This window comes from Nesoenas mayeri (assembly GCF_963082525.1).
Source record: "Nesoenas mayeri genome assembly, contig: SCAFFOLD_35, whole genome shotgun sequence".
Lineage (NCBI taxonomy): Eukaryota > Metazoa > Chordata > Aves > Columbiformes > Columbidae > Nesoenas > Nesoenas mayeri.
Genome location: NW_027659961.1, coordinates 653,004 through 710,849, shown reverse-complemented (window position 1 = coordinate 710,849; position 57,846 = coordinate 653,004). Strand labels below are relative to the sequence as shown.

General features: G+C 50.6%; 3 protein-coding genes and 1 pseudogene across 4 annotated transcripts; 2 read left to right on the top strand and 2 right to left on the bottom strand.

Moving 5' to 3' along the window:
- Window positions 1-10,189: 10,189 nt before the first annotated feature.
- Window positions 10,190-11,277, bottom strand: LOC308052586 (olfactory receptor 14J1-like; the record flags this gene model as incomplete). Its single annotated transcript, XM_080364651.1, has 1 exon — window positions 10,190-11,277. One exon carries the CDS (start codon window positions 11,275-11,277, stop codon window positions 10,387-10,389), a length of 891 nt encoding a protein of 296 aa, XP_080220777.1. The 3' UTR covers window positions 10,190-10,386.
- Window positions 11,278-22,574: 11,297 nt separating this feature from the next.
- Window positions 22,575-23,506, top strand: LOC308052561 (olfactory receptor 14J1-like; annotated as a pseudogene). Its single transcript has one exon. The product of its transcript is annotated as an olfactory receptor 14J1-like (transcript).
- Window positions 23,507-32,918: 9,412 nt separating this feature from the next.
- LOC308052560 (olfactory receptor 14A16-like) lies at window positions 32,919-40,602 on the bottom strand (the record flags this gene model as incomplete). Its single annotated transcript, XM_080364633.1, has 3 exons — window positions 32,919-33,053; window positions 34,575-35,318; window positions 40,519-40,602. The coding sequence occupies 3 exons, from the start codon at window positions 40,600-40,602 to the stop codon at window positions 32,919-32,921; spliced, it is 963 nt and encodes a 320-aa protein (XP_080220759.1).
- A 7,051-nt stretch (window positions 40,603-47,653) lies between these two features.
- LOC308052559 (olfactory receptor 14J1-like) lies at window positions 47,654-48,586 on the top strand (the record flags this gene model as incomplete). Its single annotated transcript, XM_080364632.1, has 1 exon — window positions 47,654-48,586. One exon carries the CDS (start codon window positions 47,654-47,656, stop codon window positions 48,584-48,586), a length of 933 nt encoding a protein of 310 aa, XP_080220758.1.
- Between the last annotated feature and the right edge of the window lie 9,260 nt (window positions 48,587-57,846).

Below are 57,846 nucleotides of genomic sequence, written 5' to 3'. Positions count from 1 at the left end.
CCCTCCCCCTTGGCACTAAGGTGGTTCCAGGGACCCAAGATACACCTGTAGGAGATGTTGGGTGGGGATATGTTGTCCTTCAGTGCTCCTCATGGTGCCTCCTGCTGGGCTTTGTGCCACTGGTCACAACCTTCTGAGCCTGGATGTTCAGCCAGTTCTCAGTGGTGCTGAGCAGGAACATGCCCACGAGCACATTGGGCTGCACTGGGGGGAGCGTGGCCACCCAGACAAGGGCAGTTATTGCCCATCGTGACTCAGCACTGGTGCGGTCACATCTGGAGCCGAGTGTCCCAGTGTGAGGTTCCCCATTCTGGAGGAACGGGAGGAGCTGTCGTGTGGCCAGAGAAAGTCTGGGTCACGTGTGGAGATGTTGAGAGACCCAAACTTCTTTAGCCTGGTGAAGTGGAGGCTGAGGAAACGTGCTGGTTTTGCTGAAATTGAGTTGATTTTCTTCATGCATTTTAAATCTCTCTCCTTCACAGCCAGTACAGTCTTTTGCTTACATTTTCTATGAGAATAATGAGGTAACGCTGTTCCTTCCCTGAGATAGAGTTCATTTTGTCTTTTAGCAGCTTTACAGTGTTTGCCATTTGCTATGAAAGGAATGTCAGAACTCACTGGTATCTTGGCTGTTGTCAGGGAAGCCAAGGACTTCTTTGGCCATTGTCGAGGGTTAAGATTGCGGGGTGACAATAAAACCCTAGCAGATATATTGTTAACCCCCTCTTCCCCCCACTTCTCCCCTTTTGTCCCTCCCTCTCCCCCCTTCCACTCGGGACAGGCGATCGGAAGAGAAAAAGAAGGACAGAGAGAAGAGAGTTGGAAAAAATTAAAGATGTTTTACTAATGCTACTAATAAGAATAGAGAAAATAATACAAAATATACAAAACCAATCTTGAAAGTCTCAGCAACTGCAGAGCCAGTACCCAAAGTCCTGGATTAGACTCCACAGTCAACCAGAGCTGGATTCAGTCTCTCACTAGGCCTCAGTTCGCAGGGACGACTAGCAAGGTCCTCTCCTAATGTTGGCCATAGGGAAAAGGGAAAAGAGAAGGACCGAGATCCTCATGATCTCCCATTTTATATGAAGTATTCACGTGAATGGAATGTTATACACAGTTGGTCAGTTGTTCCTCGTCGCCCCTCTCACGAGATGTCCGTCCATGCTTATCAATAAGTTTGCATTCCATTGCTAGGTTTTACCAAAACATGTGTCTGGTTCTCCAGGAAAATGCAGTTAATACGAAGGCTGTAGCTGACAGGCAAAATTCACTGAAAGAGAAACTTGTTTTTAACAAAACCAGAACAGCCATCCAGCTGCGGATGCAGATTGGCAGGAGGGGACACAGACAGGACGGCACCTGGACTGACATGCAGGCTGATCAATGACATATTCCCTATGATAAGCGCCATGCTCAGTCTAAAGCTGCAGCCAGCTTTTGGGCTTATTACATCCGTTACTTTGGGTTTTGCAGCTGGTTTGGTCAGTTCCTTTCAGAAGTTTCATTCTGTCAGGAGTTCGATGTCAGTTCGGCCTTTTGCCATTCTGCCATTTTGCCGTTGGCCTTTGGGCCTTTCTGCCTGTTGCCCTTTTGCTCTCTCTTGCTGGGATGGGCTGTTCAGGACCAAGGTGCTCCCTTCTGCAGGACTGGCTGCTCCGTGTGACTGGAGTTACATGAGGGATTGCACTGAGTATATTTTCTTAATTTAATTTATCCATTTCTATTTAATTTACTTTGACTGTTGTCAATAAAACCAAGGACTTCTCTGGAGTTCAGCTGCAGGTGCAAATTGGTAGGAGGGGCCACAGACAGAACAGCACGTTGATTGACATGCAGGTCAATCAACAAGCTATTCTCTGCCATTAGTGTCATGCTCGGTATAAAGCTGGAGGTGCCTTTTCCAGCCCATTAATTTCGGTTTTCCGACTACATTGCTTAGCTCTCTTTGGGAATTCCATTCTATTGGGAGTTCAGTGTTAGTTCAGTTTTACGATGTTTTGCGGTTTTTCAGACTTGTAGAACTAACTGGAGAGGTTTCAATGGGACACTTGCTGATGAAGGTTTCAAAGATCTAATGAAGGAGGTTTATTATTTCAAAGTTGTTTTCTGTCATTTTTCAGTGTGTAGAAGAAGTGACAGCAGCATTCTACACTGGACATTGATCCCGAGGGTCTCCTGAAGACATCTGGACAGGCAGGAGAACAGTCCCTTGAGGCAGGACACTGTATGGACAACCTGCCTCCTCACCCCCACCCCCAGTCTGCCGCTTCCCTCATTGGCCACCAGAGATTGCATCACTTTTCCTCCATCAGACTTCTCCACTGAGCTCTGCAGGAGATGCTGCAGCTCCTGTGCACCAGCTCCACCTGCTCTCCTGTGCAAACACTGCACAGTTCAATCAACAGCAAAACACTTTCCTCAGCTGTGTGTGTAAGTGGATCTGATGAGGTCCAGCATCCACAAGGGACACCCACACAAGAACTGCTTTAGACAGAGAGACAGGAGAGGATAGAAATAAACACAATGAACGTGTTGACTGCCATGTTAAGCAGAGCTCTGAAGAACAGGGCAAGTTTGTAACTCCCTGAAGCCCAAAGCAGAAACCAGACAGTTGAGAGGCCACTGAATGACCAAAGAGCAAGTGGAGGAGAAACCTGAGAGCACTGAGAAGGGCAAACGTCCAGACAGTGCTGGAAAGTTGTCCTTGGACAGGGACATTTAATCAGGAGAGGTGGGAACTCCTGAATGACGAGGGAGATGAAATCAGAGAGTGTTGGTAATAGAAGTAGAGGGGAAGACCAGTATTTCTTCTCCTACCTTTAGTACATCAGTCATCAGGTGTCTCACCATAAACAGCCAGTGCCATTTTAGGGGCCCAGTGTACCTGAGGTGCTGGCCTGGGATTGGCATCTATCACACAGGACCTGGGGAGACCAGAGCACCTTGCAGTGCAGGTGGAGCCTGGGCAGAGGTTCCCGGGACATCTACACTGGCACCAGGTGTTTGTGTCCCAGGAACTGAAGACATTTGTGCCCTGAATCCATTCCCCGTTCTGGAGAACTCTTTCCTTTCCAAAGAAAAGAGACTCTCCTGCAAAGACTTTAAAATAAATCAATTAAATAAATGAATAAGTAAGCACGTAAATAAATAAATAAGTATGTAAGTAAGTAAATAAGTAAATAAATAAATAAGTAAAGAAGTAAATAACTAAGTAAGAAAATAAGTAAATAAGTGAGAAAATAAATAAGTAAATAAGTAAATAAATAAGTAAATAACATAAAAAGGAAGAAAGGAAGAAAGGAAGAAAGGAAAGGAAGAAAAGAAAGGAAGAAAGGAAAGGAAGAAAGAAAGAAAGGAAGAAAGGAAGGAAGGAAAGAAGGAAGGAAGGAAGGAAGGAAGGAAGGAAGGAAGGAAGGAAGAAAAAGAAAGAAAGAAAGAAAGAAAGAGAAAAAGAAAGAAAGTTGACACCTTCCTTTACTTTGGATCTTTGTCTTCAGTTCTTCTTATTTTAACTTTCATTGACATCAACTGACATCTGATGGGCCTGCAGGCATGAAGCCAAGATCATGTTGTGTCTTGCACAGCGCCCCATGCCCTCTGAACCTGCCCTGCCCAGGACTCCTCACACGTTGCCCAGAGCGAGTCACACTGAGGTGTTGGCTGGTTCACTGGCTGAGATGTTGATTTAGATGGTCACCTACAGCACAGGTGGATCCTGCCCCATCATCGCCTGCTCTGCTCCAGTCTGAAACAGAGCCCAACATCACAATGGCATGATGAGAGAACTGAGGTTGAAGGGACCTCAGGAGTCTGCAGTCCAACCCGTCACCAACTGGGTCACACCAAGGTGTTCAAGCCTTGATTCAATCAGAGCTTTAGCAGGACTAGAGAAGTGATCATCCCTTTGTACTGGGCACTGGTGAGGCTGCACCTTGAATCCTGGGGTCAGTTTGAGGCCCCTCATGGCATTGAAGACATTGAGGTGCTGGAGAGAGTTCAGAGGAGAGTGACAAGGCTGGTGAAGGGTCTGGAGCACCAATCTTACGAGGAGCGGTTGAGGGAGCTGGGGCTGTTCAGGCTGGAGAACAGGAGGCTGAGGAGAGACTTTGTCGCTGTCTACAGCTGCCTGAAGGGAGGTTTTATCATGGAGGGTGTTGGTCTCTTCTCCCAAATAGCAAGCGGTAGGACAAGAGGAAATGGCCTCAAGTTGCACACTGGGACGTTTAGATTGGATATTAGGAAAAAATTCTTAAGGGAAAGGGTTTTGAAGCAATGGAGCAGACTGCGCAGTGAGGTTGTGGAGTCCCCATCACTGAAGGTGTTTAAAACACAGATAAGATGGGGCTCTTACGGACATGGTTTAGTGCCAGATTTAGGTTATGGTTGGACTCGATGATCTTAAGGGTCTCATCCAACCACAATTATTCTATGATTCTATGATACATCATTTTTTCTATTTTCTTTCTCAGAGGACCATGCAGCCTCCCTGAGAGCCAGGACTTTTCTGAGGTGTTGGAGAGATGTCTCACGGTCACACCAGCCAGTTCCACCAGCCCCTGTCTGTCCCTTCCCAGACCAAACCTTTTCTCCATATCCCAAACTTCCAGGTGAGTTTCTGAGACACAGCAAATGCTGTCCAGATCCTCTGTGCCCGTTCAGAGGGCCGCTTGCCAACATGTTGATGGGCTCTCTGTGCACCTCAAAGCTTTCTTGACCATTTTTCTCGATGTTCCACTTGTGCCCAACCTTTCTGGTCCTTGAACTGTACATGAGGGGATCGAGCAGCGATGCGGGGAAGGTGTAGAAAAAAGGCTTTGTCAAACTGTCTTGGGAGGGCTGTTCTGGGCATCCCACAGTCCAGGATGAGGGTGCTGGAGAAACCAGTGGCACAGGTGACGTGAGAGATTCAGGTGGAGAAGGCCTTGTGCCTGTCTACACTGGGGTAGAGCAGTGATGCATTCATGGGACACCCATATGAACAGGAAGGGGACAAATGGCTCTAAAATGCCTTCCAGCCAGTTCTTTACCCATCGCACATACACCATCCAGGCCACGAGCTGCAGCTTCTCCAGGAGATGCTGTGGGACACGGTGTCAAAGGCTTCACTGCAGTCTAAGGACACAACACCCACAGCCCGTGTGGCGCATTCACTCCCCACGACAGACTTTCCCTCATCTGCTCAGCGGTCACCTTGTCACAGAAGGAGATCAGGCTGGTCAAGCAGGACCTGCCTTCATCAAGCCATGCTGATTGGGCCCCATTGCTCGTCTGTGTGTGTGACCTCACAGTCCTTTCCCAGCCATGTTCCTGCTGTTGACCAATCCCCTGCAGAGGCAGAAGTGAGCTCACAGTGTCCTCCACAGCCATTGATTCCTACTGGACTATGAGTTCCTGAGACACAAGTGACTACACGACATTGTACCCACCATCACCCTCCTTGTGGTCCAGTGTGTGAGCAGATCAAACTGAGCTGCTTTCATCAAATTTATCCAATAAATTTCCTATCAAGGGTTTGAGTGGAGAGATGTTCTTCAGAGGAGCTGATGTATTTACTCTGGGACATTTTACATCTCTGCTTCTGCCTTTGTTTCTTATTCCTCTGTCTATTCTGACGTGAAAGAGCTCTCCAAGGGAAAGATTCATGGAATCCTACGATAGTGCAGGTTTGAAGAGACGCCCGAACACCATCTCTGTCCCACTGACCTTTATGGCACCCCAAGGAACAGCTGATGGCATCTGTGCTCCCTTGGGTTCATCTCACCACATGCACACACTGGACATGCACATGATGTGTATGTTTGCAACTCATCTTCACAATGAAAACATGGACTTTTGACCTAGTATTTCATAGAATGTCCTGAGTTGAAAGGACCCACAAGGATCATGCAGTCAAACTCCTGTCCCTGCACAGGTCACCTCACAGGTCACCCCTGTGTCTGAGGACGTTGTCCAGTCTCTTCTTGAACACTGTCAGGTTGGGGTCGTGACACCTCCCTGGGGAGCCTGTTCAGTGTCCAGCACCTCTAGGGGAAGAACCTTCTCCTCATGTCCAACCTGACCCTCCCCTTTCACACCCTTCTTCCATTCCCTTGGGGACTGTAATTGGTCGTCAGAGAGTAGAGATCAGTACCTTCCCTTCCTTCTCCCCTTGTGAGGAAGCTGTAGCCACCATGAAGTCTCCTTTGCGTCTTTTCTTCAGCTCCGATGCTCAGAAACCCCTTGGTTTGCTTTCTGAAGCAGAAAGGAGGAACCATGAGCTCCAGGGAACGGGAAGGGGGCTCCTGTCCCTCACACACAGCTCAGGGCTCTTCCTGGGACCGTGGGATGTGGGTGTGCAAGGCCCAGGGAAGGACAACACTGGGACAACAACTTCCAGCTTCCCCATGGGGCTGCAAGGAGGCAGCGAGGCCCTACTGCCATGAGGACAACATGTCTGCTCCTGGGCCTCAGTGGCAGAGACAACTGCCTTGGCCAAGGGGACACAGAACTGGGTTCTGTGGGTCCCTTCCAGCCTTACAGCGTCCTTTGCCATCTCCACCACAGACTGTTCCACACGGTACTACCCCTGCCCCTCTTTCCCTGCAGGCTGCAGACACCCATCTCGCTTCCCCACCTGCTCTCACCCCAGCATTTCTGCACCTTCACTGCTGTGTCTGCACCCTCATCAGCTGCTCTTTGGAACACAAACCATGGGCTGATCCAGCTCCCTCTGGGTCACCTCTTGCCCCACAGCACTGCCCTTCCAGTGACATTTCTTCCTCCTCATATCCATTCCTCACCTTCCAAGTAGACTTGTTTTGTCTTTCCTGCTTCTTCCCACTATCAAGAAAAGCTCGACCATCTCATAAACTGCCCTTCATGCAGGGAACCCAACCCGTTAGGCTTCTTGTGGTCTTTTACCTGACCAGAGAGAAGTCACCTCGCCATGATCTTCTAAATCCCATGAGTGCTGCTGGCCTTTCAGCTTCTCTGACAGACACGACCATGTCCCTGCCCATGTCCCGTCATGTTCTCAGGTGGGATGGACATGACAACCCGTCTCTTTTCCTGGGTAAGACCTGTGGGCCCTTGGGCAGAGGTTCTTTCCCAGCCATGTCCCTGCTGCTGGGCTGTCACCTCCAGACACAGAACTGACCTCGCTGTCCCTTCACAGCCACATGATTCCACCTGGATTATGAGTGTCTGAGACTCAGCTGACCTCATAATACCGAAACCATCCATTCCCCTCCCCATCGCCCAGGGCCTGACCAGATATTAGTATGCTTGTTGTATCAAATTAAATAAGTGTATTTCCCTCTAAATGTTTGAGTGGAGAAACTTTCTTTGCAGCAACTGTTGTTTTTATGTTGACATCATTTCTATCTCCTCTTCTGCCTCTTTTTTTTATTTTTTTTTTCTTTTCTGCAGATATTCTATATTTAAAAATGTGTCCAGGGGAAAGATTCATTGAATCATAGAGTCAGTCAGGTTTGAAGAGAGCCCTGATCATCTTCTTGCTTCACTCTCTTTGCCAAAGCAGGGTGACCAGCTGAGGTTCTTCAAGGTTCCACTCAGCTTTGCATCATCTGCATCGCAGCACAGAAGGGAGAATAAAGACCTTCAGCAGTTTTGGCCCAAATGCTGCTCACTGGGGGATGACACACTAACTGCACAGAGCACACTGCATCGCAGATGATATTTGGGATTGATGTTTCAGTGAACTTCCCACCAAGCATCCACTTCTTCAGCACAAACAGCATCAATCGGACTGTAAGGACACGACAAGAGACCATGTCCAAGGCCTGGCACAATTTCATACACACAACATGCCTGTCTTTCCCCCACCCATTTTGGTTCACAAGTCTCTTTCTTGTCCTTCAAGTGCCTGCAGATGGCTGCAGGAGGACTTGTCCCATTACCTTCCCAGGGACAGAGACAAGCTGAGCAGCCTGTGATTCCCCCATTCTCCTTCCTGGCTTTCTTGAAGATGGGTTTAACAGATGCCAGGACCTTCTCGATTGCACTGTCATTTTGAAAACACAATCCAGAATCACAGGGCAACTGAGGTGAATCTCACTGGGTCAGTGGGGTTTGTTCCCAGAGTCACACACACAAATGTCAGGGTTGTGCCAGGTGTCCATAACTGAGTTGGCTTTGTGGATTCTCATCTGAGGTGGAATCATAGAACCATAGAATACTCTGATTGGAAGAGAGCCTTGGGATCATTGAGTCCAACCACAGCCCAGCTCTCGCACTAAACCATGTCCCTGAGAACCTCGTATTAATGCCTTTAAGCCTCTCCAGGGGTAGTGACTCCCCCACTGCCCTGGGCAGCCTGTTCCAATGCCTGACAACCCTTTCCAGGAAATACTTTTTTCCTAATATTCAATCTAACCCTCCCCTGGTGCAAATAGCAGCCAATTCCTCTTGTCCTGCTACTTGGGAGAAGAAACCAAGACTCGCCATATTGCAACCTCCTTTCAGGCAGTTGTGGACAGTGAGAAGATCTCCCCTCAATCTCCTGTTCTCCAGGCTGAACAGCCCCAGCTCCCTCAAACGCTCCTCATCACACTTGTGCTCCGGACACTCAGCAGCTTTGTCGCCTCCTCTGCACTCTGTCTAGTATTTCAATGTTCTTCTTAGGGTGACGGACCCAAAACTGAACACAGGATTCAAGGTGCGGCCTCACCTGTGCTGAGTACAGCGGCACAATCACTCCTCTAGTCCTGCTGGCCACACTATTCCTGATACAAGCCAGGATGCTGTTGGTCTTTTTGGCCACCTGGGAACACGCTGGCTCCTCTTCAGCCACTGTCAATCAATACCCACAGATCCCTTTCCACCAGGCAGCTTTCCAGACATGCTTCCCTGAGCCTGTAGTGTTCATAGAGTTGTTGTGATCCAAGTGCAGGACCCAGAACTTGGCCTTGTTAAACCTCAGACAACTGGCCTCAGCCCAATGATCTAGCTGCTCCGGATCCCTAAGTATGGCCGTCCTCATGTCCCACGTCATGAGCAATGGCCATGGGGACCTCAGTTCAAGGCAGCACATCCTAGTGCTGTATTCAGGGTTTCATGGAACCTGCAGGAATAGCTGATGGGGTTTGTACTGAGTCAGGCTCATCTTATGAACATGATATGCATGCTCATATCTCATCCATACAGTGGAAACAATGGCTTCTGACTTACTCATTCAGTGTCCTTGTGTTGAGGGATGAACAACCTCTCTCAGCTGGGGTGAAGGGCCAGTGCTGGAAATGGTGGTTTTGAGGGGCTGGTCTGTGGTGACTGTGCTGGGCCAGTTTCCCCAGGTTGTCCCATGAACATGGGCACACAGCAGCCCCTGCTCTGCTGGTGCTTCAGGGCTCTCCCAGGAGGCCTGGCTGGGAGAGGACCCTGCTATGTGCCAGCCCTGCACACTCACACACTTCAGCCCTTCACTGGTATTTTCTTCTCTGGGGCATTTGCCAGTTCAGTCCTCCCACCCCCTCCTGAATTGTGCCACCCCCTGCCCTCTCCCCAGCCCAGCCCGGCAGAGCAGCCACACTGGACCTAGAACTGGTCCCACAGCAGTGGGGACCAGTGAGAATGAAGGACAGTGAGAATGTTCATCCAGCCGGCAAGCTGAGTGGGTCTCCAGCACAGGCAGCTTGCAGACCCAGGTCCAGCCTGGCTCCCCAGGACAGCATGAGACATTTGGCCTAGGGGATCCTCAGGAAGATCCTGTGGCCACAGTGCCAGGGCCACCTGCCCCAAGCTGCCACCTGCAGCAAAGGGTTTCTCTTTCCATGTCTTTCCTGCACACATACAGTGCCCCACTCTTCTCCTGGAACATGCCGTCTCTCCACAGAGCCCTTTCCCAAGAGACCTGAGCTATGCTGACCTGGCCAGCTGTTCCTGCCACCCTTCCCACTCTCCATACAGCTCCGAGCTGGCGGTGCTGCTCTGCAGAGCAAGTGGGCTGTGGTGCCCAGGGCCATGGGGTGAGTCCGCAGGCTCATGCTGGGCAGGGTGGGAGGAAGACCCAGCTCAGGGTGGCTCCTGCTCACTCCCCCTCAACACACAGACATGGCTCCAGCAGCCCCAGAGATCCCAGAGAGGATGCTGGACAAACAAGTCAGTGCGGGGTCCTTTATTTCACTTTATACACACAGAGGGTAGAGTTCCTTACTTAGAAAAAGACAATGGGTCACAGCAGACAGACATAGATATAAGATGAAAAATAATTTTGCTTGTGGGTAGCATTAATACATCAAAGAACACCTAAAACCAAAGAAAAGAAATAAAAAACGTACAGAACTCATGTTGAACTAGTAATGCGTTATATTACAAGTGACATGCAGAAGCAGGAGGTCACTTCATTACTGCTTTTGAAAAGTAAACAGTCATCACTTTCCTTATAGACTACTTGAGTTCCCTGTTCCTCATGCTGTAGATGAGGGGGTTCACTGCTGGAGGAACCACCGAATATAGAACAGACACCACCAGGTCCAGGGATGGAGAAGAGATGGAGGGGGGCTTCAAGTAGGTAAACATGCCAGTGCTCATGAACAGAGAGACCACGGCCAGGTGAGGGAGGCAGGTGGAAAAGGCTTTGTGCCGTCCCTGCTCAGAGGGGATCCTCAGCACGGACCTCAAGATCTGCACATAGGACACCACAATAAACACAAAACACCCAAATGCTACTAATATACAAACCACAAGAAGCCCAAGTTCCCTGAGGTAGGAGTGTGAGCAGGAGAGCTTGAGGATCTGGGGGATTTCACAGAAGAACTGGCCCAGGGCATTGCCCTTGCACAGGGGCAGTGAAAATGTATTGACCGTGTGCAGCAGAGAATTGAGAAACCCAGCGGCCCAGGCAGCTGCTGCCATGTGGACACAAGCTCTGCTGCCCAGGAGGGTCCCGTAGTGCAGGGGTTTGCAGATGGCAACGTAGCGGTCATAGGACATGATAGTGAGAAGGGAACACTCTGCACCAAGTAAGAAACAAAAAAAGAAGACCTGGGCAGCACATCCTGCATAGGAAATGACCCTGGAACCCCACAGAGAGTTGGTCATGGATTTGGGGACAGTGGTGGAGATGGAGCCCAGGTCGAGGAGGGCGAGGTTGAGCAGGAAGAAGTACATGGGGGTGTGCAGGTGCTGGTCCCAGGCTATGGTGGTGATGATGAGGCCGTTGCCCAGGAGGGCAGCCAGGTAGATGCCCAGGAAGAGCCAGAAGTGCAAGAGCTGCAGCTCCCGTGTGTCTGTGACCGGCAGGAGGAGGAACTGGGTGATGGAGCTGCTGTTGGACATTGGCTGCCTGTGGGCATGAGGACCTGTGCAAGGAGGAAAGGACAGTGACAAGTTAGGGGAGAGTTCTCTGAGCAAAATAAACAGGCTGTTTCTCATGGAAAACCCCCTCCCTGATGGAGGGATGTTTCTGCTCATTCTGTTTCTACCAACTGAAAAATAGAGTTCATCACAGTTTAAAATGGAGGTTGGGCATTTAGTTTCCAATGAACACAGCTCTGGGGCAAAACCCTTAAATTGGTATCAGAACAAAAACTGACCCATATCCCCACTCCAACCCCAGAGAGCAAGAGTACCAGGGACAGGTGGAGAAAGAGGGAAGGACACTGCAGTGCTACCAGAAGATAAAGCAAGGACAGAAAGGCAGGCGGGCATGCTGTGGAACCTTCTCCTGACCCGGCTGTGCTGCTGCCACTCACATAATGACACTGGAGAGCAAGTACTTTTAGCAATATTTTGTGTACCACGTTGCAGGAACCCTTCAGCTGGAGGTCCAGCTGCTGAGGTGGAGACTCGTGACCTGGAGCCCATGGCTTTGGGGCAGAGGGTCTGCTGGGGAAGAGAGGAGACCAGGGGTTGCACTGGGAAATGTGTCTGCACTGCAGGGGATGGAAGGGGGTCCTGAATTCCGTCCCCAGCATTTCAGGTCCATCTCCCTCTCCCTGCCCATGTCTGTGCTGCCTGCAGCTGTGTCTGTGTCCCTGGTCTGCTCCCTGTCAGTTTCACAGACCCCGTCCCACGCGCTGTGTGCTCAGCTCTGTCCTGCTCACACCTCCTGGCACTGCCCAGGGGCAGCTCTGTGTGTGCAGGGGCTAAGGAGCAGCTCAGACACATCCTAAAGAGAACTGGGGTCTTAGTGTATTCAAGAGAGAGAACTAAATTCCCATCTCCCACTGCACACCCAGCCAATCAAGAGTGGAAAACTGAAAGCACAGACTCATTCCCTGGCAGTTGTTCCTGTCTCAATGTCCTTGTTCAGAAGGAACCTCTGCCATGTCTGTGGGGGGATCTGGAGCTCTGAGCAGCCCTGACCCACACAGCCCCCTTCAACCCCACAAGCTCCCTGCCTGTCCTGCCAGGGGTCGCTCCTTCCCCCCACAGCTGCTGCCATGGGATCTCCCGGGCAGGCTGAGCGCTGACCCTGGCAGGCAGCAGAGTCCCTGCCCGGCACAGCTCTGGGGTGCAGGGACCCTGCTCTGCAGGACAGCCCTGGAAACCCCTGGGGGCTCACCCGGCTTCACAGCTGCTCAACATGGCCTGACAAGAGCCCCGTCCTTACAGATCCTACAAGCTGTGCCTGTGCCAGTTTCAGGATATGCCTCCAGGAGCTACAGCTGCACTGTCCTGCACCAGAGACTTACCATGGCAAGGGCTGCAAAGGTTTCTCCTCCAGTGTGCTCTCAGTCATCCTCCAGTCCTGACCACCTTTAATCTCTCTCTGCCTTGCTCGTCTGCTGAGATCCCCAGGCAGAGCCCTCAGTCCTGCTGCATGTGCAGAGGAGCTGCTCCCGGGCAGAGCTGTTTCTCTGCAGCGCTGCCGCTGCCATGAGCTCCATGTGTCCCAGGAGCCCACCCAGCTCAGCAGCACAGGAGCAGCACAAGGCGCTTTAATGACCCCTCTGGTGGGTTTGGTGCTGAGTCCATGAACTTCAGACCCTGGAGGAAGGTGATCAAACTTCTCAAGAAGTCAAATTTAGATTCTAACTCCAAAGTTTCTTATACTGTTAATGGGTCCCACTGAGGGAACCTACTGAGCAACAATATCCCTGTTCGGTTAGAGAAGAAAACTGGAGGTCAGGAAAAGCAAAGTAAAGGTGGCTGTGATGCTGAATATACTTGGTTGTGTTTCTTTAACCAAAAGCCAAGCCCTGACCCCCAGCCCTGGGAAGGCAGATCCTGTCTCTGCCACGTTGCCCAGGGCCCTTCCTGGGACAGTTTGATGTGGGGCTGTGCAAGGCCAAGGGCAGGACTATGGTCCCACCCCTCCCAGGTTCCTGGCTGGGGACAAGGAGGCCATGAGGCCCCTGTGCTGCAAGGACAAGGTGTCTCCTCACAGGCATCAGAGGTACAGACAACAGCCATAGCCAAGGGGAGAAGGAGCTCATGTCTGGTAGGGCTTTCAGCCTCTTTACATCCCGTCATCATCTCCACGACAGCCGGTCCTGTGCTGTGGCATCCCCTGCACCTCTGTCCCTGCAGGCTGCAGACATCCCCCCTGCTGCCCCACCTTGCTCTTGTCTGAGCATCTTCCTTCCTTTGCTGAGATCTCTCCATCCTCCCCAGCTGGTCCTTGAAGCACAAAGCCTTGGGCTGATGCAGACTCCCTCTGCTGACCTGCTCCACCACAGCACTGCCCTTCCATCACATTCCTTTCTGCTCATGGCCAGTCTGGACCTCCCCAGCTGCACTTTGGGCCATTATTTCTTTCTCATGCTCTTTCCCACTATGCAGAAAACCTCCACCACCTCTGAAACCGCCCTTCAAGCACTCTCAGGCTACTCCTGCACTGCTGCAGCCTCCCCAGCGCTGCTGGGCCAAAGCAGCCCAGGTCCCTCAGCACCCCACACCATGTGCACAAGGTGCTGAACTTGCCTTGGCACAGCCCTGCACTCTCCAGTTCCTCCCTGCTTCTCCAAACTGGGAAGCCGCACACTGGCACACACCCGTGTGTGTGGGTCACACCAGTGCTGAACCGAATGGGATGAGAACTGCAGGTGTCTGGGTCCCGACACTCCTCCTCATGCAGCCCCGTGTGCAGCTGCCTTGTTCATGGTGAGCGTGCACCACGGGCTGCTGTGGGGACCTTGTAGTGTCCAGGCCCTTCTCCTCAGGGTCACTGAGAACACATCATTTCATGTTGTCAAAATTCAGAGATTTCTGATGGGCGAACAACAGATATTCACAAGGTCTGGACTCTCCCTGGACTGAAGCTCCAATTTCTCAACTGTTATTTTTTGCACACAGGTGGTTTATCCTGATGAGAGTCTCTCTCTCCCAACATAACAACATGAAGCGTTACGGGACACTATAGATATCATCTCCTGGGGAAACAGTGGGGTCTTGGGTGTGTGATGCTCATAATGCCAGAGGTCTGGAGTCAAAGGGGTAGCTTCCCTTTAAGTGGGAGAGCAGCAGGAATGTGTGGAGCTCTGCCTGGGGACAGACAATGTCAGCTGAACGTTGAGGAGTCAGCATGAGAGGGCAGAACAACATGGGCAGTGTTGTGGTGACTGGACATCAGCTACAGACTCACTGGTTAGGAAGAGGAATGAGATGAGGCCTCCTTCAGACAAATGAAAGAAGCCTCACATTTCCAGGGCCGTGCCCTCATGGCAGACCTGAGATATCCCAATATCTGCAAGGAACCAGACATCCAGGAGGGTTTGGAGCTCATTGACAACATCTTCCTGACACGGGTGACTGAGGAGTCAGTGGGGTGAGGTGCCCTGTGGGACTTCACACTTACAAACCAGAAAGAGTTGGTCAGGATGGAACAGTCAGGGATGGGAAAGTGGAGCTGAGGCTGCTGGGAGATGAGAACAAGGCCAAGAGCAGGAATTCAGGAGAGCAGGATTTGGCCTGCAGAGGGACCTGCTTGGGTCCTGTGGGATATGACCTTGGTGTCTGCAGTGCTTTTCTCTCCCATCTCCTCCCTCCTCTCTCCCACCTGCTGTTGTGCAGCGTTTTTTACCCTTTCTCAAATACAATATCCCAGAGGTGCTGCTGGCATCACTGAGTGGCTCAGATTGGGCAAGGAGTGGGTCCATCTTGGAGCAGCTGAAATCGGCTCTGTCTGACATTGGTCAAACTCCTGTGGTGTTGTCAGAGAGGTGACAACTGTAGCACACCCACACTCACTCCCAGTTCCAAGACTTTGCCATATAAACCCAGTAGAGGGTGACAACATGTTGTGTGCTACAAATTACTTGATCATGGAGAAGAAATGGAAAAGATCTTCTGTACGTAACCTGAGGAAGTCACCAGTCAATGAGCAGGTTTCTATGGGGAACTGTAATTGCCCTGACATTCACTGGCCAGGAAAAGCTGCAGCTGCCAACAGTCCAAAGGATCTTGGGCCAACTGCTTAACATGTCTGCCTGATGGGCCAACACGGGTGATGTTCACCTGGATCTGGAACTGTGAAACAAGGAAACCCTGGTGAGGGATGTGAACATCAGTGTCCACCTTGGCTGTTGTGACCAGGACACAGTGGGGTCCCAGGTATCAGAGGGGAGGGAGGAAGGCCAGCAGCAGAGCACAGGCTGGTGGGATCCAGAGGAGAAGTCTTTGACATACTGGGGGATGGTGGGCAAAGTGGTGACATGGAAGTAGGTCTGAAGAGTGAAGGAGCTCAGGAAATCTGATCAGCCTTGCAGGATATCCTGCTCCTAGCACAAGAATGATCTCTCCAAGTACCCATGAACACAAGTATTTATCTTGTGAGGCTGCTCATCTGAACTGATGGAGCTCCAGGGCAAAAGGCAGCACAGAGGAGGTGGAAGCAGGGGAAGCTGCAAAGGAGGAATTTAGAAACCTTGTCCATGGATGTGGGGATGATGACAAAGCTGCCCTGGACTTGATACCTGCAGGGGAAGGGCAGCAAGATGAGCTGACAGAGCTTCACTTGCAGTAGAAGAATAGACAGGATGAACGTTGGCCTGCTGCTGAAATTCAGAAGAGTAGTATCAGATGGGACTGAGGTTGTTCATGGCTTCTTTGCCTCCATCTTCACCAGCAAGGTCTCCTGGGACTTGGTTCCTGAAGGCAGGAGTCTGAAGAACACCCAGCATTGGATGGGGCTCAAGTCACGGGTGACCTGAGCAAACTCAGACACCGTTATAGAACAGAAGATGGGTCCCTTTACCAGCTCCCTGAACACAAGTATCACTGTGCTGTGGCACCTGAGGTTGCCAGGAACACCCACCATTGGTCCAGAGGAGTGTGACTCCTCTTGAGCTGTCCTGGCCTGTCTCCTCACTCACATGGTGATGTAGGCACCCTCTTTTCTGACATATTCAGTCTTTCTCAGGAGATGCAACACATCAATATGAATTGGAGGCTGCTGATGCCACCTGTTCTGGAAAGGGAGGGAAGGGTGAGCAGGGAAGCAAATAGAAGAAATTTGGCTTTATTGCTATTTATTATGGAAATGTTCTCTGTTTGGCTGTTCCTGAAATCTCTCCAATCATCCACACCAGACTTGAAGCCTTTAGGAAAATGATGCACAGAGCCTTGGCATTTAAGAGCATTTTAGAAGTCAATGAGCCCTCTGCTGCCATGATCCTGAAATGCAGATACTGAAAGAACAAATCTCCAATGAAGTGAAAGGCAGAAGCAAACCCCAAGTTTCTGCCATGTGAGCTCTTGATGCTTGTTCATCACCAGAATGGCTGAGCCCTGACCCCTGGGACCTGGTAGATTTTTCTCAAATGTTTTTCAAGGCTTTTCCTGTGGTCAGCGTGAGTGCTTTGTGTTTTAGTTGTGAGTTTTATATCAAGTGATATTGCTTTAACTGCAAGTCTCTGGTTTTCTGTAGAGTTGGAAATGCCTGTGAGTTCCTCACAGCACATCCAGCTTCTTTCATTCTCCTGGCAAAGGTCACCAGTCACCACAATGTCCCAATCCCACACTTGCTCTAATCTTCTGTTTGGATCCACAACTATCACTGCAGGAGGTTCATGCATCCATCAGGCTCATGGATGATTCCTGAGGTACATCCAAGTGTGGGCAGTGTAAGAGAGGAGCAGAGCAGGGTCAGCTCATGGGCCATGACTGAGCACAGCCACCCCAGTAGCAGCCGTTCCCCATCTCCCAGGCACAGCCACACCCACAGCATGCAAATGGCACTGCCATACATGATTAGCCCAAGACAGGCCTTTCTTCCTTCCATATTCCCAGGAAAATCTTCCTCCTGTTCCTCCTGCACCTGCAGACATCAACTGCTTTCCATTGCTGGGCTCAGACACGGCTGGAAGGGTTCACTGAAGCCATCAGCCATCTCATTGCTTCTCCCTACATGCCCTGACCCTCTCCCACACCTACAATGGCCAATCACGACTGCTCAGGCCTCCTGCTCTTCAGAAGAGGCCTCGAGCTTCTTGGTTCTTCCTGGTGCTTATTATGAACTTCCTCGCTCTCTCCAGAGTTCATGGTGAGCTTTCTTGTTCATAACAGCCCCTTTATGACCATGTTTCACTAAATGGTTGTTGTTTTATGATCATTTGTGCAGAAAGGGCAGTCACAGGACAGCACCCAATATGTCAACACTGATGCCGAGTGAAATGCCGTAAAGCCCCGATGAGTTTCCCCTGTGTCTGTGTCTCTCCTGGAAGGAGTCTGTCCCGAGAAGGGGATCCAGCTCCTGCCACTCTCTGCAGAGGCACATGAGCAATGTCCATCACCTGGGGACACAAAGGGTGACGTTTGCCAGACCACCCGTCATCTGAACCACTTAGATGTGTGCTTGTGGATGGGTTAGGGAGCCTTATAGTGCAAATGCCTATTTAATTGTCATTGCCAGAGGGGCGACCACAGATGCAGTGTACTATTTTATAGATATTTAAATATAAGCATATAAAACTGACATTCCTAGACAAATTACACAAACACTTGAAGGACTTTTCATGCCTTTTAACATGATTATCGACAAAAGCCCCACCAGCTTTACATCTCAGGAAATGGGATCCAGAGTCCAAGGGCAGGATGGTTTGGGCTCTGTGCTGGGATCTGGAAACTGAAACGTGCTCCCATCTCCCAGCCCCCCGCCCTCCTCAGTGAGGGTGTGAGACTTTCTGCCAGCGAGGGCTGAACTCACAGCCATGACCAGTATCATATGTCCAACTGCAGCCAATGGTGTCCTGACAGCTCAGGATTGGAGCTTCCATTGCTGGAGGTGTTTAAAAGGCATGCAGATGTGGCGCTTTGGGACATGGTTTGGTGGAGTACTTGGGAGTGTTAGATTTACGGTTTGACTCCATGTTCTTAAGGGTCTTTTCCAGCCTAAATGATTCTATGATTGTATGATTTGGGTTGAAACCATTTCAATCCCATCACCTCCAGGTTCCCTCAGAGGCGGCTGTTGAGTGGCACAACTGTCCTGGCTTTCCAGGCAGGTTGGGCACTGGGTTGGTGTCTGCATTGGCAGTTTTCCCCTTCCTGGGGTAAAAGGCTGTTGAGGAGAGACAGTTGTAGAGATTTGGGTCACAGGGGTTTGCAGCAATCCTGTCAAACTCTGAGCAGGATGAGCTTTGGAGCCCAGGAAAAATGGAGATGCTCTGAAGGATGTTTGTGAACAGTGGTGGAGTCACTAGTAACAGTAACATGGAACTCCTCATTCTCACTGGTGCTGATGATGAACTAAACCTCTTTAATTTCATTCCTAACAGTCATTCTTGCTTTTCAAAACATCTACTACACCTCAGCAGTTGTGTCTTGAAAGAAGTTCTTAGAATAATGCTTTTTCTCTCACTTCTTTTTTGTTTTAATCATTTAAAGAGTACACCTCTTGGACAGAATTACCCCCAAATTGTGCTTCTTTCATTACTTTTCTAGCTTTTAATTATTTCTTATGTGGTGTGATGTGGAGGTTGCATAGGAGAACAGTTTCTTTTTGAGACAAAGAAGGCCAAGGAACAGATCCCAGGTCAGTGCAAAGGCCCAAAGGAAGCCAGAATCTTTATGTGTGTGCACTGACACACACTGTCACCTGCATTTCCAGTCTCTGCACTCCCAACCGTGCCGCAGAGTCTGGAGTTCTGAGCTCCCTCATCTGCCCTGTGTGACACGTGTAAAATGGAACTACCCCAGTCCAAAGGCTGGTTTTGATTCTCTTCACAGCCTGAAGCACCACATGGGTCAGGAGACAAGCCAGGATACCCAACCAGGACTCACATGCTCTGCACTTACAGTTCAGGTGTTCCCTGGCATCTCAGCAGACATGTCACGCTGATATCTGGGTGTAAGGAGCTGGTCAAGTGTCTCATCTCCATTTCTGCAATGGTGGCTTTGCTGCCTGGCCGTTGTGCAGACTCTGTACATGGATGCTGACACCTCTTGAACAGCCTGCTCTGAAAGGATTAACAAGGAGGGTTGTTCTTTCTGGAAGGGCATTAGGTCAGCAGAAAAGACCCTGGATTAGGGCAAATGAAAAGGGATGCAAAAGTTGCGGTCAGGACTGCTTAGGGGCACTTATAAAACAGCCCTGCACCTCATGTGAATTATTCCTGTGGTCAGAGAGAACCTGAGAGCTGTCCCTAATTTGAAAACATGAAGGGGAAGGAAGGACAGCATCATTCAGGCTCCAAGGAACCTCAGGAGCTGTCTTGACTAACCTTCTGCTCACAGCAGGGTCTGACCAGATTGCTCAGAGCTTTATCCAAACACATCTTGGTCACTTTCTGGGACAGAGTGGATGCGCACTCCTGGGAAACAGCTTCCAGTGCTGGACTGTCCTCAGGACTGGAAAGTTTCTCCCTTTCTACAGCACCTTTCCAAGCCCAACCATCCAGATTGTTTTTACCCATCTACTTGCACAATGACAGAGACCATAATATCCTACTTTGGATACAAGAATATTGTGGGAGATGATGCTGAATGCCTTGCTGACTTAAAGGTAACAGACAAACACTGCTCTGCCCACATCAACCCTGTCCTTTCCTCACAGAAAGCAAAGAGGATGGACAGGCACAACCTGCCCTGGGCAAACCCCGTCACCTTCTCTTCCTGACACCCAGAAATGGGGTCCCAGTGGACATGCTCTGGGGCACAGCCCTTAGTTCCCCTGCTCACCCATGGGCCATGTTGAAAATTGCACACACTGTGTGAGAGCTGCCAGTGGTCAGGGAGTCCCCCCAGTCTCCATGAGCTTTCCGAGATGGTGGAGAGTGGCCTCACTGTGACATGATCCTGCTGTCCCAGCTCCTGGGATGCTGCCCCTGCTGTCCCATAGACTGGAGAGGATTGTGTTAGTTCCAGTGACCCCTGACTTGATCCCCATCCACTGCTGTATGTTCTGCCTCCAGTCACAGAGGCCTAGGACATATGGCTGGTGAAGATGGAGGACAAGACGACACAGAGATTCTCATCCATTTTCCTTATTAAATTTATCAGTGGCCAGACAGGGTCTTTGTTTCCCCTTTAACTGTTCCTGCAGTAGTAACAGCTCATTATGGGGCCCTTGAATTGCCTTCCAGGTCTGGACTGAGTTCTGATCTGGACTGTTGCTGTGCTTGGAGGCTGCTGTCCTTGCAGACCACATGAACTCACTCCTGCCACCCTGCCTCGCAGTTCATCCCATCCGTGTCACAGCTCTGTCTGCAGCACTGACAGCTCCAGCTCCCCAGTCAGGTCCCTGGCTGAGGACATGGCCTCACATCTGAGCTGAGCCACCCCAGCTGTGGCACCAGCCCAGCTCTGACCTGCCACGAGAAACCTGGTACCAAGTGCCTAAGAGCCCATGTGTGCAAAGGCTTTGAATCAGAGCACAGACATAACATGGCCAAAGACTGATGAATGTCTCTCTAGACCTGGGAGTATAAAACCAGAATAAAATGCCTGAACTTATTCAACTGAAGATATTCCTCCCTCGGTTTGGAGTTACTAGATCCTTTGCTGTAATATTGCCGGTGTCCTGTCTAATGATGGGACAAGAAAAGTTGCTTCTCATACTAATTCATTGTTTAATACAAAGAACACAATGATGTGTCTCTTCAGAAGAGAGAGAATCAACATCAGTGATTACTTCAGGTTGTCTCAAAGGATGTGCCCCTGGAGCCCCAGGGACACCTGGAGCAGCCCAGAGGGGACAGAGAAAGGGACACCATGGGCTGCTCCTGTGCTGCTGAGCTGGGCTGGGCTCCTGGGACACAGGGAGCTCATGGCCCTGGCAGCACTGCAGAGAGACAGCTCTGCCCAGGAGCAGCTCCTCTACACACGCAGCAGGGCTGAGGACTCTGCCTGCAGCACCGAGGGCACAGGAGCCAGGCACAGAGAGGGAAGGGCTATGTAGGGGGTTGGCTGCTAAGGGCTCAATGAGAGACAAATCTTCACAGTTCTAACACGGTAAGTCTCTGGCTGTAGGACAATGCAGCTGCATTTTCTGGAGGGATCTAAAGATGATACATCCCACAATTTACAGGATCTGTCAGGGCTCTCTCACAGTATTTCTCATGTAGAGGACAAGAACATGGTCCAGATCAGCGCTTCCCTGCTTCAATTTCAGAGGGACAGGGCATGATGGCAGCTTCTGCTGAGGGTGACTGCAGTGGGAGCACCCAGGGGTGCCCAGGGCTGTCCTGCAGAGCAGGGTCCCTGCTCCCAGGGCTGTGCCGGGCAGGGACTCTGCCACCTGCCAGGGTCAGCGCTCAGCCTGCCCGGGAGATCCCATGGCAGCAGCTGTGGGTGGAAGGAGCGACCCCCGGCAAGGCAGGCAGGGAACTTGTGGGGCTGAAGGGGGCTGTGTGGGTCAGGGCTGAACTGCCCTGGACGTGTCTGAGCTGCTTCTGAGCCCCTGCACACACAGAGCTGCCCCTGGGCAGTACCAGGAGGTGTGAGCAGGACAGAGCTGAGCACACAACGCGTGGGACGGGGTCTGTGACACTGAGAGGGAGCAGACCAGGGACAGACACACAGCTGCAGGCAGCACAGACATGGGCAGGGAGAGTTAACTGCTACCAAAAATGCTGGGGAGGGGATTTAGGAACGTCTCTCAGATCCTTTCCAGTGCAGACACATTTCCCAGTGCAACCCCTGGTCTCCTCTCTTCCCCAGCAGACCCTCTGTCCCAAAGCCATGGGCTCCAGGTCACGAGTCTCCACCTCAGCAGCTGGACCTCCAGGTGAAGGGTTCCTGGAATGGTATACACTAATAAGGTGCTAAAAGTACTTGCTCTCTAGTGTCATTATGTGAGTGGCAGCAGCACAGCTGGGTAAGGAGAAGGTTCCACAGCATGCCTGTCTGCTTTTCTGTCATTGCTTTGTTTTATGGTAACACTGCAGTGTTCTTCCCTGTTTCTCCACCTGTCCCTGCTGCTCTTGCTTTCTGGTCTTGAGGTGCGAGTGTCGGTCACTTCTTGTTCTGATATCAACTCAAGAGGTCTTGCCCAAGAAGTGTGTTCATGGAAACCTGATTCCCAAACTGTATTTTAAGCTGTGATGAACAGTTTTTCTCACTTGGTAGAAAGAGAGAATGAGCTGAAACATCTCTCCATCAGGGAGGGGGTTTTCCATGAGAAACAGCCTGTTTCCCCTAACTTGTCACTGTTATTTCCTCCTTGCACAGGTCCTCATGCCCACAGGCAGCCAATGTCCAACAGCAGCTCCATCACTCAGTTCCTCCTCCTGCTGTTCACAGACACACGGGAGCTGCAGCTCTTGCACTTCTGGCTCTTCCTGGGCATCTACCCAGCTGCCCTCCTGGGCAACGGCCTCATCATCACCACCATAGCCTGGGACCAGCACCTCCACACCCCCATGTACTTCTTACTGCTCAACCTCGCCCTCCTTGACCTGGGCTCCATCTCTACCATTGTCCCCAAATCCATGGCCAACTCCCTCTGGGACACCAAGGTCATTTCCTATGCAGGTTGTGCCACACAACTCTTTCTGTTTGTCTTTTTAGCTTCAGCAGAGTTTTACCTTCTCACCATCATGTCGTACGACCGCTACGTTGCCATCTGCAAACCCCTGCACTACGGGACCCTCCTGGGCAGCAGAGCTTGTGTCCACATGGCAGCAGCTGCCTGGGCCACTGGGTTTCTCCATGCTCTGCTGCACACAGCCAATACATTTTCACTGCCCCTGTGCAAGGACAATGCCCTGGGCCAGTTCTTCTGTGAAATCCCCCACATCCTCAAGCTCTCCTGCTCACACTCCTACCTCAGGGAACTTGGGCTTCTCATGTTTAGTGCTTTTTTTTGGGGGGATGTTTTGTGTTCATTGTGGTGTCCTATGTGCAGATCTTGAGGGCCATGCTGAGGATCCCCTCTGAGCAGGGACAACACAAAGCCTTTTCCACCTGCCTCCCTCACCTGGTCGTGGTCTCCCTGTTCCTCAGCACTGCCATGTTTGCCTACATGAAACCCTCATCCATCTCCTCCACATCCCTGGATCTGATGGTGTCTGTTCTGTACTCCGTGGTTCCTCCAGCAGTGAACCCCCTCATCTACAGCATGAGGAACCAGGAGCTCAAGGATGCCCTGTGCAAACTCATATCCCTCTGTTTTCTGAAGCAATGAACTGGCCATCTTCTTCTATATAGGAGTTTTAATGTAGCTAATTACAAGTCCAGCCTGTCAACTGAATTTTCTGCTGTTGTTGCTTGTTTTTTTATTGTGATATTGTTGTAATCCCCTTTCATTGCTGGATTTTCTTCTATAATGTTGGTTGCTTAAATGAGCAGCAGTGCTCTCCTTGTCTCTAAACAGAGTAAAGGGCTCCTTAGTGACCTCTTTTTCACTATATCCTTCCTGCAAAGGCGTTTGGAGCTGCAGGGACAGTTCCTGTGTGTGGGTAGAGGGGAAAACAGCTCTGGCATGGCAGCCCTGCCAGGGAGCAGCAGCGCTTGTTCTTCCAGAGCTGTTCTGGTTCCACTCCACACTCTCCTTCTCATCCCTGGTGTTGGTGCAAGGCCTGAGTGCTCTGGCAGCTTGGTCACCGTTCTGCTGTGTGTCAGTGCTGTGGGCACAGGCAGGGACAAGCAATCGGCACTGCTGTGACAGAGCTGGCCTCAGTAAAATACTTGCACAAAGAAAAGTGATCTTCTATGGGCAGTGCATGATGGTTTATATCTTCTTGCAAAGTTTCTCTCAAGCTTATTCCTACAGAATTGTCCACAGATGAAACATCAGTGTGCAGCTGAACAGTGTGTATGTGCAGGGCTGGCACATAGCAGTGTCCTCTCACAGCCAGGCTCCTAATCAGAACCTGCAAAGGATACCGTCCTTGCAGCGCAGACACTCTGGAGCCTGCACAATTAGCTGAATCTTGTTTTAACATCTGTCTCAAGACGGTTACATAAAGTCCTTTAGCTGAGCTTTGCTCCTTTTACGCTCATTCTAATACTAAAACACACATCCCTAGGATGGGAGCCCCAGGCTCAGCCTGGGACCCTCTCTCAACAAGCATGTGTAGTGGTAAAATGATTATGTAACCAATATGCCAATGTGTGAACACTTGGCTTTTTTGGACTGCCGGGAGGGTCTGAATGTAGGGATAAAGTTTGTATATAATAGATGTTCCTTCTCTACCTGTTGTGCTGGTTTCATTCCAACATCCAGACTTGCACAACTCTGGAATAAACAAGATCTCATCTCTGGGTGTGGGATTGGCTTTGTGCTTCAGGTAGCGAATTTACCACGAGCAACCAGGAAGAAGGAAAACAATAAGAAACAAAAGAGGTAGGAGAGGACATAGAAAAGGTTTCAACATTTCACATTCCTGTCAAGAATGCTTCTCCTCTCGGATCTTTAGCAGGAAATAGATTTGCTCAGTTTGATAAAACAAGCATAGTTTTATCTAGTCAGGTCACAGCCCATAAGGAGGGGGATGGATGGGTGTGGGATCATGATGTCAGTTGAGTCTTAGAAACTCATAAAACAGTCAGAATCATGTGGCTGTGAAGGGATAGTGGGGTCAGTTCTGTGTCTGGAGGTGACAGCCCAGCAGCAGGGACATGGCTGGGAAAGAACCTCTGCCCAAGGGCCCACAGGTCTTACCCAGGAAGAGAGACGGGTTGTCATGTCCATCCCACCTGAGAACATGACGGGACATGGGCAGGGACATGGTTGTGTCTGTCAGAGAAGCTGAAAGGCCAGCAGCACTCATGTGATCTAGAAGATCATGGGGGGTGACTTCTCTCTGATCAGGTAAAAGACCACAAGAAGACTAACTGGTTTCTTTCCATGTTTGACGGGCCATTTCTGAGGTGGAAAATCTTTCTCAAGTAGTGGGAAAAAACAGGAGAGAAAAAAAAAAAAAAGCCACCAATTGCAGACCGGGAAGTGGAGACTGGATATGAGGAGGAAGAAATGTCACTGGAAGGGCAGTGCTGTGGTGCAAGAGGTGACCCAGAGGGAGCTGGATCAGCCCATGGTTTGTGTTCAAAGAGCAGCCAGTGAGGGTGCAGACACAGCAGTCAAAGTGCAGAAATGCTGGAATGAGAGCAGGTGGGAAGCGAGATGGGTGTCTGCAGCCTGCAGGGAAAGAGGGGCAGGGCCAGCACCGTGTGGAACAGCCTGTGGTGGAGATGGCAAAGGGCGCTGTAAGGCTGGAAGGGACCCACAGGACCCACGTCTGTGTCCCCTTGGCCATGGCAGTTGTCTCTGCCACTGAGGCTTAGGAGCAGACATGTTGTCCTCATGGCACTGGGGCCTCGCTGCCTCCTTGCAGCCCCATGGGGAAGCTGGAAGTTGTTGTCCCAGTGTTGTCCTTCCCTGGGCCTTGCACATCCACATCCCACAGTCCCAGGAAGAGCCCTGAGCCGTGTGTGAGGGACAGGATCCCCCTTCCCATTGCCTGGAACTCATGGCTTCTCCTTTTTGTTTCAGAAAGCAAACCAAGGGGTTTCTGTGCATCAGAGCTGAAGAAAAGACTCAAAGGAGACATCATGGGGGCTATAGCTTCCTCACAAGGGGAGAAGGAAGGGAAGTTATTGATGTCTTCTCTGTGGTGACTAATGACAGAAACCAAGGGAATGGAAGAAGGGTGTGCAAGGGGAGGTTCAGGTTGGACATGAGGAAAAGGTTCTTCCCCAGAGGTGCTGGACACTGAACAGGCTCCCCAGGGAGGTGTCACGGCCCCAACCTGACAGTGTTCAAGAAGAGACTGGACAATGTCCTCAGACACACGGGGTGACCTGTGGGGTGTCCTGTGCAGGGACAGGAGCTGGACTCCATGATCCTTTGGGTCCTTCCAACTCAGGACATTCTATGATTCTATGAAACACTAGGTCAAAAGTCCATGTTTCCATTGTGCAGATGAGTTGTAAACACACACATAATGTGCTTGTCCACTGTGTGCATGTGGTGAGACGAACCCAAGTGAGCACAAATGTCATCAGCTATTCCTTGGGTGCCATAAAGGTCAGTGGGACAGAGATGGTGTTCAGGGGTCTCTTTCAACCTGTGTTATTGCAGGATTCCACAAATCTTTTCCTTGGAGAGCTCTTACATGTCAGAATAGACAGAGGAATGAGAACAAAAGCAGAAGCAGAAGCAGAGATGTAAAATGTCCCAGAGCAAATACAGCAGCTCCTCTGAGGAACGTTTCTCCACTCAAACCCTTGATAGGAAATCTATCAGATACATTTGATGAGAGCAGCTCAGTTTGATCTGCTCACACACTGGACCACAAGGAGGGTGATGGTGGGTACGATTCCATGTGGTCACTTGTGTCTCAAGAACTCATAGTCCAGTAGGAGCCAATGGGTGTGGAGGTCACTGTGAGGTCACTTCTGCCTCTGCAGGGCATTGGCCAACAGCAGGAACACGGCTAGGAAAGGACTGTGAGGTCACACACACACGAGCAATGGGGCCCAATCAGCATGGCTTGATGAAAGGCAGGTCCTGCTTGACCAGCCTGATCTCCTTCTGTGACAAGGTGACCGCTGAGCAGATGAGGGAAAGTCTGTCGTGGGGAGTGAATGCGCCACACGGGCTGTGGGTGTTGTGTCCTTAGACTGCAGTGAAGCCTTTGACACCGTGTCCCACAGCATCTCCTGGAGAAGCTGCAGCTCGTGGCCTGGATGGTGTATGTGCGATGGGTAAAGAACTGGCTGGAAGGCATTTTAGAGCCATTTGTCCCCTTCCTGTTCACATGGGCATCCCATGAATACATCACTGCTCTACCCCAGTGTAGACAGGCACAAGGCCTTCTCCTCCTGGACCTCTCACCAATGCCACTGTTTTCTCCAGCACCCTCATCCTGGACTGTGGGATGCCCAGAACAGCCCTCCCAAGACAGTTTGACATAGTTTTTTTTCTACACCTTCTCCACATCCCTGCTCAATCCCCTCATGTACAGCTCAAGGACCGGAAAGGTTGAGTTCAAGGGGGACATAGAGAAAAGTGGGTAGGAAAGCTTTGAGGTGCACAGAGAGTCCATCACCATGTTGGCAAGCTGCTCTCTCTGAACAGGACCAGAGGACCTGGACAGCATTTGCTGTGTCCCAGAAACTCACCTGGAAGGTTGGGATATGGAGAAGAGGTTTGATCTGGGAAGGGACAGACAGGGGCTGGTGGAACTGGCTGATGTGACTGTGAGACGTCTCCCAAACACCTCAGAAAAGTCCTGGCTCTCAGGGAGGCTGCATGGTCCTCTGGGAAAGAAAATAGCAAAAATGACTTATCATGGAATCATAGAATAATTGTGGTTGGAAGAGACCCTTAAGATCATCGAGTCCAACCATAACCTAAATCTGGCACTAAACCATGTCCCATCTATCTGTGTTTTAAACACCTTCAGATATGGGCACTCTACAACCTCACTTCCTAATATCCAATCTAAACCTCCTCGTGTGCAACTTGAGGCCATTTCCTCTTGTCCTATCACTTGCTACTTGGGACAAGAGACCAACATCCTCCATGATAAAACCTCCTTTCAGGCAGCTGTAGAGAGTAATAAGGTCTCCCCTCAGCCTCCTGTTCTCAAGGCTGAACAGCCCCAGCTCCCTCAACGGCTCCTCGTGAGACTGTTGCTCCAGACCCTTCACCAGCCTTGTCACCCTCCTCTGAACTCTCTCCAGCACCTCAATGTCTTCCTTGCCATGAGGGGCCTCAAACTGACCCCAGGATTCAAGGTGCAGCCTCACCAGTGCCCAGTACAAAGGGATGATCACTTCTCTAGTCCTGCTAAAGCTCTGATTGAATCAAGGCTTGAACACCTTGGTGTGACCCAGTTGGTGACGGGTTGGACTGCAGACTCCTGAGGTCCCTTCAACCTCAATTCCCTCATGATCCCATTGTGATGTTGGGCTCTGTTTCAGACTGGAGCAGAGCAGGCGATGATGGGGAGGACCCACCTGTGCTGCAGATGACCATCTAAACCAACATCCCAGCCAGGGAACCAGCCAACACCTCAGTGTGACTCGCTCTGGGCAACGTGTGAGGAGTCCTGGGCAGGGCAGATTCAGAGGGCATGGGGCGCTGTGCAAGACACAACGTGATCTTGGCTTCATGCCTGCAGGCCCATCAGATGTCAGTTAATTTGAAGGAAAATTGAAATAAGAGGAACTGAAAACAAAGATCCAAAGCAGAGGAAGGTGTCAACATGCTTTTTTTTTATGCTTTTTTTTTTTGTTTCTTTGGTGTGGTGTCTTTTTTTTGAAAAGGAAAGAGTTTTCCAGAACTGGGATGGATTTAGGATACAAATGTCTTCAGCTCCAGGGACACAAACACCTGGTGCCACTGTAGATGCCCCAGGAACCCCTGCCCAGGCTCCACCTGCACTGCACGGTGCTCTGGTCTCCCCAGGTCCTGTGTGAGAGATGCCAATCGCAGGCCAGCACCTCAGGTACACTGGGCCCTAAAATGGCCCTGGCTGTTTATGATGAGACAGCTGATGACTGATGTACTAATGGTAGGAGAAGAAATATTGGTCTTCCCCTGTACTTCTGTTAACAACACTCTATGATTTCATCTCCCTCGTCATTCAGGAGTTCCCACCTCTCCTGATTAAATGTCCCTGTACAAGGACAACTTTTCAGCACTGTCTGGACGTCTGCCCTTCCCAGTGCTCTCAGGTTTCTCCTCCACTTGCTGTTTGGTCATTCAGTGGCCTCTCAACTGTCTGGTTTCTGCTTTGAGCTTCAGGGAGTTACAAACTTGCTCCATTCTTCAGAGCTCTAATTCACATGGCAGCCAACACGTTCATTGTGTTTATTTCTATCCTCTCCTGTCTCTCTGTCTAAAGCAGTTCTTGTGTGGGTGTCCCTTGTGGATGCTGGACCTCATCAGATCCACTTACACACACAGCTGAGGAAAGTGTTTTGCTGTTGATTGAAGTGTGCAGTGTTTGCACAGGAGAGCAGGTGGAGCTGGTGCACAGGAGCTGCAGCATCTCCTGCAGAGCTCAGTGGAGAAGTCTGATGGAGGAAAAGTGATGCAATCTCTGGTGGCCAATGATGGAACCGGCCGACTGGGGGTGGGGGTGAGGAGGCAGGTTGTCCATACAGTGTCCAGCCTCAGGGACTGTTCTCCTGCCTGTCCAGATGTCTTCAGGAGACCCTTGGGATCAATATCCAGTGTAGAATGCTGCTGTCACTTCTTCTATACACTGGAAAATGATAGAAAACAGCCTGGAAATAAAAAAATCCCTCCTTTATGAAATCTTCTTTGAAACCTTCATCAGCAAGTGTCCCATTGAAACCTCTCCAGTTAGTTCTACAAGTCTGGAAGATGTGAATGAAATTACAGAAAGAACCATTGCTCGTTAGGGCTTTCTGTGTTTTAATGAGCCCCATGGTGTATTTGGTGCTGAGTCCATGAACCTCAGATACCAAGCACAAACTGAAGAATCTGCTCAAGAAGTCTAAGTCAGAAGCAAACTCCAAAGTACCTTGAACCATTAATGGGCCCCACTGAGGGCTGTTACTGACAAAGCCTCCCAGGGACTCGTTAGAGCAGATAATTGGAGGCAGTGATTGCATCAGGCACAGGCAAAGTGCAGCAGCTCTGATGCTGAGAAAGCCCTTGGTTTTTCTGATGAAGGACAATGGCCGAGCCTTGAGCCCCTGCCCCTGGAAGGAAGATTCTGTCCCTCACATGTGGCTCAGGGCTCTTCCTGGGGCTGTGGGGAGTGCGATGCTCAGTGCAGGACAATGGTGTGACACTCCCTGGGGGTGCAAGGAGGCAATGGGTTGCCATGGCCATGACAACCATGTGTCTCCTCTTAGGCCTCGCTGGCAGGGACATCAGCCAGAGCCAAGAGAACAAACACCTTGGCTCTTGCAGGGACATCCAGCCTTGCCAGCGCCCTTGGCCATGTCCGCCATGGTCCATCCTGCACTGTCTCAGGCCTGTGGCTGTTTCCCCACAGGCTGCAGACACCCCATGCTCTTCCCCACCTTGTTCTCAGCACAGTGTGTCCCCACCTTTGCTGCTGTCTCTCCATCCTCACGAACTGTTCCTGGTTCCTTTCTCATGCTCTTTCTCAACAACAACAAAAAAATTAAAAATTTACACCATCTTGGAATGTGATTTTCAAGATTTCTGAAGCTACTACTGCCCTTTCTTGTCATGGTTTTACCACAGCCACCAACTAAATCCTTGATAGCTGCACACATCCTGCTCCCAGGCCCCAAATGGGATAAGGGAGAGAACAGAATGGGAAGGGAGAAACTTGTGGGTTTAGACAAAAAATTAATAAGACAATAAAAATAATACACTACTACTAATAATATACTTATACTAAGATATACATTAAGTAAAATATATGACACTCAGTGCAATCCCCCACAAAAGTCCCATTCTGCTGAACAGGCAGCCCAAAAGAAGAGAGCACCCTGGTCCTGATCAGCTGGTCCTGATCAGCTGGTCCTGATCCAGGCAAGCGAAAGTACAAGTGCAAAAGGCAGAGAGGCCCAAGAGCCCACTGAAAAACAGCAAAACAGCATAAAACTGAACTAACACTGAACTCCCAATAGAATGGAACTTCCCAACAGAGCTAACCAATGTATATGGAAATCAAAACTAACGGGCTGGAAAAGGCACCTCCAGCTATATACTGAGTATGACGCTAATGACAGAGAATAGCTCCTTGATTGATCTGGATGTCAACCAAGGTGCTGTTGTGTCTGTGCCCCTCTTAAAAATTTTTACCTGCAGCTGCACTCCAGAGAAGTCCTTGGTTTCACTGACAATAGTCCAGGTAAATTAAATAGAAATAGATAAATTAAATTAAGAAAATACACTCAGTGCAATCCCCCGTGTAACTCCACTCACACGGAGCAGCCAGTCCTGCAGAAGGGAGCACCTTGGGCCTGAACAGCCCATCCCAGCAAGAGAGAGCAAAAGGGCAACAGGCAGAAAGGCCCAAAGGCCAATGGCAAAATGGCAGAACGGCAAAAGGCCGAACTGGCATCGAACTCCTGACAGGATGAAACTTCTGAATGGAACTGACCAAACCAGCTGGAAAACCCAAAGTAACGGATGTAACAAGCCCAAAAGCCGGCTCCAGCTTTAGACTGAGCATGGCGCTAATCATAGGGAATATGTCATTGATCAGCCTGCATGTCAATCCAGGTGCTGTCCTGTCTGTGTCCCCTCCTGCCAATCTGCATCCGCAGCTGGATGGCCAAAGAAGTCCTTGGTTTCCCTGACAACAGCCAAGATACCAGTGAGTTCTGACATTCCCTTCATAGCAAATGGCAAACACTGTAAAGCTGCTAAAAGACGAAATGAACTCTATCCCAGGGAAGAAACAGCGTTATCTCATTATTCTCATAGTAAATCTAAACAAAAGACTGTACTGGCTGTGAAGGAGAGAGGTTCAAAAGGCATGAAGAAAATCAACTCAGTTTCAGCAAAACCAGCACGTTTCCTCAGGCTCCCCTTCACCAGGCTAAAGAAGTTTGGGTCTCTCAACATCTCCACACGTGACCCAGACTTTCTCTGGCCACACGACAGCTCCTCCCGTTCCTCCAGAATGGGGAACCTCACACTGGGACACACGGCTCCAGATGTGACCGCACCAGTGCTGAGTCACGATGGACAATAACTGCCCTTGTCTGGGTGGCCACGCTCCTCCCAGTGCAGCCCAATGTGCTCGTGGGCATGTTCCTGCTCAGCACCACTGAGAACTGGCTGAACATCCAGGCTCAGAGGGCTGTGACCAGTGGCACAAAGCCCAGCAGGAGGTACCATGAGGAGCACTGAAGGACACCATATCCCCACCCAACATCTCCTCCTACAGGTGTCTCTTGGGTCCCTGGAACCACCTCAGTGCCAAGGGGGAGAGCACTGCCTGTATGGGGTGGAGGAAATGGGGTCTGGAATGAGGGTCCAGGGGCAGTTTCTCCTGGTTGTTCATGCAGCAACCAGCTGGGCTGGATATTTGGAGAGAGGAACTCTTCCTAAGGGCCTCCAATGGGCATGGGGATGGTCTACAGTTTCGTGCATGCTGCCTTTTCTGGTGGAGATCACAGAGGCTGCCAGCCCTTTAGAGGACCCAGGACAGGCTTTGTCCTTCCTCTGGTCACAGCTGGACCCCAGTTCTCCAGCTTGGCCCCAGCTCAGGAGCCTTGTCCTGTGGTGACTTCTCGGGTAAGGTTGACAAGAGGGGTGCATGTTTGTCTTATGGATGTGTGATGAGCATCAGGACTGAAGTACCAGAGCATAAGGACCAGCATTTTTCTCTCTCTGGTGCTCCTGGCCCCATCCTGTGCTCCCCACAGGGTCCCAACCTGGCAGTGATGCTCTGCAGAGCAGGTTGGCTGCAGAACCATGGGGTGACTGCACACTGGTTGTGCTGCTCAGTGAGGGACACAGATGCAACTGGCTGGGCGGCACTGTCACTGAGCTCATTCCTGTGGGTCTAAAGCTCTGGAATGGGTCCAGAGCATTTCTTGGGACTCACTGAATTTTCCGCTCGTTTCAGTTCAGTAATCCCTTCCTTGTCCTTCAGGTTGCGGAAACTGGTGCAGGAAGACGCTGCCTATCCTCTTCCCAGGGACAGAGGTAGGCTGACCAGCCCTGAATTCTTCAAATCCTCCTTCAGGCCTTTCTTGAAGATGGGGTTGACATCTTCCTTTCCCAAGGACCTCAGAACTTCTTTGATTCTGTGGTCACTCTTGAAAGCACAATCCAGAATCACGGGCAAGGGTGATGTAGCAGACAGGAGCACTTGCAAGGAGCCGTCCCAGCAGCTGAGATGAATCTCACTGGGCCACTGGGGTTGTTCCTGGAGTCACACACAGAAATGCCAGGGTTCCATCAGAGCTGGCCTCGTGGACTCCTTATGCACCCAGGGATGTTCAGAGACAGAGTCTGTCCCTTTTACTCACAGAGAAGAGTAATACTGTACCTCTGGCCTCCTGTTGCTACCCCAAAGGTATGGGAGGCACCTCAGCCCCACATCATGGAGAATGGACACGGGGACCTCAGTTCAAGGAAAAAAATCCCAGTGGGTGGTTTCTCATGGGCTGTTACTCCCAATGTGAAGTGACCTCAAGACACTGTCTGTCCCGTAGGCCTTCATGGAAGTCCCAGGAGTAGCTGATGGCGTTTCTGCTCACTCAGGTTCATGCCATCTCACGCACATAATGTGCATGCTTGCATCTCATATGTACAACGCAAACATAGACTGCTGACCTGCTGATTCAGTGTCACTCCATGGAGGGAAGAAAAACCTCTGTGGGTGAGAGGCCAGTGCTGGAAATGGTGGTTGTGAGGGGCCAGTCCATGGTGATTGACCTGGGGCTCCTTCCATGCGGTGTGCAGTGCACAGGGGCAGAGCCCAGCCCCTGCTCTGCTGGTCCTGCAGGTTTCTGGCAGGATCCTGGCTGTGAGAGGACACTGCTGTGTGCCAGCCCTACACACACACACTGTTCAGCTGTACACTGGTGTTTAATCTGAGGGTTACTTTCTTGAAAATGTTATTGAGAAAAACTTTGTAAGAAGTTGAAGACTTGAACCTTCCAGCTTTGCCCATAGAAGATCACCTTTCTGTCTGGAAAGGCTGTTCTGAGGCCATCTCTGTCACAGCAGTGCCCATTGCCTGTCCCTGCCTGCACCCACAGCACTGACACACAGCAGGACAGTGACCAAGCTGCCAGAGCACTCAGGCCTTGCACCAACACCAGGGATGGGAAGGAGAGTGTGGAGTGGAACCAGAACAGCTCTGGAAGAACAAGCGCTGCTGCTCCCTGGCAGGGCTGCCAGGATGAACTCTCTTACCCTCCTCCCATGAACACGGGAACCATCCCTGAAGCTCTAAAAATGTGCTTGCAGGAAAGATATAGTGATAAACAAGTCACTAAAGAGCCTTTTATTTTGTTTAGAGACAAGGAGAGCACGGCTCCTCCTTTACACAGCCAACAGTTATAAAAGAAAAGCCAATAGTGAATTAGAAAGAGGTTGACAAGATTATCACAATAAGAAAACAACCAGCAACACCAGAAAATCCAGCTGACAGGCTCGGCTTGTAATTAGCTCCATTAAAACGCCTGTATAGACGAAGATGGCCAGTTTATTGCTTCAGAAACCAGAGGGATATGAGTTTGTACAGGGCATCCTTGAGCTCCTGGTTCCTCATGCTGTAAATAAGGGGGTTCACTGCTGGAGGCACCACTGAGTACAGAACTGACACCACCAGGTCCAGGGATGGAGAGGAAATGGATGAAGGCTTCAGATCAGCAAACATGACAGTGCTGACAAACAGGGAGACCACGGCCAGGTGAGGGAGACAGGTGGAAAAGGCTTTGTGCCGTCCCTGCTCAGAGAGGATCCTCAGCACGGACCTCAAGATCTGCACATAGGACACCACAATGAACACAAAACACACAAATGCTAAACAGACACTGACCACAAGAAGCCCAAGTTCCCTGAGGTAGGAGTGTGAGCAGGAGAGCTTGAGGATCTGGGGGATTTCACAGAAAAACTGGCCCAGGGCATTGCCCTTGCACAGGGGCAGTGAAAATGTATTGGTCGTGTGCAGCAGAGCATTGAGAAACCCAGTGGCCCAGGCAGCTGCTGCCATGTGGACACAAGCTCTGCTGCCCAGGAGGGTCCCGTAGTGCAGGGGTTTGCAGATGGCAACGTAGCGGTCGTACGACATGATGGTGGGCATAGAATACTCTGCTTTTATCCAGAAGACAAACAAAAAGAGCTGTGCAGCACATCCAAAAAAGGAGATGGCCCTGGTGTCCCAGAGGGAATTGGCCATGGACTTGGGCACAATGGTGGAGATGGAGCCCAGGTCGAGGAGGGCGAGGTTGAGCAGGAAGAAGTACATGGGGGTGTGGAGGTGCTGCTCCCAGGCTATGGCGGTGATGATGAGGCCGTTGCCCAGGAGGGCAGGCAGGTAGATGCCCAAGAAGAGCCAGAAGTGCAAGAGCTGCAGCTCCCGTGTGTCTGTGACCGGCAGGAGGAGGAACTGGGTGATGGAGCTGCTGTTGGACATTGGCTGCCTGTGGCCATGAGGACCTGTGCAAGGAGGAAAGACAGTGACAAGTTAGGGGAGACTTCTCTGTGGAAAAGAAACAGGCTGTTTCTCATGGAAAATCCCCTCCCTGATAGAGGAATGTTCCTGCTCATTCTCTCTTTCTACGAGCTGAGAAAAACAGTTTCTCACAGTGTAAGATACAGTTTGGGCATCTGGTTTCCATGAACACAGCTCTGGGGCAAGACCCCCTGAGTTCGTGTGAGAACAAAAACTGACCCACACTCGCACCCGAACTCCAGAGAGCAAGAGCAGCAGGGACAGGTGGAGAAACAGGGAAGAACACTGCAGTGATACCAGAAAATAAAGCAAGGACAGAAAGGCAGACGGACATGCTGTGGAACCTTCTCCTGACCCGGCTGTGCTGCTGCTATCCACATAATGACACTGGAGCGCAAGTACTTTTAGCACCTTTTTTGTGTACTACGTTCCAGGAACTCTTCACCTGGAGGTCCAGCTGCTGAGGTGGAGACTGGTGACCTGGAGCCCAGAGCTTTGGGGCAGAGGGTCTGCTGGGGAGGAGAGGAGACCAGGGGTTGCACTGGGAAATGTGTCTGCGCTGGAGAGGATTTGAGAGAAGTTTTTAAATCCTGTCCCCAGCATTTCTGGAAACCGTTACCTCTTATTGCACACAGACCCCCTCCCACCCGCTGTGTGCTCAGCTCTGTCCTGCTCACATCTCCTGGCTCTGCCCAGGGGCAGCTCTGTGTGTGCAGGGGCTCAGGAGCAGCTCAGACATGTCCTAACGAGAACTGGGGTCTCAGTGTGTTCTCCAAAGAGAGAAATAAATCCCCATCTTCCACTGCACACCCAGCCAACCAAGAGTGGAAAACTGAAAGCACAGACTCCTTCCCTTGCGGCTGTTCCTGTATTGATGTCCTTTTTCAGAAGGACCCTGTGTCATGTCTGTGGGGGGATCTGGAGCTCTGAGCAGCCCTGACCCACACAGCCCCCTTCAACCCCACAAGCTCCCTGTCTGCCCTGCCAGGGGTCGCTCCTTCGCCCCACAGCTGCTGCCATGGGATCTCCCGGGCAGGCTGAGCGCTGACCCTGGCAGGCGGCAGAGTCCCTGCCCGGCACAGCCCTGGGGTGCAGGGACCCTGCTCTGCAGGACAGCCCTGGGCACCCCTGGGTGCTCCCCCGGCTTCACAGCTGCTCAACATGGCCTGACAAGAGCCCCGTCCTTACAGATCCCACAAGCTGTGCCTGTGCCAGTTTCAAGAGATGCCTCCAGGAGCTACAGCTGCACTGCCCTGCACCAGAGACTTACCATGGCAAGGGCTGCAAAGGTTTCCCCTCCAGTGAGCTCTCAGTCATCCTCCAGTCCTGAGCACCTTTAATCTCTCTCTGCCTTGCTCGTCTGCTGAGATCCCCAGGCAGAGCCCTCAGCCTTGCTGCGTGTGCAGAGGAGCTGCTCCTGGGCAGAGCTGTCTCTCTGCACCGCTGCCGCTGCCATGAGCTCCCTGTGTCCCAGGAGCCCAGCCCAGCTCAGCAGCATAGGAGCAGCACAAGGCGCTTTAATGACCCCTCTGGTGGGTTTGGTGCTGAGTCCATGGACCTCAGACCCTGGAGGAAGGTGGTGAAACTTCTCAGGAAGTCAAAGTCAGATGTAAACTCCAAAGTTTCTTGTAATGTTAATGGGTCCCACTGAGGGAACCTACTGAGAAACTGTCCCAGGGTCTGTTTAGAGCAGAAAACGGGAGGCAGTGATGACAGATGAAAAAAAGCAAAGTAAAGGTCTCTCTGATGCTCAGTAAACCTAGATGTGTTTCATGAACTAAAGGACCAAACCTTGACTCCCCTTTGGAAATCTGATCCTGTCCCTCCCACGTTGCCTAGGGCCCTTCCTGGGACAGTGTGATGTGGGGCTGTGCAAGGCCAAGGGCAGGACTATGGTCCCACCCCTCCCAGGTTCCTGGCTGGGGACAAGGAGGCCATGAGGCCCCTGTGCTGCAAGGACAAGGTGTCTTCTCACAGGCGTCAGAGGTGCAGACAACAGCCACAGCCACGGGGAGAAGGAGCTCATGTCTGGTGGGGCTTTCAGCCTCTTTACATCCCGTGATCATCTCCACGACAGCCTGTCCTGTGCTGTGGCATCCCCGGCACCTCTGTCCCTGCAGGCTGCAGACATCCCCCCTGCTGCCTCACCTTGCTCTTGTCTGAGCATCTTCCTTCCTTTGCTGAGATCTCTCCATCCTCCCCAGCTGCTCCTTGAAGCACAAAACCTTGGGCTGATGCAGACTCCCTCTGCTGACCTGCTCCACCACACCACTGCCCTTCCATCACATTCCTTTCTGCTCATGTCCAGCCTGGACCTCCCCAGCTGCACTTTGGGCCATTATTTCTTTCTCATGCTCTTTCCCACTATGCAGAAACCTCCACCACCTCTGAAACCACCCTTCAAGCACTCTCAGGCTACTCCTGCACTGCTGTAGATTCCCCAGGGCTGCTGGACCAAAGCAGCCCAGGTCCCTCAGCACCCCACACCATGTGCACAAGGTGCTGAACCTGCCTTGGCACAGCCCTGCACTCTCCAGTTCCTCTCTGCTTCCCCAAACTGGGAAGCCGCACACTGGCACACACCTGTGTGTGTGGGTCACACCAGTGCTGAACCAAATGGGATGAGAACTGCAGGTATCTGGGTCCCCACGCTCCTCCTCATGCAGCCCCGTGTGCAGCTGCCTTGTTCATGGTGAGCGTGCACCACGGGCTGCTGTGGGGACCTTGTAGTGCCTAGGCCCTTCTCCTCAGGGTCACTGAGAACTCGTCATTTCATCTTGTCATAATTCAGAGATTTCTGATGGGCGAACACCAGATATTCACAAGGTCTGGACTCTCTCTGGACTGAAGTTCCATTTCCTCAGCTGTTAATGTTCACACACAGACGGCTTGTCCTGATGAGGGTGTCTCTCCCAACATAACAGCATGAGGAGTTACAGGACACTATAAATATCATCTTCTGGGTAAAAAGTGGGGTCTTGGGTGTCTAGTACTCATAATTCCAGAGGTCTGGAGTTTTTGATGTTTCCCTTCATATGGTAGAGCAGTAGGATTACGTGGAGCTTTGCCTGAGAACAGACAATGTCAGCTGAACATTGAGGACTCAGCATGAGAGGGCAGAACATCATGGGCGATGTTGTGGTGAGTGGACATCAGCTACAGGCCCATTGATCAGGAATTGGAATTAGATGAGGCCTCCATCAGACAAATGAAAGAAGCTTCATGCTTCCAGTGCCGTGTCCTCGTGCCAGACCTGAGATATCCCAATATCTGCTAGGTACCAGCCATCCAGGAAGGTTTGGAGCTCTTTGAAATCATCTTCCTGACACGGGTGACTGAGGAATCAGTGGGGTGAGGTGCCCTGTGGGACTTCACACTTACAAACCAGAAAGAGTTGGTCAGGATGGAACAGTCAGCGATGAGAAAGTGGAGCTGAGGCTCCTGGGAGATGAGAACAAGGCCAAGAGCAGGATTTCAGGAGAGCAGGATTTGGCCTGCTGAGGGACCTGCTTGGGTCCTGTGGGATATGACCTTGGTGTCTGCAGTGCTTTTCTCTCCCATTTCCTCCCTCCTCTTTCCCACCTGCTGTTGTGCAGCGTTTTTTACCCTTTCTCAAATACAATATCCCAGAGGTGCTGCCGGCATCACTGAGTGGCTCAGATTTGGCAAGGAGTGGGTCCATCCTGGAGCAGCTGAAATCGGCTCTGTCTGACATTGGTCAAACTCTTGTTCTCTTCTCAGAGAGGTGACAACTGTAGCACAGCCACAATCACCCTCAGACTTTGCCGTGTAAACCCAGTACAGGGTGACAGTGTGTTGGTTGTAACAATCTGCTGCATCATGGAGAAGTACTGGAAAAGATCTTCTGTCAGCAACCTGAGGAAATCACCATTCAGTGAGCAGGTTCCCATGGGAAACTGTAATTGTTCTGACATTCACTGGCGTGGCATATTTGCAGGTGCAGTTTCAAAGGATCTTGAGCCAACTGCTTAACATGTCTGCTTGATGGGCAACAAGGGTGACTCTCACCTGAATTGGGATCTGGGAAACAAGGAAACCCTGGTGAGGGATGTGAACATCAGTGTCCACCTTGGTTGTCTTGACCAGGAAGAAGTGGGGTCCCAGGCACCAGAATGGAGGGAGGAAGGCCAGCAACAGAGCATAGGCTGGTGGGCTCCAGAGGAGAAGACTTTGACATACTGGGGGATGGTGGGCAAAGTGGTGACATGGAAGTAGATCTGAAGGGCGAAGGAGCTCAGGAAATCTGATAATCCTTACAGGACATTCTGCTCCAAGCACAAGAATGATCTCCCCAAGCACACATGAAAAGAAGCATTTATCTTGTGAGGCTGCTCCTCTGCACTGATGGAGCTGCAGGGCACAAAGGCAGCACAGAGGAGGTGGAAGCAGGGGAAGCTGCAAAGGAGGAATTTAGAAACCTTGTCCATGGATGTGAGGGTGATGACAAAGCTGCCCTGGACCTGATACCTGCAGGCGAAGGGCAGCAAGATGAGCTGACAGAGCTTCACTTGCAGTAAGAGAATAGACAGGGTGAACGTGGGCCTGCTTCTGAACTTCATAAGAATCAGATGGGACTGAGGTTCTTCATGGCTTCTTTGCCTCCATCTTCACCAGCAAGGTCTCCTGGGACTTTGTTCCTGAAGGCAGGAGTCTGGAGAACACCCAGCAGTGGATGGGGCTCAAGTCAGGGGTGACCTGAGCAAACTCAGACACCGTTACAGAACAGAAGATGGGTCACTTGACCAGCTCCTGAACACAAGTATCGCTGTGCTGTGGCACCTGAGATTGCCAGGAACACCCACCTCTTGGTCCAGAGGAGTGTGACTCCTCTTGAGCTGTCCTGGCCTGTCTCCTCACTCACATGGTGATGTAGGCACCCACTTTTCTGACATATTCAGTCTTTATCAGGAGATGCAACACATTAATATGAACTGGAGGCTGCTGATGCCACCTGTTCTGGAAAGGGAGGGAAGGGTGAGCAGGGAAGCAAATAGAAGAAATTTGGCTTTATTGCTATTTATTATGGAAATACTCTCTGTTTCGCTGTTTCTGAAATCTCCCTAATCATCCACACCAGACTTGAAGCCTTTAGGACAATGATGCACAGACCCTTGGCTTGTAAGAGCATTGTAAATGTCAATGAGCCCTCTGCTGCCATGATCCCGAACAGCAGATACTGAGAGAATGAACAAACCTCTAATGAAGTGAAAGGCAGAAGCAAACCCCAAGTTTCTGAGAGTGTTTGGATCCCATGAAGGGCCATCACTGACACAGCTGTGAAGGAAACAACCAGTGCAGGTCCCTGTCCCTGGAGGCTGGTGAAGGAAAGACCTGGAGACAGTGGTTCGAGGTGGTGAGGGCCATGTGGAGGTGGCTCTGGTGCAATGTCAGCCCTTGATGCTTGTTCATCACCCGAATGGCTGAGCCCTGTCCCCTGGGAACTGGTATATTTTTCTACAATGTTTTTCAAGGCTTTTCGTGTGGTCAGTGTGAGTGTTTTGTGTTTTGGGGGTGGTGTTTATATCAAGTGCTGTTGCTTTAACTAAAAGGCTCTTGTTTTCTGTGGAGCTGGAAAGGCCCATGAGTTCCTCACAACTCATCCAGCTTCTTTCATACACCTGGCAATGGTCACCAGTCACCTCAGTGTTCTAGTCACACACTCGCCTAAATCCTCTATTTGGATCCACAACCCATCACTGCAGGAGGTTCATGGATCCACCAGGCTCATGGATGATTCCTGAGGACCATCCAAGTGTGGGCAGTGTAAGAGAGGAGCAGAACAGGGTCAGCTCATGGGCCATGACTGAGCACAGCCACCCCAGCAGCAGGTGTTCCCCATCTCCCAGGCACAGCCATGCCCACAGCATGCAAATGGCGCTGCCATACATGATTAGCCCAAGACAGGCCTTTCTTCCTTCCGTATTCCTAGGAAAATCTTCCTCCTGTTCCTCCTCCACCTGCACACATCAACTGCTTTCCATTTCTGGGCTCAGACATGGCTGGAAGGGTTCACTGAAGCCATCAGCCATCTCATTGCTTCTCCCTGACATGCCCTGACCCTCTCCCACACCTACAATGGCCAATCACGGCTGCTCAGGCCTCCCGCTCTTCAGAAGACGCCTCGAGCTTCTTGGTTCTTCCTGGTGCTTGTTATAAACTTCCTTGCTATCTCCAGAGTTCATGGTGAGCTTTCTTGTCCATAAGAGCCCCTTTATGACCATGTTTCACTAAATGGTTGTGTTTGTATGATCATTTGTGCAGAAAGGGCAGTCACAGGACAGCACCCAATATGTCAACACTGATGCCCAGTGAAATGCCGTAAAGCCCCAATGAGTTCCCCCTGTGTCTGTGTCTCTCCTGGAAGGAGTCTGTCCCGAGAAGGGGATCCAGCTCCTGCCACTCTCTGCAGAGGCACATGAGCAGTGTCCATCACCTGGGGACACAAAGGGTGACGTTTGCCAGACCACCCGTCATCTGAACCACTTAAATGTGTGCCTGTGTATGGGGTATGGAGCCTTATAGTGCAAATGCCTATTTAATTGTCATTGCCAGAGGGGCGACCACAGATGCAGTGTACTATTTTATAGATATTTAAATATAAGCATATAAAACTGACATTCCTAGACAAATTACACAAACACTTGAAGGATTATCAATGCCTTTTAACATGATTATCCTCAGAAGCCCCACCAGCTTTACATCTCAAGAAATGGGATCCAGAGTCCAAGGGCAGGATGGTTTGGGCTCTGTGCTGGGATCTGGAAACTGAAACGTGCTCCCATCTCCCAGCTCCCTGCCCTCCTCAGTGAGGGTGTGAGACATTCTGCCAGCGAGGGCTGAACTCACAGCCATGACCAGTATCTTATGTCCAGCTGCAGCCAATGGTGTCCTGCCAGCTCAGGATTGGAGCTTCCATTGCGGGAGGTGTTTAAAAGATGTGCAGATGTGGAATTTTGGGACATGGTTTAGTGGTGGACTTGTCAGTGTTTGATTTACAGTTGGACTCTGCATTCTTAAGGGTCTTTTCCAGCCTAAATGATTCTATGATTCTCTGATTCTATGATTTGAGCTGAAACAATTTCAGTTCCATCACCTCCATCTTCCCTCAGAGGCGTCTGTTGTGTGGCACAACTGTCCTGGCTCTCCAGGCAGGTTGGGCACTGGGTTGGTGTCTGCATTAGAAATTTTCCCCTTCCTGGGGTAAAAGGCTGTTGAGGAGAGATAGTTGAAGAGATTTGGGTCACAGGGGTTTGCAGCAATCCTGTCAAACTCTGAGCAGGATGAACTTTGGAGCCCAGGAAAAATGGAGATGCTCTGAAGGATGTTTGTGAACAGTGGTGGAGTCACTAGTAACAGTAACATGGAACTCCTCATTCTCACTGGTGCTGATGATGAACTAAACCTCTTTAATTTCATTCCTAACAGTCATTCTTGCTCTTTCAAACATCTACTACACCTCAGCAGTTGTGTCTTGAAAGAATTTCTTAGAACAATGCTTTTTCTCTCACTTCTTTTTTGTTTTAATCATTTAAAGAGTACACCTCTTGTACAGAATTACCCCCAAATTGTGCTTCTTTCATTATTCCTCTACCTTTTAATTATTTCTTATGTGGAGGTTGCATAGGAGAACAGTTTCTTTTTGAGACAAAGCAGGCCAAGGAACAGATCCCAGGTCAGTGCAAAGGCCCAAAGGAAGCCAGAATCTTTATGTGTGTGCACTGACACACACTGTCACCTGCATTTCCAGTCTCTGCAGTCCCAACCGTGCAGCGGAGTCTGGAGTTCTGAGCTCCCTCATCTGCCCTGTGTGACACGTGTAAAATGGAACTACCCAAGTCCAATGGCTGGTTTTGATTCTCTTCAAAGCCTGAAGCACCACATGGGTCAGGAGACAAGCCAGGATACCCAACCAGGACTCACATACACTTCACGTGTATTTTAGGTATTCCCTGGCATCTCAGTAGACATGTCACGCTGATATCTGGGTGCAAGGAGATGGTCAAGTGCCTCATTTTCATTTCTATAGTGATGGATTTGTGTCTAGCTGTTGTGCAGACTCTGTGCATGGATGCTGACACCTGTTGAGCAACCTGCTCTGAAAGGGTTAACAACACAGGCTGTTCTTTCCGGAGAGGCATTAGGACAGCAAAAAATAAGATCTTGGCTCCGGGAAAAGAAAAAAGATGGAAAAGTTGTGGTCAGGACTGTTTGGGGGCACTTGTAAAGCAGCCCTGCACCTCATGTGAATTGCTTCTGTGGTCTGGGAGAACCTGAGAGTTCTCCCTAATTTGAAAACATGAAGGGGAAGGAAGGACAGTGTCAGTCAGGCTTAAAGGGAGCTCAGGAGGTGTCTTGACCAACCTCCAGCTCACAGCAGGGTCAGACCAGATTGCTCAGGGCTTTATCCAAACACATCTTGGTCACTTTCTGGGACAGAGTGGGTGCGCACTCCTGGGAAACAGCTTTCAGGGCTGGACTCTTCCTCATGACTGGAAAGTTTCTCCCTTTCTACAGCACCTTTCCAAGCCCAAACATCCACATTGTTTTTACCCATCTACTTGCACAATGACACAGACCAGAATTTACTGCCTTGGGCACAAGAATATTGTGGGGGATGATGCTGAATGCCTTGCTGACTTAAAGGTAACAGACAAACACTGCTCTGCCCATGTCCACAACCTTTTCCTTTCCTCACAGAAAGCAAAGAGGATGGACAGGCACAACCTGCCCTGGGCAAACCCCGTCACCTTCTCTTCCTGACACCCAGAAATGGGGTCCCAGTGGACATGCTCTGGGGCACAGCCCTTAGTTCCCCTGCTCACCCATGGGCCATTTTGAAAATCGCACACACTGTGTGAGAGCTGCCAGTGCTCAGGGAGTCCCCCCAGTCTCCATGAGCTTTCCAAGATGGTGGAGAGTGGCCTCACTGTGTCATGGTCCTGCTGTCCCAGCTCCTGGGATGCTGCCCCTGCTGTCCTATAGACTGGAAAGGATTGTGTTAGCTCCAGTGACCCCTGACTTGATCCCCATCCACTGTTGGTTGTTCTGACTCCAGCCACAGAAGCCTGGGAGACCTTGCTGGTGAAGATGGAAGAGAAGAGACACAGAGATTATCAGTTGTTTCACATATTAAGTTCATCAGTGGCCACAAAGTGTCTTTGTTTCTCCTTTAACTGTTCCTGCAGTAGTAACAGCACATTATGGGGCCTTTGAATTTCCTTACAGCTCTGAACTGAGTTCTGATCTGGACTGTTGCTGTGCTTGGAGGCTGCTGTCCTTGCAGACCAGATGAACTCACTCCTGCCACCCTGCCTGGCAGTTCATCCCATCCGTGTCACAGCTCTGTCTGCAGCACTGACAGCTCCAGCTCCCCAGTCAGGTCCCTGGCTGAGGACATGGCCTCACATCTGGGCTGAACCACCCCAGCTGTGGCACCAGCCCAGCTCTGACCTGCCACAAGAAACCTGGTACCAAGTGTCCAAGAGCCCATGTGTGCAAAGACTTTGCTGCAGAGCACAGACATGACATGGCCAAAGACTGATGAATGTCTGTCTAGGCCTGGGAGTATAAAACCAGGATAAAATGCCTGAACTCATCCAACTGAAGATATTCCTCCCCCGGCTTGGAGGAATTAGATCCTTGGCTGTAATCTTCCCGGTGTCTTGTCCCTCTCTGGGACAAGAAAAGTTGATTCTCATACTAATTCATTGTTTATTACAAAGAACACAATGATGTGTCTCTGCAGAGGAGAGAGAATCAACATCACTGATTACTTCAGGTTGTCTCAAAGGATGTGCTCCTGCAGCCCCAGGGACACCTGGATGGAGTCCAGAGGGGACAGAGAAAGGGACATCATGGGCTGCTCCTGTGCTGCTGAGCTGGGCTGGGCTCCTGGGACACAGGGAGCTCATGGCAGCGGCAGCGCTGCAGAGAGACAGCTCTGCCCAGGAGCAGCTCCTCTGCACACGCAGCAGGGCTGAGGGCTCTGCCTGTAGCACCGAGGGCACAGGAGACAGGCAGAGAGAGGGAAAGGCAATGTGGGGGGTTGGTTGCTGAGGATTCAATGAGACAAATCACAGTTCTAACACGGTAAGTCTCTGGCTGTAGGACAATGCAGCTGCATTTTCTGGAGGTAGACCCTAAGCTGGTACATCCCACAATTTACAGGATCTGTCAGGTCTCTCTCACAGTATCTCAGTTGTAGAGGAGAAGAACACATTCCAGAGCAGGGCTTCCCTGCTGCACTGTCAGAGGAACAGGGAATGATGACAACTTCTGCTGAGCATGAGTGCAGGTGGAGCACCCAGGGGTGCCCAGGGCTGTCCTGCAGAGCAGGGTCCCTGCACCCCAGGGCTGTGCCGGGCAGGGACTCTGCCGCCTGCCAGGGTCAGCGCTCAGCCTGCCCGGGAGATCCCAGCAACACTGAGGGGAGAAACTGTGGGGGGAAGGAGCGACCCCCAGCAGAGCAGGGTCCTTCTGCTGCTGGCTTCTCCGTGGGTCGGGGCTCCTCACAGCTCCAGCTCATTCCAGAATATTGACAAGAGGAGGTTTCAAGGAGAGAAGACAAAGACTACTACAAAGATATGGAACCTCCCTGAGTCTGTGTTTTCATTCTCCTAATCTGGGGAATGGGTGGTGATTAAGGACGTTTTTAATTTAAAACAAATACTTGAGACACATGAACTGCAGTAGGTCTTCAAGAGAATCCTGGCATGCCTTTGCCTTACCTCTCCTCTGCCTATGCAGAAACAGCATCACCTTGGGTGGACCCCTCAGCCTTAGTCTGACCTGTCCTCTTTTCCAGCCTGCAGACAGGAAGATGCCCCCAGGCAGTGCCTGTGAACAGGCAGGATCTGTAGGGCCAGGGGGAGGGCACAGAGGGTGGGATGGTCTGTGAGCACTGACAGGGAACAGACATGGACAGGGAAACACCTCCCAGGGGAGGATCTCCAGGCAGCAGGGATATAATCTGGGAAGGAGAGGAAATCTAAACCAGATATATTGTGGGCGGGAGAACAGAGAAAAGTCCCTGTGACCCCCTGCAGGTCAGATCCCTCCTGTGAGCAGCCCCCTGGCCTCCTGTCCCACCCAGCAAAGCCTCTGCCCTCAGGGCCGGGGGCTCCAAGGCATGAAGCAGCTCCTGTGCAGCCAGAGCTCCAGTTCCTCTGCAGAGCACAGGGGCTGAGAGCAGCTGCCCGGCACTGTTGGTGTCTGGGAGGTGGCTGCACAGCTGGGGAAGGGTGACACTGTCTGAGTGCCCGGCTGCCTCTGCCCTGGCCTCTCTCACCCCCACCCTCACCGCATTTTCTTTCTTGCTCCCCTGCTCTGGGTCACTGCTCTTGGGATCTTGTTCTTGCTGTCAGGCTCTCTGGGGATGGCAGTTTCAGCTGCAGAGTCATAGCCTGATCTTGTGGGTCCTTTCCTGCAGGTGTGTCCATGGGCACACGTGTCCCAGCTTTGCTCTGACCTGTGGGCTGTGGGCAATGCAGTCTGTGGGGCTGGGGAATGAGCTGTGTGTGTCCTGGGCTCAACGTAGGGTGCTGAGACCTTAGGAAAGGATGAGACCTGTCACGATCTGAGGTGGGTCGCTCTGCTATCAGCAGTGCCTGGTGGCTTTTCAGGGTAACATGGGAGTGTGATCAGCCCCAATCTCAGAAAGGTGCCAGCCCAGGGCAGCTGGAGCAGGACAGAGGGACAGAGCAGCTGCCCTCACTCTGCACTGACCCACAGGCACCCTCTGGTCTCGCAGGACTCACTCTATTCTCCCTGAGTACAGTAGAAATGCTGAAGGTTTCTAACATCCAGGAACACTCCCCAAGGTGGGAGGGGAGAAGGAGCTGTAGAAACACCAAACCTCTCAAACACAGTTTCTCAGGCCTGGGGGTACAGATTCTGACAGTCCCTTCTGCACCAGGAGCAGCTCCAGCTGACAAAGCTGAACCCCAGGACTGGCCCCTGCCCACCTGATCACACAGGGCCAGCCTGACTGCTCAGGAGCCCCTGGGCAGAGACCCTGCTCTTCATTGCACACTCATCAAGCACCGACGAGGGCTCAGACAGGACGTTCTCCTGGAAAAAGAAAAGTATCTCTGTGTGTGACGCGTTAAGAGGGTCTGTGGGAAATGTTTTTGATTATTGCCAGAGAAGTCTCATCTAAACCTTCACTATCTTTCCCTCCTATGACAGGTCCTCATGCCCACAGGCAGCCAATGTCCAATAGCAGCTCCATCACCCAGTTCTTCCTCCTGCCATTCACAGACACACGGGAGCTGCAGCTCTTGCACTTCTGGCTCTTCCTGGGCTTCTACCTGGCTGCCCTCCTGGGCAACGGCCTCATCATCACCACCATAGCCTGGGACCAGCACCTGCACACCTCCATGTACTTCTTCCTGCTCAACCTCGCTCTCCTTGACTTGGGCTGCATCTCCACCACTCTCCCCAAATCCATGTCCAATTCCCTCTGGGACACCAAGACCATCTCATACTTGGGATGTGCTGCACAGCTCTTTTCATTTGCCTTCTTGATAGTGGCAGAGTATTATATGCTCACCGTCATGTCGTACGACCGCTACGTTGCCATCTGCAAACCCCTGCACTACGGGACCCTCCTGGGCAGCAGAGCTTGTGTCCACATGGCAGCAGCTGCCTGGGCCACTGGGTTTCTCAATGTTCTGCTGCACACGGCCAATACATTTTCACTGCCCCTGTGCAAGGGCAATGCCCTGGGCCAGTTCTTCTGTGAAATCCCCCAGATCCTCAAGCTCTCCTGCTCACACTCCTACCTCAGGGAACTTGGGCTTCTTGTGGTTAGTATATTAGTAGTATTTGGGTGCTTTGTGTTCATCGTGGTGTCCTATGTGCAGATCTTGAGGTCCGTGCTGAGGATCCCCTCTGAGCAGGGACGGCACAAAGCCTTTTCCACCTGCCTCCCTCACCTGGCCGTGGTCTCCCTGTTTGTCAGCACTGCCATGTTTGCCTACCTGAAGCTCCCCTCCATCTCCTCCCCATCCCTGGACCTGGTGGTGTCTGTTCTGTACTCAGTGGTTCCTCCAGCAGTGAACCCCCTCATCTACAGCATGAGGAACCAGGAGCTCAAGGATGCCCTGTGCAAACTCATATCCCTTTGTTTTCTGAAGCAATAAACTGCTTATCTGCTTCTACTTAGCAGTTTTAATGAAACTAGTTACAGGTTCAGCTCATCATTTGTATTTTTTGTTGTTGATCTTGTTTTTTTATTGTAATAATTCTGTCATCCCCTTTCTAAACCACTGTCTGCTTTTCTTTTATAACCACTGGCTGTGTAAATGAGGAGCCATGATCTGTGTGTATTTTAACAAAGTAAAGGGTGATGTAGTGACTTGTTTTTCACTATATCCTTCCTGCAAGGCCTTTTGGAGATTCAGGGATGGTTCCTGTCCATGGGAGGAGGGGAAAAGAGTCCATTCTGGCAGCCCTGCCAGGCAGCAGCAGTGCTTGTTCTTCCAGAGCTGTTCTGGTTCCACTCCACACTCTCCTTCTCATCCCTGGTGTTGGTGCAAGGCCTGAGTGCTCTGGCAGCTTGGTCACCGTCCTGCTGTGTGTCAGTGCTGTGGGCGCAGGCAGGGACAGGCAATGGGCACTGCTGTGACAGAGATGGTCTTTGTAAAAGTAATTCCACAAAGAACAGCGATCTTCTTAGGACAGTGTCAGAAGACTTCAGACTTCTTAAAACTTCTGTCAAGAACATGCCCAAGAAAGTGGCCACAGATTCATACACCAGAGTACAGCTGAACAGTGTGTGTGTGCAGAGCTGGCACACAGCAGTGTCCTCTCACAGCCAGGCTCCTGCCAGAGACCTGCAGGACCAGCAGAGCAGGGGCTGGGCTGTGCCCCTGTGCACTGGACACCCCGTGGAAGGAGCCCCAGGTCAATCACCATGGACTGACCCCTCACAACCACCATTTCCAGCACTGGCCTCTCACCCACAGAGGCTGTTCTTCCCTCCATGGAGTGACACTGAATGAGCAGGTCAGCAGTCCATGTTTGCATTGTACATATGAGATGCAAGCATGCACATTATGTGCGTGAGATGGCATGAACCTGAGTGAGCAGAAATGCTATCAGCTACTCCTGGGACTTCCATGAAGGCCTACGGGACAGACAATGTCTCGAGGTCACTTCACATTGGGAGTAACAGCCCATGAGAAACCACCCACTGGGATTTTCTTCCTTGAACTGAGGTCCCCGTGTCCATTCCTCATGATGTGAGGCTGAGGTGCCTCCCGTCTCTTTGCAGTAGCAACAGGAGGCTAGAGGTACAATGTTACTCTTCTCTGTGAGTAAAAGGGACAGACTCTGTCTCTGAACATCTCTGGGTGCATAAGGAGTCCACGAGGCCAGCTCTGATGGAACCCTGGCATTTCTGTCTGTGACTCCAGGAACAACCCCAGTGGCTGGGACGGCTCATTGCAAGTGCTCCTGTCTGCTACATCACCCTTGCCCGTGATTCTGGATTGTGCTTTCAAGAGTGACCACAGAATCAGAGAAGTTCTGAGGTCCTTGGAAAAGGAAGATGTCAAGCCCATCTTCAAGAAGGGCCTGAAGGAGGATTTGAAGAATTAAGGGCTGGTCAGCCTACCTCTGTCCCTGGGAAGGGGATAGACAGCGTCTTCCTGCACCAGTTTCCGGGAACCTGAAGGACAAGGAAGGCATTGCTGAACCGAAATGAGCAGAAAATCTAATGAGTCCCAAGAAATGCTCCGGACCCATTCCAGAGCTTTAGACTCCCAGGAAAGAACTCAGTGACAGTGCCGCCCATGCAGTTGCATCTGTGTCCCTCACTGAGCAGCACAACCAGTGTGCAGTCGCCCCATGGTTCTGCAGCCAACCTGCTCTGCAGAGCATCAGTGCCAGGTTGGGGCCCTGTGGGGAGCACAGGATGGGGCCAGGAGCACCAGAGCAGATCAGAGGAGGGATGGGGGAGATCAGAGAGGAGCTAACCTGGGCTGGAAATTGCTCTGTAGAAAAAAATGCTGGTGTTCAGCTGCCCCAAGATAACACCCAGAGTTAAGGGTGTGCAGGGCCAGAAGTCCTTGCTGTCCTGGTGCTTCACCAGGCCTGGGAAGTAGCTGGAGAAGGACTGGTGTCCCCCACTTGCCATCTCTTAGTGCATCATCCCTCGTGAAGTGTGGCATGGAAAGCAAGTCTGGGACCCTGTGTCAGGACTTGCACTGAAGAAAGTGTTCACCCAGAAGCCACATCCTTTTGCTCTGGTACTTCAGACCTGGTGCTCATCACATGTCCTTAAGACAAACTTACGCACCCCTCTCGACCTTGGCAATGAGGTGGTTCCAGGGACCCAGAAGACACCTGTAGGAGGAGATGTTGGGTGGGGATATGGTGTCCTTCAGTGCTCCTCATGGTGCCTCCTGCTGGGCTTTGTGCCACTGGTCACAACCCTCTGAGCCTGGATGTTCAGCCAGTTCTCAGTGGTGCTGAGCAGGAACATGCCCACGAGCACATTGGGCTGCACTGGGAGGAGCGTGGCCACCCAGACAAGGGCAGTTATTGTCCATCGTGACGCAGCACTGATGCGGTCACATCTGGAGCCGTGTGTCCCAGTGTGAGGTTCCCCATTCTGGAGGAACGGGAGGAGCTGTTGTGTGGCCAGAGAAGGTCTGGGTCATGTGTGGAGATGTTGAGAGACCCAAACTTCTTTAGCCTGGTGAAGTGAAGGCTCAGGAAACGTGCTTGTTTTACTGAAATTGGGTTAATTTTATTCATGCATTTTGAACCTCTCTCCTTCACAGCCAGTACAGTCTTTTGCTTACATTTACTATGAGAATAATGAGGTAACGCTGTTCCTTCTCTGAGATAGAGTTCATTTTGTCTTTTAGCAGCTTTACAGTGTTTGCCATTTGCTATGAAAGGAATGTCAGAACTCACTGATATCTTGCCTGTTGTCAGGGAAACCAAGGACTTCTTTGGCCATCCAGCTGCGGATGCAGATTGGCAGGAGGGGACACAGACAGGACGGCACATGGTTTGACATGCAGACTGATCAATGAAATATTCCCTATGATTAGCGCCATGCTCAGTCTAAAGCTGGAGCCGGCTTTTGGGCTTGTTACATCCGTTACTTTGGGTTTTCCAACTGGTTTGGTCAGTTCATTCAGAAGTTTCATCCTGTCAGGAGTTCGATGTCAGTTCGGCCTTTTGCCGTCCTGCCATTTTGCCGTTGGCCTTTGGGCCTTTCTGCCTGTTGCCCTTTTGCTCTCTCTTGCTGGGATGGGCTGTTCAGGACCCAGGTGCTCCCTTCTGCAGGACTGGCTGCTCCGTGTGACTGGAGTTACACGGGGGATTGCACTGAGTGTATTTTCTTAATTTAATTTATCTATTTCTATTTAATTTACCTGGACTATTGTCAGTGAAACCAAGGACTTCTCTGGAGTGCAGCTGCAGGTGCAAATTGGTAAGAGGAGGCACAGACAGGACAGCACCTTGATTGACATCCAGGTCAATCAACAAGCTATTCTATGCCAGTAGCGTCATGCTCAGTATAAAGCTGGAGGTGCCTTTTCCAGCCCGTTAGTTTTGGTTTTCCAGCTACATTGCTTAGCTCTGTTTGGAAGTTCCATTCTATGGGCAGTTCCGTGTTAGTTCAGTTTTACGATGCTTTGCTGTTTTTCAGTTGGCCCTTTGGCCTCTCTGCCTTTCGCACTTGTACTTTCTCTTGCTGGAATCAGCTGTTCAGGACCAGGGTGCTCTCTTCTTTTGGGGTGCCTGTTCAGCACAAATGGAGTTATGTGGGGGATTGCACTGAGTATCATATATTTTACTTTATGTGTATTTTAGTTTAAGCATATTATTAGTAGTAGTGTATTATTTTCATTGTCTTATTATATTTTTTATAAAGCCACAAGTTTCTGCCTTCCCATTCAGTTCTCGCCCTTATCCCACCTGGGGACTGTGAATAGCTCTCATGGTCTTGGTTGGTGGCTGTGGTAAAACCATGACAAGAAAGGACAGTAGTAGCTCAGAAATCTTGAAAATCACTTTCCAAGATGACGCCTTTTATTTTATTTTATTTTACTATTTTTGGTAGAGGGAACAGCAAGAGAAAGGATAATCATCAGAAACTGCAGCTCTGGAGGTCCAGTGGAGTCAGGATCAAGAAATGTCATTCTGAGCGCAGTGCTGTGGTCATTCAGAGGGACTCTGGATCAGGCATGACTCTGTGTTTCCAGGAACAGCTGGTGAGGATGGAGAGACAGCAGCACAGGTGGGGACACACCGGGCTGAGAACAAGGTGTGGAAGTGCATGGGGTGTCTGCAGCCTGTGGGGAAACAGCCACAGGCCTGGGACAGTGCAGGATGGACCATGGTGGACATGGCCAAGGGCACTGGCAAGGCTGGATGTCCCTGAAAGAGCCAAGGTCTTTGTCCCCTTGGCTATGGCTGAAGTCCCTGACAGCCAGGCCTAAGAGGAGACACATGGTTCTCATGGCCATGGCACCCCATTGCCTCCTTGCACCCCCAGGCAGTGTCACACCATTGTCCTGCACTGAGCATTGCACTCCCCACAGCCCCAGGAAGAGCCCTGAGCCACACGTGAGGGACAGGATCTCCCTTCCAGGGGCAGGGGCTCAAGGCTTGACCATTGTCCTTCATCAGACAAACCAAGGGCTTTCTCAGCATCAGAGCTGCTGCACTTGGCCTTTGCCTGATGCAATCACAGCCTCCAATTATCTGCTCTAACGAGTCCCTGGGAGGCTTTGTCAGTAACAGCCCTCAGTGGGGCCCATTAATGCTTCAAGGTACTTTGGAGTTTGCTTCTGGCTTGAACTTCTTGAGCAGATTCTTCAGTCTGTGCTTGGTATCTGAGGTTCATGGACTCAGCACCAAATACACTGTGGGGCTCATTAAAACACAGAAAGCCCTAACGAGAGATGTTTCTTTCTCTAATTTTCTTCAAATCTTCAAGACTTGCAGAACTAACTGGAGAGGTTTCAATGGGACACTTGCTGATGAAGATTTCAAAGGAGATTTCATAAAGGAGGGTTTTTCTTCTTTCAAGGGTATTTTCTGTCATTTTTCAGTGTATGGAAGCAGTGACAGCAGCATTCTACAGTGGACATTGATCCCGAGGGTCTCCTGAAGACATCTGGACAGGCAGGAGAACAGTCCCTTGAGGCTGGACACTGTATGGACAACCTGCCTCCTCACCTCCACCCCCAGTCTGCCGGTTCCCTCATTGGCCACCAGAGATTGCATCACTTTTCCTCCATCAGACTTCTCCACTGAGCTCTGCAGGAGATGCTGCAGCTCCTGTGCACCAGCTCCACCTGCTCTCCTGTGCAAACACTGCACACTTCAATCAACAGCAAAACACTTTCCTCAGCTGTGTGTGTAAGTGGATCTGATGAGGTCCAGCATCCACAAGGGACACCCACACAAGAACTGGTTTAGACAGAGAGACAGGAGAGGATAGAAATAAACACAATGAACGTGTTGACTGCCATGTTAATTAGAGCTCTGAAGAATGGAGCAAGTTTGTAACTCCCTGAAGCTCAAAGCAGAAACCAGACAGTTGAGAGGCCACTGAATGACCAAAGAGCAAGTGGAGGAGAAACCTGAGAGCACTGGGAAGGGCAAACGTCCAGACAGGGCTGGAAAGTTGTCCTTGGACAGGGACATTTAATCAGGAGAGGTGGGAACTCCTGAATGATGAGGGAGGTGAAATCAGAGAGTGTTGGTAATAGAAGTACAGGGGAAGAACAATATTTCTTCTCCTACCCTTAGTACACTTCCCCATAATTCACTTCTAGGTTTTTTCTTTTTAATTTTTTATGTTAAAAGCAAAACAATACAAAACAAATCAAAACAAAACAAAAATCTCCAATCAAACAAACAAAAAATATCAAACAAAAGAAACAGAAAACCGCACAAAACCTAACCAAAACACCTCAAACCAACTAAATGGTTCTAAATAACAACAACAAAAACTAAAAGCAAAATAGCAACAAACCCAACAAAACAAATAAGAAAACAACAATAATAAAGTGCCCGTTTCCAAACAGACATCAGTCACCAGTTGTCTCACCATAAACAGCCAGTTCCTTTTTAGGGGCCCAGTGTACCTGAGGTGCTGGCCTGGGATTGGCATCTGTCACACAGGACCTGGGGAGACCAGAGCACCTTGCAGTGCAGGTGGAGCCTGGCCAGGGGTTCCCGGGGCATCTACACTGGCACCAGGTGTTTGTGTCTCTGGAGCTGAACACATTTGTGTTCTAAATCCATCCCAAGTTCTGGAGAACTCTTTCCTTTCCAAAGAAAAAAAAAAAAATTCCCCAACAAAGGCTTTTAAATAAATAAATGGATAAACAAACAAACATATAAATAAATAAATAAATAAGTACATAAATAGGAGGACTCTGCAGAGGGATCTGGATAGACTGGAAAAATAGGCTGATTCCAATGGGATGAAATTCAATAAGGCCAAGTGCTGGGTGCTGCACTTTTAAAGACTTTTAAGACTTTAAAATAAATAAATATATAAGAAAGTAAGTAAATAAGTAAGTAAGTAAGTAAGTAAATAAGTAAAAAATACATAAATACATAAATACATACATAAATAGAAAGAAAAAGAAGAAAGAAAGGACAGAAGGACAGAAGGAAAGAAAAAAAGAAGGAAAGAAGGAAATGAAGAAGGAAAGAAAGAAAAAAGAAAGAAAGAAAAAGGAAAGAAGGAAGGATGGAAGGAAGGAAGGAAGGAAGGAAGGAAGGAAGGAAGGAAGGAAGGAAGGAAGGAAAAAAGAAAAAAGAAAAAAGAAAAAAGAAAGAAAGAAAGTTGACACCTTCCTTTGCTTTGGATCTTTGTCTTCAGTTCTTCTTATTTTAGTTTTCTTTGACATCAACTGACATCTGATGGGCCTGCAGGCATGAAGCCAAGATCATATTGTGTCTTGCACAGTGCCCCATGCCCTCTGAACCTGCCCTGCCCAGGACTCCTCACACGTTGCCCAGAGCGAGTCACACTGAGGTGTTGGCTGGTTCCCTGGCTGAGATGGTGGTTTAGATGGTCACCTACAGCACAGGTGGGTCCTGCCCCATCATCGCCTGCTCTGCTCCAGTCTGAAACAGAGCCCAACATCACAATGGGATCATGAGAGAACTGAGGCTGAAGGGACCTCAGGAGTCTGCAGTCCAACCCGTCACCAACTGGGTCACACCAAGGTGTTCAAGCCTTGATTCAATCAGAGCTTTAGCAGGACTAGAGAAGTGATCATCCCTTTGTACTGGGCACTGGTGAGGCTGCACCTTGAATCCTGGGGTCAGTTTGAGGCCCCTCATGGCAAGGAAAACATTGAGGTGCAGGAGAGAGTTCAGAGGAGGGTGACAAGGCTGGTGAAGGGTCTGGAGCACCAGTCTCACGAGGAGCCGTTGAGGGAGCTGGGGCTGTTCAGCCTTGAGAATAGGAGGCTGAGGAGAGACCTTATTACTCTCTACAGCTGCCTGAAAGGAGGTTTTATCATGGAGGATGTTGGTCTCTTCTCCCAAGTAACAAGTGATAGAACAAGAGGAAATGGCCTCAAGTTGCACATGGCGGAGGTTTAGATTGGATATTAGGAAGAAATTCTTCATGGAAAGGGTTTTGAAGCAACAGAACAGACTGCCCAGTGAGGTTGTGGAGTCCCCATCACTGAAGGTGTTTAAAACACAGATAGATGGGGCTCTTAGGGACATGGTTTAGTGCCAGATTTAGGTTATGGTTGGACTCAACGATCTTAAGGGTCTCTTCCAACCACAATTATTCTATGATTCCATGATAAGTCATTTTTTCTATTTTCTCTCTCAGAGGACCATGCAGCCTCCCTGAGAGCCAGGACTTTTCTGAGGTGTTGGAGAGACGTCTCACGGTCACACCAGCCAGTTCCACCAGCCCCTGTCTGTCCCTTCCCAGATCAAACCTCTTCTCCATATCCCAACCTTCCAGGCGAGTTTCTGGAACACAGTAAATGCTCTGCTGGTTTTCTGGGCTTGTTCAGAGAGAGCAGCTTGCCAACATGTTGATGGGCTCTCTGTGCACCTCAAAGCTTTCCTGACCATTTTTCTCAATGCCCCACTTGTGCCCAACCTTTCTGGTCCTTGAGCTGTACATGAGGGGATTGAAAAGGGATGTGGAGATGGAGTAGAAAAAAGACTTTGTCAAACTGTCTTGGGAGGGCTGTTCTGGGCATCCCACAGTCCAGGATGAGGGTGCTGGAGAATCCAATGGCAGCGGTGAGAGGTCCAGGAGGAGAAGGCCTTGTGCCTGTTTACACTGGGGTAGAGCAGTGATGCATTCATGGGACACCCATGTGAACAGGAAGGGGACAAATGGCTCTAAAATGACTTCCAGCCAGGTCTTTACCCATCGCACATACACCACCCAGGCCACGAGCTGCCGCTTCTCCAGGAGATGCTGTGGAACACGGTGTCAAAGGCTTCACTGCAGTCTAAAGACACAACACCCACAGCCCGTGTGGCGGATTCGCTCCCCACGACAGACTTTCCCTCATCTGCTCAGCGGTCACCTTGTCACAGAAGGAGATCAGGCTGGTCAAGCAGGACCTGCCTTTCATCAAGCCATGCTGATTGGGCCCGAGTCATCGTACCCACCATCACCCTCCTTGTGGTCCAGTGTGTGAGCAGATCAAACTAAGCTGCTTTCATCAAATGTATCTGATAGATTTCATATCAAGGTTTGAGTGGAGAAACGTTCCTCAGAGGAGCTGCTGTATTTACTCTGGGGCATTTTAGATCTCCAAGTAAAAGATTCGTGGAATCCTATAATAACACAGGTTGGAAGAGAACCCTGAACACCATCTCTGTCCCACTGACCTTTATGGCACCCCAAGGAACAGCTGATGGCATTTGTGCTCCCTTGGGTTCATCTCACCACATGCACACAGTGGACATGCACATGATGTGTGTGTTTACAACTCATCTGCACAATGAAAACATGGACTTTTGACCTAGTGTTTCATAGAATCATAGAATGTCCTGAGTTGGAAGGACCCACAAGGATCATGGAGTCCAACTCCTGTCCCTGCACAGGACACGCCACAGGTCACCCCGTGTATCTGAGGACGTTGTCCAGTCTCTTCTTGAACACTGTCAGGTTGGGGCCGTGACACCTCCCTGAGGAGCCTGTTCAGTGTCCAGCACCTCTGGGTGAAGAACCTTTTCCTCATGTAAAACTGATCCTCCCCTGGCACATCTTCTGCCATTCCCTCATGTTCTGTCACTGCTCACCAGAGAAAAGACCACAGAACTATCCCTTCCCTCTCCCCTTGTGAGGAAGCTGTAGCCACCATGAGGTCTTCTTTTAGTCTTTTCTTCAGCTCTGATGCTCAGAAGCCCCTTGGTTTGCTTTCTGAAG